General features: G+C 34.6%; 4 protein-coding genes, 1 non-coding gene and 2 pseudogenes across 8 annotated transcripts; 5 read left to right on the top strand and 2 right to left on the bottom strand.

Moving 5' to 3' along the window:
• The first annotated feature begins 133 nt into the window (after nt 1–133).
• Nucleotides 134–3,608, top strand: LOC124841422 (U2 small nuclear ribonucleoprotein B'' 2-like). Its single transcript, XM_047317690.2, has 5 exons — nt 134–299; nt 1,113–1,285; nt 1,716–1,809; nt 2,692–2,774; nt 3,184–3,608. The coding sequence occupies exons 1-5, from the start codon at nt 227–229 to the stop codon at nt 3,457–3,459; spliced, it is 699 nt and encodes a 232-aa protein (XP_047173646.1). The 5' UTR covers nt 134–226; the 3' UTR covers nt 3,460–3,608.
• A 9,919-nt stretch (nt 3,609–13,527) lies between these two features.
• LOC148204450 (uncharacterized) lies at nt 13,528–16,447 on the top strand (annotated as a pseudogene).
• On the bottom strand, nt 14,102–14,204 carry LOC148204451 (small nucleolar RNA R71). Its single transcript, XR_015783976.1, has one exon. It is a non-coding gene; the product is annotated as a small nucleolar RNA R71 (small nucleolar RNA).
• A 3,051-nt stretch (nt 16,448–19,498) lies between the features above and the next one.
• On the top strand, nt 19,499–24,306 carry LOC124841425 (F-box/LRR-repeat protein 3-like). 3 transcript variants are annotated; one of them, XM_047317695.2, is made up of 9 exons: nt 19,511–20,522; nt 21,189–21,317; nt 21,649–21,753; nt 21,841–22,231; nt 22,312–22,441; nt 22,721–23,015; nt 23,167–23,426; nt 23,734–23,789; nt 23,867–24,306. In XM_047317695.2, exons 1-8 carry the CDS (start codon nt 19,902–19,904, stop codon nt 23,741–23,743), a joined length of 1,941 nt encoding a protein of 646 aa, XP_047173651.1. In that variant the 5' UTR covers nt 19,511–19,901; the 3' UTR covers nt 23,744–23,789; nt 23,867–24,306. The 3 variants fall into 3 exon arrangements, with proteins under 3 accessions (XP_087948225.1, XP_047173651.1, XP_087948230.1); XM_088092104.1 differs by having other exon boundaries at nt 19,512–20,522; nt 21,192–21,317; XM_088092099.1 differs by lacking the exons at nt 23,734–23,789; nt 23,867–24,306 and having other exon boundaries at nt 19,499–20,522; nt 23,167–23,727.
• Nucleotides 24,307–41,587: 17,281 nt separating this feature from the next.
• Nucleotides 41,588–44,724, top strand: LOC124841415 (putative WRKY transcription factor 26). Of its 2 annotated transcripts, none has more exons than XM_088092093.1 (5): nt 41,588–41,962; nt 42,344–42,532; nt 42,633–43,225; nt 43,341–43,502; nt 44,009–44,724. In XM_088092093.1, exons 1-5 carry the CDS (start codon nt 41,654–41,656, stop codon nt 44,454–44,456), a joined length of 1,701 nt encoding a protein of 566 aa, XP_087948219.1. In that variant the 5' UTR covers nt 41,588–41,653; the 3' UTR covers nt 44,457–44,724. The 2 variants fall into 2 exon arrangements, with proteins under 2 accessions (XP_087948219.1, XP_047173639.2); XM_047317683.2 differs by having other exon boundaries at nt 41,594–41,962; nt 42,612–43,225.
• A 12,853-nt stretch (nt 44,725–57,577) lies between these two features.
• On the bottom strand, nt 57,578–62,434 carry LOC148204449 (uncharacterized; annotated as a pseudogene).
• Nucleotides 62,435–63,822: 1,388 nt separating this feature from the next.
• Nucleotides 63,823–66,631, top strand: LOC148204448 (cation/H(+) antiporter 15-like). The gene is made up of 3 exons (XM_088107967.1): nt 63,823–64,026; nt 64,183–65,187; nt 65,414–66,631. Exons 1-3 carry the CDS (start codon nt 63,823–63,825, stop codon nt 66,629–66,631), a joined length of 2,427 nt encoding a protein of 808 aa, XP_087964093.1.
• The last annotated feature ends 5,458 nt before the right edge of the window (nt 66,632–72,089 follow it).

Genomic DNA, 72,089 nt, shown 5'->3' with positions numbered 1-72,089 from the left:
TAATCATGGGCTGCAAGAAGCAAAAACCATAGTTAAAGCGGTGTTACAAAGGTACCTAGAAAACCCATTATAGTGAAAGACTGGCCGAACCCATTTTAATAAATGTGAATTTCTCTAAAACAGCCCATAATAAAAACAACTTTTTGTTTCTAAGCTTCGTCTCTGCTGGCTAGGGCACCACCGTTACACTGTGTTCATTCATCTCAATCAGAAGGAGAGAGAGAGAATGTTATCAGGGGACATACCTCCAAACCAGACCATTTACATCAAGAATCTCAATGAGAAGGTCAAGAAAGACGGTAACATCTGTTCACACCCTTCTTCACATGCTTTTTATTTTACTGTCTGCTTACTTTTCAACCATTTTCTCACTGTAAATTTTTAACTCCGCCGTGTTGCAAGCTATGTTGCAATTAAAGTTTTAAGTGAGTTGAGGATATAATTTGAAGCAGGATGATAGTGTTTAATTTTTTTTATCCACTGAATTAGAGTGACTGGATTTGTCTTGGGAGCTGTGATTCTTGTGTCCCCTTTGCCTAAATTTCGTTGATTATTAAAATTTTATGATATGGACATGTTTCAACTAGAGAATGTGTGGAGCTTAATAAACTGGAGATACGTGTAGTGGCATTTCAATATGTTTGCCCGTGATTTTACATTTTAGGGTTTTAGAAAAGTTAATTGTCTTTGAATTTTCATGTTGACCGTATGACAGTTTAAAATTAATTGGATTTGTTCTTTTGCGATTTTGTTTGTGACTCTAGGGTTTTTTAAAAAATAAATCGGTCTTGATCATGTGATAGTTTTTTTCTTTTTTACAAACTGGGGTGACTGTGGACTTGGCTTTGGAGGAGCAATGATTTTGCATTTCTTTGGCTGAAATTTTATTGCTTAAGCTGAGGGGGCCTGTATGTGTCTTTAACCAAGATATATGTTGTGGCATTTTGTCAAACGTGCCAATGCTTTTTCCTGTTAGATGTTGTAATCTGATATGTTATTTTACTGATTTTGTTGAAATGACTTTAGGTTTAGAAAAAAAGATTCAATTTGAATTTTGATTTTGTACCTTCATCAGAATTTAATGTTACATTGTGTTCTGTTCGATGTGGCAGAGTTGAAGAGATCTCTGTATTGCTTGTTCTCTCAATATGGAAGGATTTTGGATGTTGTTGCTCTAAAGACACCCAGGCTTCGAGGACAGGCATGGGTTTGTTTCAGTGAAGTCACTGCAGCCAGCAATGCTGTGAGACAAATGCAAAACTTCCCATTTTATGAAAAACCTATGGTAATCAAGTTATAGTGTTGTTAATTTCCTTAAAGTTCTGTTCATAAATGTGGTGTGTCCTGTACCCAAGTTTTGAAACCATTTCTCGTTGCTTGTGCATCATATATAACTGTTTTTCTCCTCTATTATGGATTTATGTTTTGGCCAAACTATACTTCCCTCTGGGTGTTATTACTTAAATATTGTTTAAATTTCTTTGATCCAAATTTTTATTGTCCTGTCCTGTTGGAACTATTTTCATTGTCAAGAATGACACAAAATATGGATGACGTCCCGTGTTCTTTATCTCCCCGTGTTCTTTATCTCCCCCACCGCCACCCCAGAGACACGCACTTACTTTTACCTATGAAGCTTCTTGATATTTTGATTTTGGTTAAAGCTTCACTTTAACATATGTCTAAAGCCTTTTTTTGCCAATAATTTGATGTAGAGAATTCAATATGCAAAAACAAAGTCCGATTGTATTGCAAAAGAAGAGGGTAGTTATGTTCCAAGGGAAAAGAAGAAGAAACAAGAGGAGAAAGGTGAGCATAACTGTCATTTTCGTCATTTTTGGAATTGTAGAACTCATGCATACTACATGTACCGTTATTATCTTTCCCTCTCTGTATGTTTGAACGGGACAAAGGATCATGTATAATGAGATTGTAACATTGCAAAAACTAGTCCTTAGAATTTAATGGGAGGAATCCGCAATGCAGCTAAAAAGAAGAAATTATTAATGTTATTTAATTTTATCATAACATGACAATTCTCTATGGAAAATTTAAAACTGAAAAAAGTAAAATAACTGGAAGTATTTACATATATGATGGAGATCATACTGTTTGAACCCAATGGTCATTTGTTGTGGTCATTCGTGAATGCACCTGTCGTACTTTTTAAAGTTATTTTCGTTTCCTTTGCCTGGGAACTTTAGTAAACCTTTATCAAACCTCAGATTTCTTAGGCCCCAAATAAAATGATAGAAATTTTCTGTTGGAAGTTTTAGCAGTGGAGCTTGTCGTTGTTATATAGTGTTTGTGACGTTAATTTTATTTTGTCCATATGCATGGATTTCTTTGTGATGCTTATGGACTACTGTGCGTGTGAAAGATTAGTAAATCAACCCACCTAGTCCCCTTCCAAATTTGGAAAAAAAATATCCTTCAATTGCTGCATGCACACATCGGCAGCTAACCAAAAGGATAAAGCCATCTAGATTTTAAGTGTAAATAAATCTGCATTTCCAATTAAATATTATGTTTGGCATTTTAAGAGAAAAATATCAAAATTCTCCTTTTGAAAATTGTTTTTAAGTTCCATCTTTCTGATCTTGTTGCATAAAAATTAATATTAGTTCATTTGTTGGGTTGGTAGTAGTTCTGCCTGTTTTAATTTAGACTGACATAGTTTTGCCTGTTCAGCTGAAAGAAAGCGGCGTGCTGAGGAAGCACAACAATCTGCTGCGGCTAATGGCATACATGGTGCTAGTAATGGTGGTCCAACTGTAAGTTTCTGTAATAATTTATGGTGTCTGATTTTCAATTCTCTCCTCTTACATATTTGGTTCATCAGATCAATCTTCATGTCTGAGTTTTGTAAGCGTGAATGAAACTAGCAAATTAAAGAACAATGACTATTGTCATAGTTTTTGGTTTTGGTTTAGCTGTAGGTCGGTGGATATGATGGTAGTGATTATTGCACTAACACAGTGTCTGATTTTCTCTTCTCTCCTCTTACATATTTGGTTCATCAGATCAATCTTCATGTCTGATAGTTTTGTAAGCATGAATGAAACTAGCAAATTAAAGAACAATGATTATTGTCATAGTTTTTGGTTTTGGTTTAGCTGTAGGTCGGTGGATATGATGGTAGTGATTATTGCACTAACATAGAATATCTACTATTATCCGCAGGCATCATTCCGTCAAGGATCCAGTGCCCAAGAAGCAGCTGCTCCTAATAATATTTTATTCATAGAGAATTTGCCCCATGAAACTACTGGTAGGATGCTTGAAATGCTCTTCGAACAATACCCAGGTTTCAAGGAAGTGCGCTTGATTGAAGCCAAGCCAGGAATTGCATTTGTTGATTTTGAAGATGAGGTGCAATCATCCATGGCCATGCAGGCTCTCAATGGCTTCAAAATCACTCCACTGAATCCCATGAATATAACCTTTGCTAAGAAGTAGCTTATCCGTTTTCTGTAGTCTGTATTTTTGTAGATCTTTAAGAAACTAATTGCAGACATTGTAAGTTTACCGGAAGTCAAACCAGCAAGGCAGAGTAAGAATTCAACCACGTTTGTGGAAAGGTTGATATAGTGCTGTTATAATGTTTATTGATTTTGTGGTTTAATTTTAGTTTTATCACTCAAAATGTCCATTGGAACATTGTAATAGGTGCTTGAAGAGTCAAGAAAGGAAATAAAAAAAAAACAAAACTAGTGATAAGCTTTCGAAACACTTTACTTTGTTTAAGACAAAAGTATTGCATTTAGGTAAAAAAATGGATCATATCTTAGGAGTCACGTGATCTAAGTTTTTCGGGTTCATTATATAAAACTATGGAGAAATTGAGGGTAAATAATGAACCATAGCATTCAAGGGTGGAATTAAATGAAATTATAAGAGAGGTTCGCCGGAATATAAACCTACTGCAATAAAGGAGAAAATGTGACACAATTTTAGACAACAGAAATAAGAACGATAAAGAGCTTGGGTTCTTCTGAACTTGTGATACAATTATTACTGGTTGAGATTTTTAGAAATTACTACTAGAGTGTGTTCTTTACGTTGTTGGTATTTCTCATGGTTTATATTATAGACAAGGTTAGTGTAATCCTTATTTATTGTAAATGAAGAAATCGTAGAGTGCGTATGTGTGAAGAAAGCCGAAGATGACGATATAAAATGTTATTAAGTACTAGTCGTTCAGGTCATTTTTACCAATAGTTGACCAAATTTCGATCAAGAACACAAACATTCTAGATGGTTTCTCGTCACATTTTTCTGGTATAATTCTTTCAAAGTATTAGAAGTTGAGGTGTTTGTTACAAAATTATTTTTTTAAATACTATAATATTGCTTTTGTAGATTTGTTTTATTAAATTAGTCTTTTGTGGGAGGAGATTTTTGTTGTAGCTTTTAACCAAAAATGAGGCTGGCCAGGATTTCATACCCACTTTTTAGGAAAGGCTGTGTTTGTTTGTCTTGATGAATTGTTGGGAATAATAACCAAAAGGGCCTATGAATGTTAAAAGAAAAGCTGCAAAACTGATGCACACACACTCTTACACTCTGTTCGTTTGAGGGGAACTGACTGTTCACGGTGATTGGCGACGATGGATTTGGAAAATTTACGCGTTCGATTGAAGTGAATTGTGCGGACGAATTTGCAGCAAAATGCGAGATGCTTGTACTGTTCACTCACTCGTAGATGTAGTGAGATTTGGAGGAATGAATTTTGATACTTAATATAATCGGGTTGTAATTGCACTGCATGTTTACAATAAGAACATAGTTACGGCTTTTGTGATAAAGAGGACCCGTATCCGATTCCAAAAGGACTCGTATTCGGTTCCAGCACCATAAAGAAAAACAACGCCAAGATGTATTCGGTTCTATTTGAGGATTCGATTTCACACATATGAAGCAGGAGAACTTAAGTTGTATTCAGTTTCAGTAGCTGGTATTCGGTTCCAGTGGTATGAATACAAAGAAGGGAAGTTGTATTCGGTTCCCATAGGCTCGTATTTGGTTACCCAGCCCTCCTGTGTATTCGGTTCCATGGTTGTCAACATTGGAGCTCGGTTCGAATGGGTGAATTCGGTTCGCATGGAGGAATTAGCTTGCAAGCTTGATGGTTATGGCGCCATATTCACAATGGTGGAGGTTGCAAGGACGGTGGTTTATGCATCTGAAGAAGGACGACGATACAACATGGTGTTGTGGACGTACGTGAAGGTGCATTTGGCGATCTCCGAGAGGAGGTCGTTGGCGAAGTCGAGTTTATCCATGGCGATTCACTCGACGCATTGGAGGAAGAGACCAAGAAGTTTGAGGCCGGTGGACTCGGCGGCGTGAGGTTGGGGATCGAAGGCCTGTTCGTCCTCGGTGGCAGTATCGCGGAGAAGTTGGTCCGCTTGAAAGAAGGCACAGTGTGGAGGATGGTGTTGGTGTGATTCAGATGATGCAAGAGGAGAAAGAGTATTGATTTTGGTGATTGATGAGATTGGTTATTGAGTTGAAGCATTTGTGTTTGTTGATTCAAAACTTCCACAGGCTTTCTTGAACGATTTTTCCCTCTGTGCATTTTGAATCTGGGTATGCCTCTTTGGAGCATCTCCATTTCTTACCATCAGTTCTTCTATAGAAAGATAAAAAAAGCAAAAACTCATAGTGTTGTGGCTGGTTAGGCAAAAGCCTCGAGGATAAAGGGGAATCAAAGTAGTTCCTTTTTATTGTGAAGAGAATATCAGGTGGAATGAAAATTCCCGAAGCCATGTACTTATAGATGAGAGCTTGATGTTCAAGCTCTTGCCACTGTGATGGGGTGAAGGGAAACCTATTCCTCCCATTCATCATCAAGCAAGAAGAGTAGAAAAGAAGGAAATAGAAATATGCAGATCAAAAGGAAAGCTATATATATATATATATATGTATATATATATATATATATATGTATATGTATATATATGTATATGTATATATATATATGTATATATATGTATATATATGTATATGTATATATGTATATGTATATATGTATATATGTATATGTACACATACATATGTATATATGTATAGATACATATGTATGTATATATATATATATATATATATATATATATATATATATATATATATATATATATATATATGTATGTATATAAAAGCACCAAAGAGAGAAATAAAAAAAAAGTATCATGAAAATGCAGAGGTGAAAATGTTTGTAAGTGAGAGAAAAGAGAAAGAGAGTGGTGATGAGTACGTATTATTGATAATATTAGAATAGGGGTTGGGAGAGAAGAGGAGGTATAATTTTACTAATTTATAATATTAGTAAAATATATACTAAAATTCATTTTACTAATTTATAATTTTTTTACATTTTAAAAATTAATTTTAAGAATTATTTATAATTTTGTCTCTTTATAAACATTTTTACAATTAAATGTAACATTAATAAATACCATTTTATATTACTTTAATAACTAGGGGTATTTTGGTAATCTTTAATTTCTACCAATTACACTAATTTTTTAAATATGTCACATAAATCAAATCTTATACTAATTCTCACAAACTTTACTTCCAAATCCACTCTCAATTACCCACAAATCCACTCAAAAAAACAACAAAAAAATTACCCTCAAATCCATTCAAATCATCTCCCCTAAATCCCTACAAAAGAACAAAGCCTTAAAGATATTGCAATGTAATTTTGATGTGTTGCTATTCATCAAGCTGAGATGGATTTATATAGTCGTGCTTACAATGTTTGTAACATTAAATTTTCAAATTGATAAGCTAGGCTCTAGCTGGCGTGACCAACCCTGTCAAATCGAACAAAAACTAACAATATAGTTGATCGAACATCACTGACTAACAACCTCATAAAAATAGAATGGATTTAAAACATAAACAATAATAACCTGGTTTATCAAAAGCAAAAACCCGATAACAATACAGACTAACTTTTTTGGCGAGTTTAACAAATCATGACAAATAGTGAATGGAAGTTTTAAGTATCATTTTCCCAAGGGACTTATGTCTTGTTTGTCTAATCTTGTTTATTTATCAAATTCAATTTAGATACGATGATGATTGAATTCATAATGATGCAATTAGATTGTAATAACAAGAATTTTAAAAATTACGATTGAAATTTAAAAAAGAACTTCATTGGAATTGGATTTCATGAATAACATAAAGATAAAACTCTATACAACATATCATTTTGTCATTCACTCATTCACATCAAGGTATACTCAGTTTAATTTCTTAAGATCGAGTTCTAAATATATATGCTAAATTACTAATTCCTTAGCCCATTTAACATACAATTCGTAGTAAAATCAAATGTATAAGAATGACCAAGAAGAATTGATATCATTCCTATGACCAATTCTCTTAGTTTCTCTATCTATGTCCATGTTCAAGTTTACTTTCCAATAATAAGAAACATTTAAATATCATTATATTTTCATACAATGATAGTCAAATTAAGAAATAACATATGAATAAACAAAGATATATTGCACAGGAAATTTACATCAAAATGAGTTCATTACATCCAATTCCAATGAAAAGTGAAATTAGTTACTCCTAGTCATCTAAAACATACAAGTTTAACAAAATTCATTACCTAGATCAGTTGAGTATTCACACCAATCCTGGTACTAGACGATCTTGCTTAAATTTCCTCAACTCAAAAAGAGTTCAGTAGTAAGTATTTTTATTCTCTCCAGAATTGCAATCAACAATTGCTTATAAGTTGTTCATACTATTACTCTCACAAAGAGAATATGATTACAATACAAAATAGTATAAACACTCGCAAGTGTCTCTCTCATCACTCATTTTCTATCATCTTGCACAAGTAAGCAAATGATACAGTGAAGCACTAGAGCGATACTTTTCTTTTTCTTTTTCTTTCTTCTCTCTAAATATAAGTAGATATTGCAATGAATCTTGAGAGATCTTTTCCTTTGTTTCACTCTTTCACTCTTTTACTCTCTCTTCTTTCTTCAAGTGGATGTTCTATTGAAGCTTGAGAATATCTTTCTTTTCTTGAGCTCTTCTCTTCATTTGAGAGATTTTGATTTAATAGCTCAAAGAGATTTCTTTGCTCAATGGATGATGAGATATCTCTATGTCTCCATATTTTCTCTCTTATTCATCATCACCTTTAATACCTTCTAGTCTTCTATTTATACACTTTGATGATATAGTTGTTGTGGTAGTGCTTATCTTGAGATTTGACAATATGGTCGTTTTGACGAAGCTTAGACCAGACATGCTTTTCAGAGCTTTTATCAAAAGTAGTCTTAACTCATCTCTTTGGCATAACTTTTGATAATTTGATCAACGCTCCTTCTTATCTTTTTCTCAACGTTCACTCGGTGCTTATAAGATGGATGTTTGTAGCAATTGTCCTGCACATGATAGAGATATAGATGTGTATATCAAGTGTGCTTCTTTCTTTTTACTTAAGTGTTTTTAAGTGTTTTAGTCATTTGTTCAAGATTCTACGTTTTCTAATCTTTTTGTTTTTGTGAGATTGATTCATATTGTTTAGTCTGTAAGAGACTTCTTGGTTGGTGTTTTACTTATTGATGATTTGTTTTGACATTGGTATTAGGTCATTTTTTTCTAGAGACATCATCTTGACTTGTTTTGATTTCGAGAGCTAAGCTGAATACCTTTCTCAGGTATGATATGCATCAAGCGTTTAACTTCAACTCTCTTAGACGTTTTAGGCATAATAGCGTTTAGCCGTGAGTCTGAGTGTTTTGACCTAAAAGTTTTTCTATTTCCTAAAAACTTGAGTGTTTTCCTAAGCTTTTCTATGTTGAGGATTCATGTTCTAAGTTTTGTATAGGTTTTCTATGTCGAGAATTCAGGTTCTAAGTTTTGTGTTTTTACCCTAAGTTTCGTAGTCTAGTTTTTACTTCGACTTTTCTTAGAGGATTATCTTCATTTTTTTTCTTCTTGGTGAGTTTGGAAATCTTTCTACCAAGAGTTTTTGCTTTAACACTTATTGATTTTCATTAGACCTTCTTGGCTTATGGTTTTCTGGCCTAGTGTTTTTCTAGTTCAAGGTTGATTTTTTAACCTAGGATTTTTTTGTTTGTAAGGTTTTGATTTTCATTAGACCTTCTTGGCTTATGGTTTTCTAGCCTAGTGTTTTTCTATTCTAAACTGGAGTTTTCTGACCTGACATTTTTCTTTAGTGTTTTTCTAGTTCAAGGTTGATTTTCTAACTTAGGATGTTCTACCTTAGTGTTTGATGTCTGTTTTCTATCTTAAGGTTGGCCTTCTAACTTAAGGTTTTCTATCCTAGTGTTTGGTGAGTTTCTAGTTTAGAGTTAGTTCCCTATACATAAAGAATTATTCGTTTCATGTTATTTAGTTAAACTTCAAAACCAAGGTTTCTATTTGACGAGCTTGTCGTATTTTGACAATAGGTAGTACATCCTTTTAGGCATGGTTTCAAGTGAAGAACATTATGTGAATATCTCTTTTGTCTTTAACGTCCACTTTGTGATATTTGATCTGAAACTTTGTAGATGCGTGTAGAATAGTTTATCTGCAAATAGCAGAGTAAATTATGCATGCAACAGATAAGTCTATTCTTATCACTTTTATTGTTTTTTATCTTTGAGCACTTAATGTCATTTAATGCTTTCTTAGAACAAAAAGTGTTTGTGGATTTCTTACCGTTAAGGTAGCATTTGAAAATTACGCTTTTCTTTTAAAAATACCAAAGCGTTGAGTATGACTTCATCATTGGACGAAGTATTGTTTTCTCCCATGTTATCGTTTAGGCAAGTAAACACTTCCTTTGATCATTATCTGTTCTTTAGGCAAATAACGTTTATCTTGTTTATGTTTTTTCTTTTGTATTTTAGGCTTTTAATCTTTTAGTGTGTTTTATCAAAGACATCATCTTGACATGGTTTGTTTTCGAGAGCTAAAGTGAATACCTTTTGGGTATCATAAGCTTTAAGTGTTTAACATTAACTCTCTTAGACGCTTCAGGCATAATAACCGTTTAACATAACGTCTAGGTGTTTTTGACCTAGATATTGTTTTGTTTCCTATGAACCTAGGTGTTTTCCTAAGGTTTTCTACGTTGGAGATTCAGGTTCTAAGTGTTGTGTAGATGTTCTATGTTGGGAATTTAGGTTCTAAGTCTTTTGTGTTTTCATCCTAAGTTGTCTTCAGATTATTATCTCGTTTTAATGTTATTTAATAAAACTTCAAACCATGAGAACGTTTAGGCGCATAGACGATTTTGTCTTAACAAAGCCTTTCATGGACATAGTCAAGAAGAATAACCAAAAGGAATGTTTGTCTGATCTTATTGCAGAAAAAGAAGCATTGGTTGGTACGATTGTTGACCAAGAGGCTTCCATTGTTAAGCTTGAGAAAGTGGTAGAGAAATTGGAAATGTTTGTTGCACAAAAGAGGCATGAAAGGGAGATGGTACTTGTACTTCATTTGAGAAGTCAAATTCAGTGAACTTACTGTATTAAAGAGTACGGGATGATGTTGGAAGTAATTATCATGTTCGACTTGCTGATGTTTTAGTTGAAAAAGACATGGAGAAACAAAAATCTGACGTGTCCACGCGTCTAAAGGCTCTATCTAGGAAGCGTGTCAAAAGTGTTGTTATGAGAACTCCTTAGACAAGAATATAAAGGAAAAATCATAGGCTCATTTAATAGGTAATGAATTTCTCTTTGTGTTATGTTTATCTTAAATTGTTTTAGGTTTGTGCATATGAAAGCATGGAAGCAGGCCTTTACCAGCTAAAACATTTACGAATACTTGAATGACACCTTACAAATATTTTGTCTGCATTGACTCGACTTCCTGATGAAGAAATAGCATTGCCTACAACATCACACATTCACAAGAAATTGCAGATTACTCCTTTGAACTTGAGTAGCAATTTTGTTGTTTGTACAACCAGGTGATCTATGTTAAATGGGATTTTTAGTTTATTTGGCATTGTCATTTATCCTAGTTGTGTTAAAAGTTTGTACCATATGTAATGATCTCATACACTCACAATCTGTTTATTATTTTATACACAATTTTGAAAGTTGGAATCATGCTATTGTTTTTAACAAAATCTTTTCCCAAGGGCTGATAATTCTTGAGCAAAGAATATTTTGAAATGGATTTGAGTACACTAAGTTTAGAATCAGTGAATTTTGGTCCTTAAAGAGTTCTATTTTTCCAAGCTCATTAACTCTTGTGTATTTAAAATGAAGCAAATACCTTAAATTTCTATTACCAAATTCCACCTACATAATTTTTCAGGTCAACACTTTCACCAACATCACGTAAATCTAAGAAAAAACATATATCCTGAACTTAAAAAAGGACCAAGTTTTCCCTAATCCTAAAAGCTTTTTGACCAACATTCCACCTACCAATTAATTCTAGAAGTATAAGACTAAAAATTATCACACGATCTACCATGCCCACTATCCATTTAAAAGGTGTGGCCTTCAAGCACTCCTTTTGGAATGAATTTAGGCAATCATTCAAACTATATGTCGTGTTAGTACTTTGTGCCTAACTCTAAGTGTAGCTTGCAAGTGTAAATCAAAGGATAAATTCATGCATTCAATACAACAATCAAAGTATTGATTATCAAATTTAAACAATTACATGCACTTACGGTTCCACTTTCTTGTTCGTCCATTATAGTATACCCTACATATTTTTAAAAAACAAATATGTTATCTCCAAAATTTAGAACCAAAATCTACACTAGTGAAATGACGTCTTTGTATGGGCTCAATGTCATATTGCTGACCTTAAAGTCATATTTGCTCAAAATAATCTGTCCCACCTCATCAATAAAGACCATAATTGTAGGGGTGGACTCCCTAATTGAGCTTGAAATCGTGGTGACCAACTTTTCCCTAAAGTAATAAGAAGGATAATAGGAACACTTGGTAAAACAATTGTAATGGACAAGGATTGTAATAAATCAACAATGAATACAAATTTGGGACCATGACACGTCCCTGTGTAATGTAGGTTTTAGGTCACTCAAAAAGATTCCAATACTACCACTCATACCTAAATCACATTATTAGACAAACTGAAAGATGGAAGAAAAAAATCATTCCCATAGTCATAGAACCACAAACACCCAATTGAACAAAATCACGAACATCCACAATCGAATAAAACTACAAACACCCATGATAAATGTAAACTTTACTTATATTTGTTACTTAAAATGTTGTGCTTTGGAGTAAGTTTAAGTGTTTATTCTCATGAAAAGTATATAAATGTTGATGTAAGTATAGTTTTGAATGTTTAAATGTGTATTGATGCTTTTGTATGTTTATATCCAAGAATAAGGATGGATAATATCAAAGACTTGGAGTGCATCACTCGCCCAGCCAGCTGGAGCTCCTCGCCCAGCGAGCCTGCACTAGTCGCCCAACGAGACTGCACCAGTCGCCCAACGAGCTGACACCTGTCGCCCAGCGAGAAGATGCCACTCGCCCAGCGAGTGGAGGCCTGTCGCCCAGCGAGAAGTCACTTAAGGTCCTTCCCTTTAAAATGTCGCGAAACTGAACCAGAGAGAGGGAGAAGACAGTGGGAACGCTGCAGCTCGCGTCTAGCTCGTGTATGGGTGCTTCCAAGGTGCAAAACCACCACTTTCTACCATCCAATCCATCAATTATTGCTTTTGAGATGCATATGTGTAGCTAAGACTCCATTTCACTAGGGTTGAGAGTAAAGTTCTGAAACTCTTTGTAATCTATCTGTTAATACATGATCTTGTATGAATTTTGTGTTCTATCTTGATTATTCATGCCTACGATGGAAATCTAAGCTAATTGAACAGTTAAATCATTGGAAAATGCATGAGACTGCGGACATAGGATAGAACAACTAAGGGATTTCAATTCTAGACATAGATTGGAACTTTTAGTCATCTGTGACATTGTGTTTAAGGCAAATCCGAGAACTGAATTTGCTAAGGGATTAGTGATTTAGTTTGAATGATTCACAAATTGTCATATGAGGAATCAGAGGCTTGTATGCGCCTAGGATGTCGATGCTTAATTTTGAGGAACTGTGTTAGTAGAAAATTATATGAGTGATGAACTTGAATGTCAACCCCAGTGAACCTAAATTCGACTGTTTTTACCACTTTTTAAATTTGTATGCTAATCTTAAGTGTGTTATAAAAATACGTTTAATAATCGCTAAATTAGTAAACTTTAACAATCAGTGAATCTAAACAAATCTCTTGGGAAACGATATCCGGACTTACCGGTTTATTAATTGAACGATTTGGTACGCTTGACGAGGTCTCAACAAGTTTTTGGCGCCGTTGCCGGGGATTTGTTTTTGTCTTTGTTGATTGTGTGTTGTTTATCTAGTTTAATTGATTTTAGCTATCTTTTGTTTAAGTGTTTATTGTGATCGTATTTGAATTCTTGTGCATAATTTTTATCATCTGTAGAAATTGTGTCTTTTTAGTTTGTGTTTTGTATGAGAAGCAGAGAACAGGTTGAAAATCTACTTTTTGATCCGGAAATTGAAAGAACTGCTCGAAGGAACAAGAGTAGAAGGAGGAGACAAAGTAGAGAATCCAAAGAAGCCTCTGTTATTTCTGAAGAAATTCTGGACTCTTCATCTAGTCAAGAAAAAGAAGAAATGGAAGATAATCGTACTAGAGAAGGTTCTGGGCAAGGAAGACGTACTCTTGCAGACTATAATACTTTCTCAGGACCTCTGCACTTCAATAGTATTGCAAGACCAGTGGTGAATGCTGCTAACATGGAGATGAAGCCAGCTCTTATTCATCTGGTGCAGAACAATCAGTTTCATGGATTATCCCACGAGAATCCATACACTCACTTGGCTACTTTCATGGAGATCTATAATACAGTGAGGATTCACCAGGTTCTAGATGAAGCAATCCGAATCAGCTTATTTCCATTCCCATTGGCTGGTAATGCAAAAATGTGGCTAAATTCCTTTCCAGAGAATAGTCTGACAATCTGGGATGATGTAGTTGCTAAATTTCTGAATAAGTTTTTCCCTCAATCCAAAGTCAATAAGGGAAAGCAGAAGATCTCTTCTTTTCAACAAGATGTTGATGAAACTCTAGGTCAAGCATGGGATAGATTCAAAGGCCTACTGAGAAAAACCCCTACTCATGGATTTGATGAGCCTACACTGCTAAATTTGTTTCTTGGAGGGCTGAAATATCAGACAAAGTTAATGTTAGATGCATCAGCTGGAGGTAATATCAGATGGAAGACGCCTGAAGAAGCACATGAACTGATTGAAAACATGGCTGCAAATGATAATGAAGCTCAGAGTGAAAGAGCTCAATTTGAACAAAAAGGTGTTCTTCAACTTCAATCTCAAGATGCTTTACTAGCTCAGAGCAAGATTATGACTCAGCAACTTGAGACATTAATGAAGAAGTTATCTCAGCTACCTAAAGAACTGCAGAATGTTTCTCAAGCTCAACATCAGATTGTTCAAAGTTGTTAATTTTGCGGAGGAGATCATAATAATGGTCAATGTGTAGTGCAAGGCATGTCTCATGAAGATGTAAATTATATGGGAATCAAGGTCTTCAGACGAATTATGATCAAGGTCAAAGTTTTAATCAAGGATGGAGACCTCATCCGAGTATGGGACAAGCTGTTCCGTTCAATAGACCACCTCCACAGAACTTTCAGCAACTACCTACTCTGACAGAAAGAACTTCAAAACTGGAAGAAACTCTTCAACAGTTTATGCAGGTATCAATTTCCAACCATAAAAGTACAGAAGCCTCAATTCAGAATTTGGAGATTCAGGTGGATCAATTAGCTAAAAAGTTGGAAGAAAAACCAGAGAAGAAATTTGTGGCTAACACTGAAGTGAATCCAAAGGAAGACTGTAAAGTTATTACTACAAGATCAGGAAGAATTCTGGAAGAAAGAGAGAATGAGAAAAAATTGAGTGAAGAAAAAGATGAGATGAGTAAACAGGGAGATAAAGAAAAAGAGAAAGAGGATAGAGAAAGTGAGAAAGAGAGAGAGGGAGAGAAAAAGAAAGAATAGGTGTACGAGAAACCTCTTCCATATCCAAAGGTTTTCTCTAAAAAGGAGAAGGAAAGACAGTTCAAGAGTTTCATTGATATTTTCAAAAAGTTGGAAATCAAGATGCCATTCTCAGAAGCACTGAAACAAATACCTTCTTATTTGAAATTCATGAAAGATTTGCTCACAAAGAAGAAAAAGTATATTGAGGAAGAAACTATAGAAGTTAAGGGCCAGTGCAATGCTATCATTCAGAAGTTGCTCCCACCAAAATTTCAAGATCCAGGCAGTTTTACAATTCCATGCACCATTGGTAAACTGGCTATTGGGAAGGCGTTAATTGATCTTGGAGCCAGCATCAATCTTATTCCTCTGTCAATGTTTAAAAAGATTGGAGAATTAGAGTTGAAGCCCACACGCATGACTCTACAATTGGCAGATAGATCGATCAAATATCCGCATGGAGTAGTAGAAGATGTTTTGGTAAAGGTAGACAAATTCTTATTTCTAGTGGATTTTTTTATCATGGAAATGGAAGAAGATACAAAAATTCCTTTGATTCTGGGAAGGCCATTCATGAAGACCGCTCGAGTGTTAATTGATGTTGATGATGGGAAGCTTAAAGTGAGAGTTGAGAATGAAGAAGTAAATTTCAATGTTTTTGAAGCAATGTCTCACCCAAATGATGAAGATACGTGTTTTCAAACTGATGAACTTGAGAAAGTCTGCATGATTACACAGAAGACGATGCATATATCATCACCTCTTGAAAGAACTTTTATTGATGCTTGTGAATTCTTACATGCAGAGGAAGAGAAATTAATTGATGAATATATACAGAATCTAGATGCTTTAAAGGAGATTCCATCTGATGAAGTGGAGATTGGAGAATTAAAGACTGAGGAAGAGATAAAAGAAAAGAAGCTGGAATTGAAGTTGTTACCTTCACATTTGAAGTATGTTTTTCTTGAAAAATATGATAATAAACCTGTGATCATCAGCAATGCTTTATCCACTCTGGAGGAAGAGAAGTTAATTGAAGTCTTAAAAGTGAACAAAGGAGTTGTAGGTTGGTCAATTTCTGATCTGAAAGGAATAAGTCCTTCTTATTGCATGCATAGCATATTCATGGAGGATGATTTCAAACTAGTGGCTCAACCACAGAGATTTTTTTAGTGTCAAGCTAAAGACGTTAAACAAGCGCTTACTGGGAGGCAACCCAGCTTTCTAACTCAATCTCAATTTTTGGTTTTAGTTCTTTTAGTGTCAATTTAACTTGAATTGAATCTGTTTGGTTGTGTGGATTGAATTATGTTTTTGCAATGATTTGATTGTGAAATGTTTGTTTGAAGTTTGATTATGAGTTTTGAATTCTTTCCATGATAACTGGCATGATTGTGAGATTGTTATTGCAAAATCTAAGTTTTAGAACTTGTGTTATGATTATATATGATTTGTTCTTGAATCTGATTGATTGTGACCCAGAAGTTGAATAACTGAGTGTACTGAGAAAGCTTTGAAAGCAAGTGAGAAGTTGTTATTGCTATGAAATTGGTTTTTGCATAATTCTTATTAATACAGATACATTCTGATTTAGAAATGAGAAAGGCAGTTTTTTGTTTTTGAAATTAACTACTTGGCCAGATGACTACCCATATGTGAATATTCATCCTTTGTTATCCTGTTTGAGCCTTATATATTTTTTTTTGTGAACCCTGAGCATATTACAGAACAATCTACCTTATCCAACACTTTAGAAGAAGAGAATAAGAAACATATTTGTCAAGATATAGGTAGAACTTAAGTTTGGGGGAAATTATAATCAGTTGAGTCTTAAACTGATGAAAAACAATGAAAAAAAAAATTTCAATGTGTTATGTGATGAATGAAGAGGTAGTTGATAAATAAAGTTTCAATGTCGTTATGTTCTTGTTCTCCTCTTCTTTAGTGTTATTTTGTTTCCTTGTAAAACCATGTTTCTTCTAGCCAAGCCAAGTTATAACCTGAGAAAGTCCTTTTGATTTAAATCAGAATGTGTAAATTGTGTATGAGATGACTTGCAAAAGTTGATGAAGTAGTTGATGACAATCTGAGCGTGAATTGGAGTTGTAAACACTTGCAGGTTGAGATAAACACTGATTGAGCATATTTGTTTTATTCTTTTTCTGGTTGTCTTATCATTATGGATTCAAGAACTTGTTAATATAGAAATTATAACATTTGATCTAAATATTTGGAGATGTAGGTACAATCCTTACTTTTGTGACAGAGATTATGTGATGGAATATCAACTGCTCTTTTGGGTTTGTTTTCTTTTGTTATTGTTTATTTTCATGAGGACATGAAAATATATAAGTTTGGGGGAGTTGATAAATGTAAACTTTACTTATATTTGTTACTTAAAATGTTGTGCTTTTGAGTAAGTTTAAGTGTTTATTCTCATGAAAAGTATATAAATGTTGATGTAAGTATAGTTTTGAATGTTCAAATGTGTATTGGATAATATCAAAGACTTGGAGTGCATCACTCGCCCAGCCAGCTGGAGCTCCTCGCCCAGCGAGCTTACACCAGTCGCCCAGCGAGACTGCACCAGTCGCCCAGCGAGCTGACACCTGTCGCCTAGCGAGAAGATGCCACTCGCCCAGCGAGTGGAGGCCTGTCGCCCAGTGAGAAGTCACTTAAGGTCCTTCCCTTTAAAATGTCGCGAAACTGAACCAGAGAGAGGGAGGAGACAGTGGGAACGCTGCAGCTCGCGTCTAGCTCGTGTATGGGTGCTTCCAAGGTGCAAAACCACCACTTTCTACCATCCAATCCATCAATTATTGCTTTTGAGATGCATATGTGTAGCTAAGACTCCATTTCACTAGGGTTGAGAGTAAAGTTCTGAAACTCTTTGTAATCTATCTGTTAATACATGATCTTGTATGAATTTTGTGTTCTATCTTGATTATTCATGCCTACGATGGAAATCTAAGCTAATTGAACAGTTAAATCATTGGAAAATGCATGAGACCGCGGACCTAGGATAGAACAACTAAGGGATTTCAATTCTAGACATAGGTTGGAACTTTTAGTCATCTGTGACATTGTGTTTAAGGCAAATCTGAGAACTGAATTTGCTAAGGGATTAGTGATTTAGTTTGAATGATTCAGAAATTGTCATATGAGGAATCAGAGGCTTGTATGCGCCTAGGATGTCGATGCTTAATTTTGAGGAACTGTCGCCCAGTGAGAAGTCACTTAAGGTCCTTCCCTTTAAAATGTCGCGAAACTGAACCAGAGAGAGGGAGGAGACAGTGGGAACGCTGCAGCTCGCGTCTAGCTCGTGTATGGGTGCTTCCAAGGTGCAAAACCACCACTTTCTACCATCCAATCCATCAATTATTGCTTTTGAGATGCATATGTGTAGCTAAGACTCCATTTCACTAGGGTTGAGAGTAAAGTTCTGAAACTCTTTGTAATCTATCTGTTAATACATGATCTTGTATGAATTTTGTGTTCTATCTTGATTATTCATGCCTACGATGGAAATCTAAGCTAATTGAACAGTTAAATCATTGGAAAATGCATGAGACCGCGGACCTAGGATAGAACAACTAAGGGATTTCAATTCTAGACATAGGTTGGAACTTTTAGTCATCTGTGACATTGTGTTTAAGGCAAATCTGAGAACTGAATTTGCTAAGGGATTAGTGATTTAGTTTGAATGATTCAGAAATTGTCATATGAGGAATCAGAGGCTTGTATGTGCCTAGGATGTCGATGCTTAATTTTGAGGAACTGTGTTAGTAGAAAATTATGAGTGATGAACTTGAATGTCAACCCTAGTGAACCTAAATTCGACTGTTTTTACCACTTTTTAAATCTGTATGCTAATCTTAAGTGTGTTATAAAAGTACGTTTAATAATCGCTAAATTAGTAAAATCTAAACAAATCTCTTGGGAAACGATATCCGGACTTACCGGTTTATTACTTGAACGATTTGGTACACTTGACGAGGTCTCAAAACCCACAATAAAAAAAAAACTAAAAACATCCATAGGCTAACAACGAACCATCAATATCCATAATAAAAAAAAAATTCTAAAAATTGTTACCGGTTGTCAATTAAAAATTCTAAAAATTGTCAGTTACCTACTACTGTTGTATTAGACATAAAAAAATAGAGGTATATAAGAAAAGAACCTAATTTGTTGTGCGCTTGTGAAGATGGTGACATTGTTTAAACAAATTTTGATCTGAAGACAAAAGAAAAGCCTACTACGTAACATGTACACGGGAATTTCCCACGAAAAACCTGTTACCAAAATTTGGGTGGTTTCTTATGGCATGGTTGTCATAAACTATTATTTATATAATTTGATAATTAACAACGTAAGTGAAGATCTGCTTTAGTGGTCGCCGTACCATGTGGCATTGCAGCTGTACTATCCTACCTCAGATAACAACTTCACCATGTAATGATTCCTTTATTTGTTTCTTCCCATGCCAAATATGCCCCCTAGCCATTTTGTAAACACATTAAGAAAACATTGGAATTTAAGATTGAATATTAGAAAATAAAAGAAAAAATTGCGACAAGGGCAATTCGGCGATAGCAAGAGCAGAAGCAAAACGACGGAGGACAAAGTCAGCAGCACTGTGAACTGACACTGACACAGTCATCTGCGACCAAACTCGAAGCTTAACGCTTTCAAGTTTCAACGGAATAACGAAACTCCCCACACATAGATGAAACACTGCTATGCTTTCAGTTAACAACCTTAATACAACCACATCCAGAACCAGAATGTTCCGTTGACTTTTACTCTTGTTGCGCCACCATGGAACCACCCAACTTCTTCGATCTCCTTGCCAAGGACCTTCTTTACGCCATCCTCGACCACATCCGCGACGACCCTTTTGCCCCAAAGTTCTTCTCCCAAGCCTGCAAGTCCTTCTACGCGCTCGAGTCAACTCACCGCACCGCTCTCAAGCCACGTCGCCTTGACTTTCTCCCCAGAGCCTCTCGGCGCTATCCTTCCATCTTGCACCTCGACCTCACGCTCTGTCCCTGCGTCGACGATTTCGCCCTCAAGGCCCTCTCTCTCGCTTGGCGCTCTTCCCTGCGCTCCCTTGATCTCTCCAGGTGCAGGCTGTTCTCGCACGTGGGGCTCTCCGCTCTCGCTCTCAATTGTACGTACCTGGTGGAGGTTGACCTGTCCAACAGACCGGACCTCACTGACGTGGCGGCCAAGGCAATTGCCGAGGCTGTGAACTTGGAGAGGCTGCGTTTGGGAAGGTGTAAGGGAATAACGGACATGGGGATTGGGTGCATTGCTGTCAAGTGTGGCAGATTGAGGCATGTTGTGTTGAGGTGGTGCATTCGGGTCACTGATTTTGGGGCTGGTTTGATTGCTATAAAGTGCAAGGAGATTCGGAGTTTGGATCTTTCTTATATGCCGGTAATGGATTTGGATATTTAATGATTGTCAAATCTTTAATAGAGAAGTGTTTTTGTTGGGTCTAGCTAACCTTTGTGTGTTTTGGTGATCTTTAATCATTTCCTTTTCAAAAGCTGTATTGTCCTTGTCGTGGAGATTGAGATGGTTGGATCATGTGCCCTTCAATGGGAAATTGCTAAATTATTCCATTGTATTAGTTTTATGGTTTTACATTATGGTTGCAGTTTCTTTTATACTAAATAAAAATGCAGACAAACGTATCTGATGAGGATACAATTGCTGTTGTGGAGAGTATAAAAACCTAGATGTTTTGGCTGTAATTTCAGTTGTGAGCTGTGTTTTAAAACGCAGTTAGTTTGGTGCCTTGTGAATGTTTTACTTGTGGAGAGTGATCGATCTGTGGAATGTTGCGGATTTAGCATGTGTTTGTTTGCTCGTTTAATTGGTGATGGATATTGATTGAGTGCAGATTCGATAATGGTAAACTTATGACCAATCTTGAAGATAATGTTTGCTCGTTATTTAGTATAGTTATCACATTATTGCTGATAAAATCAGCTGTTCATGAAGATTACTATTCTGCCTACCTTATGGTAATTTTTTGAAGATATACATGAGAATTTTTATTTTGGCACTGATAATTCAATGTTCAATTCGTTAATGTAGCAGATCACAGAAAGATGTCTTAACCATATCCTTCAATTAGAACATCTAGAAGATTTGGTTCTTGAGCATTGTCTCGGCATTGAGGATCACGGCCTTGCAACCCTCCAAGCAAACTGCAAGTCGTTGAAGGTATTCCTTTTGGTTTTCCATTTCCTTCTCAGACCCATTGGACCCAAGCAAACTTTTATTTGACTATTTTATGCCTGTTCTTCATCTTTTTAATAGAGAAAAGTAATATTGTGGCCAAGCAATGGAGACTGACTGAAATGCTTGTGATTTTCAACGTATAAGAAATTGTACTTATTTTTTCTATATGATATTCATTCAAACATCTAGCAAGTGAGTCATCTGGATTCTGTAAGTTGTTTATGGAACTAGTTTAAGTATGCTCTACGGAAAGGAGAGGGATGAATTAACTTTACCAGTTTGATAACACTCATGCTCTCTCTTTTGTTGACAGATGCTTAACTTGTCAAAATGTCAAAACATTGGTCATATTGGCATAGCTTCTCTTACAAATGGTGCACAGAACTTGGAAAAGCTTATCCTATCCTCCAGCCTGGTTGTAAGTTTTGAATCTGGCTAATCATTTATGTGTTAATCATTTTATGGACTGTGCCTTGTTCTGCAGCCACTAATTTTATGTACTCAGGTTACTACTGATCTAGCAAAATGTCTGCAAAGTTTTCCAAGACTGCAATTGGTGAAACTCGATGGTTGTTTGGGTGTAGAGTCAGGATTAAAAGCCATCGGTTATTCATGCAACTCACTCAAAGAACTGAACTTAAGTAAATGTGTTGGAGTAACTGATGAGAATCTCTCCTTCCTTGTGAAAACAAACAAAAACCTAGAGAAGTTAGACATAACCTGCTGTCGTTCACTAACACCTGAATTCATACCCAACCTAACAAATTCATGTTCACGGCTTACATCCCTTAGAATGGAATCTTGTAGCTTGATCAGTAGAGAAGGCTTCTTGTTTATTGGACAGTGTCAACTGTTGGAAGAATTAAATGTCACAGATACTGAAATAGATGACATAGGTTGAATTTCTTACCAGAGATTTACATTATAAAATGTTGTTTACCTTCAGTGCATGATTTATTCATCTTGATTTGTGTAGGGCTTTGTTCGATCTCAAGATGTACCAAACTTTCTAGTCTGAAGTTGGGCATATGTTTGATGATAACTGATAAAGGACTAAAGCATATTGCTAACAGTTGCTCAGAGCTCAAAAATCTTGATCTTTACAGGTTCTTGTATCTCAACTTTGTTAAATTTAAATCCAACTTAAACATTATTGGGAGGAAATTTGCAGGCTATTACCTCATTTTTTAAGTGAGACGAGTGAAAAAGCTTCATGAAAGTTCATTATAAAGCATATGTAAATGGCAAAAGATATAGTTTTGATTGCATATAGACATTAGACAACTCTGATCTCACCTAAAGATTGTGATTCTTGATAAAATGGTTATGATTTGCTAACATCTTCCTTTGTTTTTCTTTAAAGTTTGCTCTGTTTTGTTTCACAGGAGCTCAAGAATAACTGATGAGGGAATTATTGCAATTTCCCTTGGCTGTCCTTCACTTACGGTTGTTAACATTGCTTACAACAGCAACATCACAGATTCTTCACTGGCATTTCTTTCAAAATGCCAGAAACTAAGAACTCTAGAAGTCCGAGGGTGCCCTCATATTTCACCACAGGGTCTCTCAAATATTGTTGCCGGTTGTAAGAATCTTGAGACTCTGGACCTGAAGAAGTGCCGCAAAATTAATGATGCTGGAATGATTCAGTTGGCTCAACATTCTCAAAGCTTAAAACAAGTAGGTTCCTATTCCCTGTCCAATACATTTGGAGATTCTTTTGCATGCTAGCGTTTATGAAGTTATTATCATCAGTACCTGATGTTATATGGTCTCAAATCCCCCAGTGTGTATTTAAGAACTAACTAGCATTGATTTATTTGAATTGCAGATAAAGCTGTCATATTGCTCAGTGACCGATGTGGGGCTCATTGCACTTGCTAGCATAAGCTGCCTGCAGTATATATCCATTTTTCACGTGGAGGGTTTAACTTCAAATGGCCTAGTAGCTTTCCTTTTGGCTTGTCAAAGTTTAACAAAAGCGAAGTTTCACGCATGCTTTGAGTCTTTAATTCCTCAACAAATTCTAAAATACATGGAAGCTCGTGGATGTGTGCTTGTTTGGAGGGAAAAAACGTTTGAATCCTCTTGGTACCTTTTGGACATTTCAGCCCTTTATTGAATCATCTGTGATATAGACGAATCCTTGAATTTAGTGTTCAATTAAAACCACAAGAAGTTTTGCATAGTGTGGACAAGATGATATCTCAACACATGAGATACAATTTTTGATTAACCGGGTCAAAAGTAGAGATGATGATGATGATGCCTGAAACTAGAAAATTTGAAACAGTTTATTTGAATTATAAAACGACAATACAAGATATTCTTAAATATGAACATTCTTTTATGTAAATATTCAGCATGTCTTACTGGAAGCTGTGCACATCTGTGACAGGTGGGACTAGGTTCAAAAGGATGGAAGCTACACGCTTGAAGGAGTTTGTAAGCTCTGTAAGTATGCAAAGTTTTAGTTTTCTCCAATTAATTGGCTTTTGTTTGTTTAATTTTGACTGGTGCATTTTCTTCAGGTAGTGAATGTTATGCCAAATCTTTGGAAATTAGCAGTAATGTTACAAAGACAGACGAAGTTGCTGCTGCTGGGCTTGTCTTGTGTCAACACAGGAGGAAGCGATGAAGAAATTTCCCAAGCGCATTAGGCTCAGTCAAAGATTTCCATTGTTGGCTTTTCAAAATCATAAATGGTCATAATGGATATGATGTGCGCCATTTGTTACAAGTTACAGTATTTTGACGGGTTCAATAGTTTCCCTCGGTCAAAAGTCATTGCTGAGTGTTACATAAAAGCTAAGTGAAAGCAAAACATTGTTTTCGAGTGTATTAAGACGATGTTGTTTTCACACGAATGTGGAGGGGCCAGGAAATGGATTGGCTGAAATAAGTACAGTATGGACTCACTTTTCGTTGGAAGTAAAAGCTTTTTGAAAAGCGCGTTTAAATATTATGATAATGGTGGTGCTAATGCATCAGCCTTGATACGCATCTGCATTCAAATTAGCATTGCGGATCATATGAAAACTACTGACAAAATCATTCTATATATTGTTTTTCCGCAGCTCAACTATGACCATGGACGAAATTCTTAAAGTACTGCATCTTGTTATTTAATCGACCCAAATATTTAATATTTCGAAAACAACAAAATATTAAAAAAAATTCTCATCTAAATAAAAAAAGAATGATTTTTTCCCATTAGGTTTTGTTGTTCACAACTTGAAAGTCAGAATAAAGTGAAATCTGGTGAAGTGTGAACATGTGACTGTTAGTATTTGACTTATTCTCTCTTCACATTGCAAAACGACAATTAATGAAAGAGCAGAAACGGTCAAAGAAAAAAATCTAGAAGGGGCACTATTGGATAGTGTTTTCCCTTCTGCAATTGATTATTGCCTTTACTTAACTACAATGCTTTTCGAGTTTAACTTTGGTTTCTCACTTTTAAGGTTGGTTATTCTTATTATGTTTGGTTCGGGTTTAAAACTAAACCAATAACAGTGAAGCATAATGAACAGGATTGAGTCTGAATTATTTAGTGGATCCATCTGGTTTGACGAGGCATTAGTGACAGGTTTTAAATAAATAGACCTTGAAAACGTCATTTAACTGCTTAAATTTAAAACTCTTGTAATCAAGCAAGAGTCAATAAAGGTTGCATGGGAGTGGTTTGGTTTTGCTTTCTTTTATTAACTTTTTATCTTCCAATACGAACAATGACCTTGATTAAGGATGCAATTCCAAATGCCGACACCTTTTTAGGATTAGATTCTAACCAAATGTTAATCCACAGTTCACTGCTTTCTAGATACTATTAAAGTGGCAACTTGGCACAGAACAAAACAAACCAGGCTATATTAGATGGGCGTTTACTTGGGAAAACCACAAGTCAAAAAATAATATTAGTGTACACAAATATTAATAAAAGATTTTTTTATAAGGCTCTGATTGAACACCATTTCAATGTAAAATTTGTGAGATTATTGATTTGACTTCATTTTCTTCGGTCGTGGCCAGACAACAATGGTAGAAAAAAACTCACACCAGTTTGGACATGATGGATAGCTTTTTCTGGACATGTTTTTATCATAAGTATGTGTCCTGACAAAATTAACCTTGAACTACAACATCAAATATGTGAGTTATCAACCTCATGGATGTCATCAATTTACACATTCATGCCTTTTCTGGTTTAATAGGATTATCAGATAAATTTTCCAAATTTTAAATTTTAAAATATCTCATCATCTATACTATTATATAAAAATATTCCCTCTTTGGTGTACATATTTAATTTCAAATTTTACTTTCTAAGTATTTTTTAAATCAAAATAATTAATTTATCAATTTTACCCTTTAAGTGATTTTTTAAAAATTGATCAATTTTTTCAATTTGATTGTTTTTTTCTAAAATTTAACTATTCTTTTAAACTAAAATAATTACTATAATAAAGCAATTATCTAAAAGAACAAATATGAACTACAATAACATTGTAAAAATTATTTAAATTTATTTTTTAATTATAATAAAAATAATTTTATCATTTTTATTATCTTAAAAAAAGTAAATGCATGTCGCGTGAGTTTTCTTTAGTTATTTATAATGAGTTTTGAAAATTATCTGTAATGTAGCAAGATGCAACAAAATAATTGATTACTCAATAAAAATTTTACCTTTGTTGAATTATTTTATGTTGATTAAAAATACTCTCCTTCTACTTCTTATTTCTTCTTTATTGACATGTGACTTTCAAAGTGTTTATCTTATTTTATACTATTTGTGTTTATTTTGCATGAAACTGTGAGAAAATATTATAAGGGGTTGAATAGTAATTTCATAATTCTTTTCGTGGTTAATAAGTTGATTGTGAATTAAATAATCCTCATGAGCTAGTTGTTCTTAATGTTATAAACGCTATTATGTTGCATGTGTTTATAAAACTAGTTTTAATTCATTCTTCTACGGTTCGGTGAGGAATGAAACTTTTGTAGGATTGACGTGTGTGATGAGACATCGTTTTTGCATGATATGATTGGTTACAACGTATATTCCAACACACAAGTGTTTTATATTGATTCATCAAACAATGCTACGTCCATTTCTCCTCTAAGATAACTTAGAGGGTTTCATTAGATATTCAACAAAGTACATTTGAGTATTCTAATCACTCATAATATCCCTAGACGCTACTGATATCAACTTGATACATTGTCTAGTAGAGTTTCACCCACTCTTGGTTGTGCAATATTCTTCACCACTCCTAGTCTCTCTAGACGCTCCCGGTATCAACTTGATACATCGTCTATTTGAGTTTAACCTAATTTTGGTTCTCGTTGTACACTAGTAGCCACCTACTACTATGACCTTGATTGAGTTTCACACACTCCTGGTTATGCAGTATTTTTCACCACTCTTGGTATCCTTAGACAATCTTAGTATCCCTTGATATGCTGCCTAATTGAGTTTAACTCATTCCTGGTTGTCCCTATGAACCCAATAACCACTTGATATTGTGACCTTGACTGAGTTTCATCCACTAGTATCCCTAGTCAACGAATAACACTTGTTACCCTGACTATTTGAGTTTCACACACTCCTGGTTTCTACTAGACAATCCTGGTATCAACTTGATACACTACCTAACAATCCTTAACTCTCCTGAGTTAATCAACAAGTGTTTTAATTCTCTTCAGAATATGTAATCAAATTGATTGTTTACAAGTCTTTAGACGATTGTTGATGATCTGGAGAATATTGACGTGAGATTGGAAGATGAAGATAAAGCGGTTATTCTTCTAAATGTGCTTCCAAGAACCTTTAAGCATTTTAGGGATGCCTTGCTCTACGGTAAAGATCAGGTGATCACGCTAGAGGAGGTTGTGACATCAATTCGAACCAAGGAGTTTCAAAAGCAACAAGATTCGAAGATAACCGAGGAGGTGGCATCTAGGTTGATTTCGGTGAAAGGGAAAGGGAAGAAGCATGCTGGAAATGGGAAGAAGTCGAAGCTAGAAGGTGTGAAATAGGTGAGATGTTTCAAGTGCCAGAAGATGGGACATATCAAGAAGTATTGTCCAGAGAATGGAAAAATTGTTCGGCCACAGGAAACTGCTGATGTGGCAGAGGCTTCTATAGGATATGAATCTGTTATGTTGGCTTCATCTGAAGATTCTCAAAGGAGCTGAGTCATGGATTCTGGCTGCAGCTATCACATGTGCCCGGTAAAGGAGTTTTTTGAGAATCTAGATCAAAAGGAGCATGGAAATGTGATGCTGGAAAATAACAAGGCTTGCCGAGTACAAGAAGTAGGGTCGATAAGGTTGAAGATATTTGATAACCGGGAGATGGTACTACAGGATGTGAGGTATGTGCCTGAACTGAAGAGAAATTTAATTTCAATAAGTTCTTTTGATCTTGGAGGTTACACCACAAAAGTTGAAGATGGAGTGATGAGGGTGTGTTCTGGAGATTCTATGGTTGTCAAAGGCATAAGGAAGAATGACGTGTACATTCTGGAGGGATCCACAGTCATTGGTCATGTCTCAGTAGCAAGTGGGAAGACTAAGAATACTACTCGACTTTGGCACTTGAGGATAGGTCATTGATAAACAAATTTTTAATCTCCGAAAACAGAGTCAAAAACTTGTTAAGACCTCGACAAGTGTACCGAATCATATCAAGTAATAATAAATGGTAAGACCAAATATCGTTTTCCAAGAGACTCACGGCACTAAACAATTATGTGATTACTCAACTAATTAAGACTCTAAAGAATAAATTTTGGGGTTTTTGGATGCAAATGCAATAAAATAAACATGAATGCAATTTGATCAATTGAGGCTAAACACAAGAATGAATGGATGAAGTTGATGATATTATTGTTGGGTTTAGATTTCACCTAATTTACTCTCATGCATATATGAATTCATCTTCTTCATTAATGTTAATGCCACTTTCTAATTTACCTTAAACCCGATGTCTCGGTGAAGAAAGCCTACTCCTAATTACTAGTTCACAATATCTTGTCTCCCTAGCAATTAATCATGCATTACATTCACACAAAAGCTTAAAGGCAACCGATCCTCCTATTCTATGTCTAGGTAATATTGCTTCTGGGAGAATTTCCTCAATTCTACATCTCCCCATATATGTCCATGTCGAAAAAAATCAAAGATCATGCAATTGAAAGAGTTAAACAAAGCATTCAAAGAGTAAAGAAAAAAAACCCTAACAATTAATGAAGTAAGGCATATATAATCAAGAATCAATTCAATACATCAGAGTTTAAGAGGTTACATCTTTGCTAACAACAAATAAGGTTTAGTTCTCCATCGTCATGGAAGAACTAGATGAACAATGGAATGAAAGAATGAAAGAGATAGAAAAATGCTAGAAAGAAAAGAGGAGAGCCATCACCAACTCCAAATTTACCCTAAGGGGTGAAAAGTGTGTTTCAGTGCTCAAGCCATCAAAAGATACAATCCCTAGGACGTGCAAGTCCTTAAACAGAACATAAAAATAACAAAAAACAGGTCCAAGCCCATAAAAATAACAGAAAAAAGGTCCAAGCCCACGTCGTCAGCGCTCAGTGGTAGCTGCGGCACTCAAAACTAGCACTCAGCAAAACTTTTGCGCTCAACGCAACTTTTCTACACTCTGGTTGACTTTTCTGCATTCTGGTTGACTTTTTTGCATTCTAGTTAACTTTTCTGCATTCTGGTTGACTTTTCTGCATTCCAACCATTCGGTACTTTAACCCTTCTTTCAAATCATTCCAATAACCTACAAAATCAAGGGAATCTAGCACAAAACCATTAAATTCACCTTCAACTTTCTTATTCACAAAACTAAAGCAAAAACATGAGTTCAAGCAAGCTTCTAAGTCAAAAAGGGTGTTTTTAATATCAAAATTAAGTATAAAAATAACATTTTCTCAACCGTTATCACAACCCCAAACTTGAAACTTTGTTTATCCTCAAGCAAAACAAAACCTGGCTTAAATAACATAGTCAAACTACAATGGTCTAGCACACCAAAAAGCATTTTTATCTAGAACAAGTAAATCACTCATGTTTGCTCATCATAGGAAGATCAATCAAGATATCATGATGCTTTAGCCAATCAAGCTTCAACTATGATGCTCACATAATCAAGACATGCACAACAGATGCAAACCTCATGAATAATCAACAAGCAAGCAAGAATGTTATCATAAGGTGCATGGAACTATTCCTCACCAAAGATAGTGTTTCACTCAAGCACTCCAAAGTATTTCACTCAACTCAAAGGTGTATAGTGAGGTGACACTCTTACACTCTACCATCATAATGTCACATGAATCAACTTTGTCTTCCATTTAACCACATATCAAACACACTTACAAGCAAGTTATCATCACAAGGACTTTTCAAGGCTTATATTGAGGCCGGGCTAAGAAGAAAATTGGTTTTTCTAAACAACAAAATCTGAGTTAAGAGAGTGCACAATTCATTTATGTGAGAAACCAATATTCAACTTATTCCCAAACTTTCTTGCATTGAGCTTAACCTTTTTTTTCTTTCTTTTCTTCTCTTTTGTTTTTTACTTTTGCTTTTGCCCAATGCTTTTTAATGAATTTCACAAAGTTCTTTTCGGTTTCTCACCACCCCAAACTTGAACCATTCTCCATTACCACAAAAACATACTCTACTTAACTCAAGGTATGGATTTCAAAAAGGGTTTTTCCACTTTTCAAATTTAGGCTCAAGTTGCAAAGGTTAGAGAAAAAATTGATCTTTATTGGGTTCACCTATAAACATTGGCTCTAAGGGAGAAGAAAACATGGCCTTGATCATATGTAACAAGCAAGCAAGTGGTTCAATCATAGAATATTAGGCAAAATCAATCATGCTTCCAAAGCATTCAATCAATCAAAAACTCTGGAGTCCAATATCTCACAGGTTAACTCAAGTTCCATAATTTGATAAACATCCTACCCAACATATTAATCACAATTGAAATCATGCATTTGTTTCAAATAATTATGAGCAACCATCATCTGTGCTTAAGAACTAAACAATCATTATCTCAACATGCATCATAGAACAATAGAGCAAGCACAAGAATATTACTCATCACAAACAACAGTTTATCACATCATACCAAATCATTACACACAACTCATTAAACCAAGTACATAAGCAAAAATAAAAATAAAACAAAATTCAAATAAAATAAAGCAAAAACATAAAAATCCTGATCCAGCAGCATCCATCAGTAGATGCTGTCAGTAACATCCATCAATAGATGTCTAATAGCATAGCATCCATCAATAGATGCTCTCAGTAGCATCCATCAGTAGGTGCTCTCTCATCTGAATCTTCCTACATCCATTAGTAGATGTGAATCCTTCTCCTCAGCATCCATCAGTAGATGATAATCTTTCTCATCTTCATGGGCATCCATCAGTAGACGCCTTCAGTAGCATCCATCACTAGACGCTTAATCACATAGCATCCATCAGTAGACGTTATCATTCATCACCCTCATCATAGCAGCATCCATCAGTAGAGCCTGTCATCTGAGTCCTCGTAGCATCCCTCAATAGATGTTGTCCAACATCCATTAGTAGATGTTGTCCAACATCCATTAGTAGATGTTGTCCAACATCCATTAGTAAATGTTGTAATTCCTGCAAAACAAATTCAAATCCAAAAGAAAAAGTCAGAAATTGGGTTGCCTCCCAATAAGTGCTTGTTTAACGTCACGAGCATGACACCATTAAGCACAATCTGCATCTATGATGTTGTGTTCCTTTTACTTTCATCACACCAACTTATCTACAACATCTTCTTGTTCACCATCTTTACCCTCCTTGAATAAGGAGCCTCAATCTCAATAACTTCATTCTCTTTGATATTTTTAACCTCTTCATGCACAGAACTTGGTCAACATGACACTTGAAGGATGGCACTCAGCGCCCTTAATGGGGCGCCCAGGCGCGCCCTGCGACCTTCTTTGTCCTTCTTCTCTTGATGATCGTGTACTCCTAGTACAAATTTTCGAATTTTATCCTACAAACATTAAAGAACACTGCATTAAAGCACCCAATTAGCATAAACAAATAAAAAATTAAAAAGATAGAAAGATGAAGAGATAGAAAGATAAAAAGATAAAAAGATAAAAAAGATAGAAAGATAAAAAAATTAAAAAGAAAAAAAATGAGGAGATAGAAAGATAAAAGGATAAAAAGATAGAAAGATAGAAATATAAAAAAAAGGTAAAAAGACAAATAGATAAAAAGATGAAAAGATAAAAAATAAAAAGATGAAAAGAAAAAAAAATAAAAAGATGAAAAGATAGAAAGAGAAAAAGATGAAAAGATGAAAAGATAAAAAGATAAAAAGATAAAAAAAATAAAAAGATAAAAAAATAAAAAAGATAAAAAAATAAAAATAAAAAGATAAAAAAATAAAAAGATAAAAAGATAAAAAATAAAGAGATAAAAAGTCTAATTGGTTCAGAATCACACAAATAGAATACTTATACCACGAGTCCCCGGCAACGACGCCAAAAACTTGATAAACAATTTTTTAATCCCCGAAAATGGAGTCAAAATCTTGTTAAGACCTCGACAAGTGTACCGAATCGTATCAAGTAATAATAAATGGTAAGACCAAGTATCTTTTCCCAAGAGACTCGCGACACTAAACAGTTATGTGATTACTCAACTAATTAAGTCTCTAAAGAACAAATTTTGGGGTTTTTGGATGCAAATGCAATAAAATAAACATGAATTCAATTTGATCAATGGAGGCTAAACACAATAATGAATGGATGAAGTTGATGATATTATTGTTGGGTTTAGATTTCACCTAATTTACTCTCATGCATATATGAATTCATCTTCTTCATTAATGTTAATGTCACTTTCTAATTTACCTTAAACCCGATGTCTCGGTGAAGAAAGTCTACTCCTAATTACTAGTTCACAATGTCTTCTCTCCCTAGCAATTAATCATACATTACATTCGGACAGAAGCTTAAAGGCAATCGATCCTCCTATTCCTATGTTTAGGTAATATTGCTTCCGGGAGAATTTTCCCAGTTCTACATTTCCCCGTATGTGTCCATGTTGACAAAATCAAAGATCATGCAATTGAATGAGTTAAACAAAGCATGCAAAGAGTAAAGAGGAAAAACCCTAAAAATTAATGAAGTAAAGCATATATAATCAAGAATCAATTCAATACATGAGAGTTTAAGAGGTTACATCTTTCCCAACAACAAATAAGGTTTAGTTCTCCATCGTCATGGAAGAACTAGATGAACAATGGAATGAAAGAATGGAAGAGATAGAAAAACCCTAGAAAGAGAAGAGGAGAGCCATCACCATCTCCAAATCTACTCCAAGGGGTGAAAAATGTGTTTCTGTGCTCAAGCCATCAAAAGATACAATCCCTAGGACGTGCAAGTCCTTAAATAAAACATAAAAATACCAGAAAACAGGTCTAAGCCCGTAAAAATAACAGAAAACAGGTCAGCGGTAACTGCGGACCTCAAAACTAGCGCTCCGCGCAACTTTTTCTACACTCTGGTTGACTTTTCTACACTTTGGTTGACTGGTTGACTTTTCTGCATTCTGATTGACTTTTATTCACTCTGGTTGACTTTTCTACATTCTAGTTGACTTTTCTGCATTCCAACCATTCGGTAATTTAACTCTTCTTTCAAATCATTCCAATAACCTACAAAATCCAGAGAATTTAGCACGAAACCATTAAATTCACCTTCAACTCTCTTATTCACAAAACTAAAACAAAAACACAAGTTCAAGCAAGCTTCTAAGTCAAAAATGGTGTTTTTAACATCAAAATTAAGTATAAAAATAACGGTTTTTCAACCGTTATCAATCATATCAGTGAGAAGGGTCTTGAAGAATTGGAGACGTAAGGCTTACTTCTGGGTGATAAACTGCAGAAGCTGGATTTCTATGATCATTGCGTCTTGGGGAAATCACAAAGGATACCGTTCGGTCAAGGGAAGCACTTAACCGAACGACCATTTGAGTATGCTAATGCTGACTTGTGGGGGCCTGCAAGAACTCAAACTCATGGTGGAGGAGCGTATTTTCTGAACATAATTGATGATTTTTAAAGAAAAGTGTGGATTTACGTTCTTAAGAATAAATCTGAAACCTTTTAGAATTCAAGGAGAGGCATACACAGACTGAGAACCAATTGGGGTATAGGTTGAAATGTTTGAGAACTGACAATGGTCTGGAGTTCGTTTCAAAGGAATTTAATGAGTTCTACAAGGTTAAAGGGATCAGGAGGCACAAGACTGTAGTGGGAACTCCTCAACATAATGGTTTGACTAAAAGGATGAACAGAAAAATTTTGGAGAGGGTTTGGTGCATGCTGCTTGGATCAGGATTATCAAAGGCTTTTTGGGGAGAGGCTGCCAATACAGCCGTATACCTAATTAACCGGAGTCCGTCTTCTGCTCTCAATTACAAAACACCAATGGAAGTTTGGAGTGGACGAACGACTGATTACTCAAACTTAAGGGTGTTCGGTTCTTTGGCATTTGTTCATGTCAAAGGGGATAAGCTAGAGGCCCGAGCGGTAAAGAGTGTATTCGTTGGATACGCTGAAGGAGTTAAGGGATACAGGCTATGGAGGTTAGATACTAAACCGTCCAAGTTGATCATTAGTATGGATGTCATTTTTGACGAAACGAGAATGGCAATGCATGTTGAAAATCCTGGATGTGAGAAGAAGACGCTCATTGAGGTGGAGCATACTACTGATGGAGTCGTTCGGTCATTGACTGAGGAAGACCGAACAGGTGAAGTGCCAGACGGACCCGTTCAGTCATTAGATGATAACCGAATGGGTGAAGGGCAAAGACAATCTATCGCAGATCTTGGTGATGATACAGATGGTATATATGGTGATGTGAGTCACTCAAGAGGAGCTGATGATGAATTGAGGAATTATCAGCGTGTCCGTGATAGGGAAAGGAGGATCTCTAAGCTAACCAAACAGTTTGGAGAGGCAGATTTAATTTGCTACGCCTTGAATGCTGCTGAAGAACTTCAAAGCTTGGGTGAACCGAGAAGTTACAAGGAGGCTCTTCACAACAGCGATCGACATCTTTGGCAGGGTGCTATGGAGGAAGAATTGGAGGCATTGAGGAAGAATAGCACCTGGAGATTGGTGGATCTGCCAAAGGGTAAGAAGGTTGTAGGTTCAAAATAGATCTTCAAGAAAAAGGAAGCTATACCAGGAGGTGAGAAAGCAAGGCTTGTTGCCAAAGGCTTTACTCAGATTGAAGATATAGATTATCATGAGATTTTTGCTCCTGTTGTGAAGCACTGTTCGGTCAGAGTTTTAATGGCGATAGTTACTCACCATAATTTGCACCTGGAATAATTGGGTGTAAGGACTGCATTTCTGCATGGAGACTTGGAGGAAACCATTTATATGAAGTAGCCGGAGGGATTTGTTGTGGATGATAGGGTGTGCCTATTACAGAAGTCTCTTTATGGCTTGAAGCAAAGTCCAAGACAGTGGTACAGGAAATTTGATGATTTTCTGATAAAACTAAACTTCAAGCGGTGCAATTATGATGACTGTGTGTATACTTTGAACCGTGACAATGAGGTACTATATCTTCTTTTATACATGGATGATATTCTGATTGCCAGCAGTGACAGGAGCATGATTCATGAGATGAAAGCAAAGTTGGGCAGTGCTTTCGAGATGAAGGAGCTTGGAGAAGCAAGGCGGATCTTGGGCATTGACATAAATAGAGATAAACTGATGGGAAACTTGTTTTTATCTCAAAAGATTTATTTGCATAAGGTGATTTCAAAGTATCGGATGACTGAATCAAAATCGGCTGGCACACCGATCGGTCAACACTTGAAACTCACCAAAGAACAATGCCCGAAGACCGAGGCTGAAAGGAGGAAGATGGAATTTGTTCCATTTTCAAATGGGATTGGGAGCATCATGTATGGCATGGTCTGCACAAGACCTGACCTGGCGCATAGGGTAAGTATTCTCAGTCGGTTTATGATTGATCCTGGACAAATACACTAGGAATTGTTAAAGTGGATGCTTAGATACATACGGGGTCTCTTGATACTGGATTGCTCTTCCAGAATAACTTTCAAGGTGGAGATTATATTGAAGGTTTTGTTGATTCAGATTTTGCCGGGTGCATGGACACAAGGAAATCCCGTTCGGGATATGTGTTTACATTGTTCGGTACTGCTGTAAGCTGGAGGTCTACATTGCAATCGGTTGTTGCCCTTTCAACCACAGAGGCAGAATACTATGCGCTCGCTGAAGGGGTAAAGGAGGCATTGTGGTTAAAAGGCTTGATTCGAGAATTGGGTATTGATCAAACGACCGTCCGGTTTCATTGTGACAGTTAGAGCGCCATACATTTGGCCAACCATCAGATTTACCATTCTAGAACAAAGCATATTGACGTCAAGCTGCATTTTGTCATGAGCATTATGGAATCTGATGATGTCCAAATCTGCAAAATTGCATCTGAAGACAATCCTACAGATATGCTGACTAAGCCTCTCGCTAAAGAGAAGTTTCTGAAGTTGTTGTCCAGGATTGGTTTTTTTACCGTTCGGTTTGTAATTGTATACCGTTCGGTTTTGTTCTTTCTTGTAATAATTGAGTCTAGGTGAAGATTTGTTGGTCAGACTCTTCTATTATTCTTTGGCCGATCGGTTTCATGTTGATAACCGTTCGGCTTGTTCTGGTCCTTCGTGACCGAACGTTCTCTTGTGATCATTCGGTCTTGTTCTTTCGGTTTTTGGTTCGTACGTTGTACGTTCGTTTTTCAGTCTTTACTGTACTCGCTCGGTCGGTGTTCTTTAATGATTGTTCAGTCTTCTGTTGTTTGTTTTCAGTCGCTTGGATTGGCTATATATTGTAGTCTGTTCTTATGTTTGATATAATTCAATCTCGAAATATTCAGATCATTTTTCTCTGTATTTTCTCTTCTTTCTTTTCTGATTTTTTTATTTCTACGTTTCACACTTGAACTGAACATAAAAATTTCTTCCACACGCTATATTCAAACTCTTCCATACGTTACATGTTATTTCTTGGTGTTCTAGAAACATATTATTGCATAGATTGCGCCAACTTGGAATAATCCAATAATGTGAAGCTGTCAATTTTTCTACATTAACCTTTTTCTCTAATTTTGCTTCTTCATTTCATCTTCCTTCTTCCCACCTTTCCCACTGTTCCTGCTTTGAAAATGCAAACACATTTTTCTCCTAATAATGCCAATATCAACCACCATTTTCATCTTCATCCAATCTTGCATGGGACATCATACATCATTGATTAACGTGCATAGTTTGATTTTGTTTTTTAAAAGAATAAGGAGCTGTTTTTAAAAACTAACTTTTCAAATATGTTAAAGTGAAAGAAAAATTAATCAAGAAATGTTTTATTTTCTGATCTTGAATATTAACAAAAAAACATTAATTCAGTCAACTAAAGAAATTAATTAGTAGCATGTATTTGTATTAATTTTACCTTTCTTTTCTTCTAAACTATCATTTTTCTTCAAACTTTAGTCAAGAATGAAAGAACTTTTTGAGAAAAAAAAAGTAATTAAACCAGGAGTATATTAATGATATTTTTGTTAAAGAGTCACATTAGTTTATACTTTCTTATATTAAAATAATACCATTTAAAACACTTTTCTTGACATTTAAGATCTAAAGTGGTATCTTTTCACTTGTGTAAAATGAGCTTATAGTCGCTTTTATTCCATTTTTTTCTTTACGTTTAATTAAATTTTAAGTTTTTTTTATAAATTTAGATATTTTTAATTGAGTTCTTTTAGATTTTTTTAATTTATTAAGCACGCAAATTTATTATTATTTTTAATTTAATTTTTGTTTTTTAACTTTTTTATTAATTGAGTGACATGATTTTTAGTTTGATGCATCATATTGCTTAGTTATCTTCACACATCTTCTTGCTTATTAGATAATCAGGTTAAAAATACTCAATTTGATGATGAACTTTAAAACTTGGGTAAGTGTTTTCTATATAATTCAGTATGCATTTTTATTAATTTTCTTATTTAGTAGCTCTTATATCGCTCTAAGTTATCAAGAAAAAATATAAGTGAAATAATTGTGTAATAAATATGAATAGGAAGAAAATTTATGTCTTCATTTTATTTATAATGTTTTAATACGTCTTTTGCTTGAATAGATTTCCGCTGATTATTCAATTCCTTCTAATACTCAATTAACATTTAATTTGGTAATTAGATATGAAATATAAACTATGTCACTAATATGAGATAATGTCATTATTGTTGACTAACGTTATCTTAAGGGCTAAATAATACACTAGCCCTAAAGCAGGAAGGGTTTGAAGTGTTGATAATCTTGAAAAAGAAAATGTTTAATACCTATTTTGTTCCCTCGGTTTGTGAGGTTTGTTCAAAGTTGTCCTACTTTTTTTAGACGTTCACAATTATTTCATATTTTGTAAAAAACGGTTCGAGTTGATCTTTTTGCTTACGGCGTTAAAAAACTAACGGAACTTAGTCAGACTGTTCAATTTTTCATTACGTGGCAACTGTGTGGCTTGATTGACATGGCAACGTTACAAGATGACCCAATATCGGAGTTTGGCACACCGAAAGCTCTGCTCTATGCTCTCAACTTATGGAACTGACGAGCAAAGCATGCGGATGCCTCCTCGTGATCGATGACCGGTATCGTCTGATCGGAACTTTCGCCGATGGTGATCTTTGTCGCACTCTCCGTGCCAGCGGGGAAGCCATTTTCAAACTCACTGACAACATAATTGATGTTTACACATTTTTCCCCTATTTTGGGCTTTTTAATTTGAGAAGAAATAAATTAAGTGGAAGTTGTAAATTGTTGATTCGCTTCTGTCCGAGGGTCTTTGCCATGAGTAAGGGCTTTCTCATATCTTTGCCACAACCACCAATGCTTCAGTAAGGATTTTGAGATATGTTCTTGATAGTTATCAATAATCAAACCCTAATAGATTTTCTAGTAATTGAATTGTGGATGAATAAGATGGTGTGGATCATATATAATAGTCCTTCGTTTTTCCTTTAATGGGTATCTCTCTATTCCTCCATATCTGCATCAATTCATATTTTTTCCCCTTTTGATTGTTCAAATCCACTTTTCCTTTTCGTGAAAGCTTTCCAAATTTGGGCAGTAATTTGCTTTTTGCAGTTTGTTTTTCTTTCTTGGAACATAGAAATTGACATAAGAGAGTGAGCACACAGAGTAGGAAGAATGGGAGTGTCACCGACGGCAACACCAAACACAGTATCGATGACGTCTTCGGTTGCACTGCAACGGTACGGGGGTGTTGGCATTGCTCCTTAGTTTTTGGGTGAAGAAGTAAACCCTAGTTATTTTGAAATACTAGGTGCCACGTCAATTAGGCACACAGTTGCCACGTAATGAAAGATTGTACAAGTTGGCTAAGTTTCGTTAGTTTTTTAATGCCGTAAGCAAAAAGGATCAACTCGAACCATTTTTTACAAAATATGGGATAATCGTGAACGTCTAAAAAAAGGTAGGACAACTTTGAACAAACCTCACAAACCTCGTCTGTGGGAAAAAAAATTTACTTTTGAAATATTTATCATGTGTAGGAAGTAGTTACCCTAGAGATGTCATGTATGCTAAAAAGAGATGTTATTATACCTTGGGATAACAACACGATTGGCCGATGGAAATTGAGTTTTATTATTTAATCCCATATTTGAAGTAAGAATTAAACCATATCCGTCCCTTTGTAACAAGCATATCAGTATCTATGTCCTTTCTTATTATTTCAATATGAATTAACTAATTTTTATAAAAAATAAAAAATTAAAAAAGATGAAACATGATATTATCAAATATTTAATATAAAAAGAACGTATTCAATACCAAAATTCATAAATAAAAAACATAATTATATAAATCTTAGATTAGAGTATAATTTAATAAAAGTGAAAAAATTATATAAAATATTATGCAATTACATATAAATAAAATTTCATAACAATAAAATATCAATTAATTTTGAAAACGTTAATGAAACAAAGTTGATAAAGTTAAAAATATTTTTAAATAATAAAAAATATTTCAAAAGTTTCTTTACTTTCTTTATACAGTAAAATCTATTTTTTTATACATTAATAAATATTATAATACATAAATGAAATCGTATAAAGGAAAAAAAGTAAGCTAGTAATAAATCGAATTTAGAATTTTAACTTTTAAGATTCATGATAATAATATTAAAATATTTTATTATATTAAATAAAAACGTCTTTATTAAATTGCAAAGTGGTAAAATTACACTTATGATAAAAAATTCAAAAATAGAAGTAAATATAAATCAAATTTAGACATAGATCTTTCAACTTTTAAGCTTCATCATAAATGAAATTAAATTATTGTATTATACTTAATAAAACATCTTTATTCAATTGAATGGTAAAATTGCGCTCATAATAAGGAATTAGAAAATATAAGTAATTATATACAAAATTATTAGAAAATATTCTACATAACATAAAACAACAAATAAAAATATCAAAAAAGACAAAAATATCAAATGTATTTTCTATAAGTGATTTGACACACAATTGAATGAAATTATATAAAGAAAAAAAGATATGATCAAAAGTATAATAGAAAGTTACTTGATATTAGACCACATTTTCCAAATATCAAACTAATAAAACTATTCAAAAAGATAATGAAAATTGTTTGAAAAAACAAAAAAAAAATTAAATAAAAAGAAAATAAAAAAGATAAGCTTTTTTATATTATCAGTAAATAAATGGTTTACGAAATTAAACGTTTGAAATCTAAAAACTATTTAATTAACTAAAATTGATAATACACCAATTCAATATAATTATACAAATAAAAAAGTTAATTGTGATAAAAGAAAATTTGAATATGTGAATGAATTTAGTGATATATAAAAAACTAAACAATTAAAAGAATGAAAAAAATTGAATAGCAGGAGAAAATAAAAGGGTTACAAAACTAAATACTAAATAAGTAATTTGGATATTAATTTTAATAGCTTAATTAATTTTTAAGTTCGTCATAAGTATTTTTAATTGATTTTTTATTATTGTTTACAAATTTTATATTTTTAAATTGAATCTCAATTATTTACTTTGAGTCACGTAGTTGATATCTTGTTCACAATCTTCTTTATTTTCATTTATTAAGAAAATAAGGTTATGTAGTTAATATAAAATTAGAATAATATTTTAATAATATAAGGTCACATGTTACTTTTATTGCTTTTATTTTAAATTGTCTTGGTTATTATCAATAATGGTGACATATATAATTATTAGATAACTAAAAATGATGATGTGAAAGCTATTAAATAAACATAATAATTTCATTATTTAACAAACTTTTAATAAGAATGAGAAATCATTTTACATTTGTTGTAATATCAATTTTATATTGTTCTTAACACATATACAAATTAGTAAGGAAGATAACATAATAAAATAATAATTATTTATCCTATTAAAAGAATTAAGTGGCATATTTAATTAAAAAATATAGAATAATAAGAAAATGAAAGAAGACTCAATTAAAAATATCCAAATTCATCCTTAGTTAAACTTAATTTTTTTAAGGTATTCTTTATCATTGTTTTTATTATTTTTTTCTTATTATTACAATTTGTCTCATTTCTCTTATATCTCATCTTCTTTACCATTATATTTTCATTTTCCAACACATTATGTAAGCAGTCTGTCAATTTATCTCTCTTTTTATGTGTCTTGTTTCCCCTGACACACGGAACATGTACAGAAGTGTTCACATAAACACCTTTTTGTGTTTCTTAAAAAAAAAAACAAAAGCAATCTTTGTTAGTCTTTTAAAGCATAGGAGCTGAAGCCATTGAAGATTCCAAACTACACACAAGCAGTAACACAAACAAAGAAGCAAATCTCAGTGCAAGCCTAGCAGCCATCCAGTCAAACCCACGAGCTTTGACTAAAAAAAGCACTTTTAAAAATTTCAAAAAATAGAAAAAAAAGATATACACGGTGGCAATTTTTCAGCGGTCAAACAATCCCTTCATTTCTAGTTTCTTACCTTCCCAGAAATATCGTCTCCCAATAGAAACCAAAGCCTTGTGCAATACGTACCCTCATCCTCTTTATATTAAACATTTCCATTTCCAACTTTCAAAGATTTTCTCTCCACTCCTTCTTCTTCTTCTTCTTTTTCTCTCCCATGGCTTCTTCTACTGGTAGTTTAGACACCTCTGCAAGTGCAAACTCTTTCACCAACTTCACCTTCGCCACGCATCCCTTCATGACCACTTCTTTCTCTGACCTCCTTGCTTCTCCCACAGACAACAACAGGTCTCAGGGTGCTTTGTCTGAAAAAAATGCCTCTGGTGTGCCCAAATTCAAGTCCACTCCACCTCCTTCTTTGCCTCTTTCTCCTCCTCCCATTTCTCCTTCTTCTTACTTTGCTATTCCACCTGGTTTGAGCCCTGCTGAGCTTCTTGACTCTCCGGTTCTCCTCAACTCTTCTAATGTCAGTTTCACCCCCTTCTCTTGTCTTACTTCTTTTGTTGTTTGAGTCAGGTAGTTAAGAAAAGTTTGAACAAACAAAAAAAAAATGAAAGAGTTTTTTTAGTTTTCGATGGATATTTATGTTGGAACCAGACATGATTAGCATGAGTTGTCTGAGAGAGTTTTGTAGTTTAGTTTTTCTTTTTTGTTTTCGACTTATGTGAGATAATTGTGTCATGTAAGTAAGAGATTTGTTCCGTAGTTTGTATGTCAAAACAAGGAGATTTCTTTGGAATTTGAACTTACTTTTTGCTTTAGATTTTTGTTTTCTGATTTTATAATTTTGTTTTCACCGACTTTTTTTGTTGATGTTGAATTAATGAGTTTGTGTTTCTAAATACAGATACTGCCGTCTCCAACAACTGGAGCATTTGTTTCTCAGAGCTTCAATTGGAAGAGCAGTTCAGGGGGAAACCAGCAAATTGTAAAAGAAGAAGACAAAAACTTCTCAAATTTCTCTTTCCAGACCCAGACGAGGCCTCCTGCTTCATCCACATTAACATATCAATCTTCAAATGTTGCAGTTCAAGCAGTAAGTTGCTTTTCTCTTGTTAGATTTTTGCATTATATGTTATTCTTTTCTAAATTTTCAATCTGATCCCTTGCAACAGCAAAATCCATGGAATTTTCAGGATGCCACAAAACAAGATAGTTTTTCTTCAGGGAAGAGTATGATGAAAACTGAAAACTCTTCTTCCATGCACAGTTTCCCTCCTGAGATTGCCAGTGTCCAAACTAACCATAGCAATGGGTTTCAATCTGATTTTGGAAATTATCCCCCACAATCTCAGACCTTAAACAGAAAGTCAGATGATGGATACAATTGGAGGAAATATGGCCAAAAACAAGTGAAAGGGAGTGAGAATCCGAGAAGTTATTACAAATGCACATACCCCAATTGCCCTACAAAGAAGAAGGTTGAGAGGTCTTTAGATGGACAAATTACTGAGATAGTTTATAAGGGTACTCATAACCATCCCAAGCCTCAATCCACTAGGAGAAACTCATCATCGTCCTCTTCTCTTCCAATCCTTCCTTCAAATCCCATCAGCAATGAAATCCAAGATCAATCATATGCGACTCATGGTAGTGGACAAATGGATTCCGCCGCCACCCCAGATAACTCATCTATATCAATAGGAGATGATGATTTTGAGCAGAGTTCTCAAAAGTGTAAATCTGGTGGAGATGAATATGATGAAGATGAACCTGATGCAAAAAGATGGTGAGTTTTTCACTTCATTACTTTTGTATCATAATTAAGGTTCCCTGTTCCACTTTTTCTTGTAGTATCATTTGTGTGTTTGATTCCATATCTAATTTTTTCATTAATTTTTCAGGAAAATTGAAGGAGAAAATGAGGGTATGTCAGCGCCTGGTAGTAGAACAGTAAGAGAACCTAGAGTTGTGGTACAGACAACCAGTGACATTGATATCTTAGACGATGGCTACAGATGGAGAAAATATGGGCAGAAAGTAGTAAAGGGCAATCCAAATCCAAGGTAAACAAAGACACTCACTGTAGTTTTAACTTTTGTCCAACTTTTTACAAGTTGTTATACTTTGAAGAAACAGTAGATGGAATCCATTAAGGAATTCCTCATTCTCATGCTAATTATAATTGAAACAGTTGGATTTAGATATAAAGAATTTCCCTAGGAGACTAACAGGAATTCCTTGTAGGTAATGTAGTTATTAACTTACTTTATATGGCGGTAGGTAAATTTTTTTTGTAAGTGTACATACCATTTTGTCTTATGTAAATGTGGTAAAGACATTATAACTGCATGATGACTGCTATTTCTTTGCCTATATCTTCCTATCTTGTAATGATGATTTTCTTTGTGGAAATTCTGCTATACTACTATACTTGTGCCAGTTTTTCTTTTCCCTTGTCTGAAATTCCTTGGTCAAATTTGGTAACTTTGATTTTTCTCATGTGATCTAGAAGAATAAAAGTACTCTCGCATTAGCTGGTCTGATATTGTTATTAACTTGTGACATGTAGGAGTTACTACAAGTGCACACACCCAGGATGTCCAGTGAGAAAGCACGTGGAACGAGCCTCACATGACCTCAGAGCTGTGATCACAACCTATGAGGGAAAGCACAACCATGATGTTCCTGCAGCCCGTGGCAGTGGTAGCCATTCTGTTAACAGACCCCTGCCAAACAATGCTGCAAACCCCACCACAGCAGCCACTGCCATAAGGCCATTGCCAGTGATCCATCATTCTGACAACTCTGTTCAAAGCCAAAGGCCACAAGCACCACCATCAGGGCAATCACCCTTCACCCTAGAGATGTTACAAAGTCCAGGAAATTTTGGATTCTCAAGTTTTGGAAATCCAATGGGTTCTTACGTGAACCACCAACAATTATCTGACAATGTTTTCTCCTCCAGAACCAAGGAGGAGCCCAGAGATGACTTGTTCCTTGAATCTCTCCTATGCTGAAGATATTTTTTTTTTACTTTCGGTAGGCATGAAAGTTTAAAAATTTTGGAAGGGGGGCTAGGATTTAGTGGACAAATAAGGTTCATTCCATTTATTGCATTTTTTTGTTTGTTTTGTTGTAAATTTATACAACCACAGGATTGGTATAGTATATATTCCATAACTGTTGTATGTCGTTGTTAAAATTTTTTCATTACTTTGAGGTTTCTCTCTGGTTGGGAAGAAAACCTCATATTAATTAATCTTTTGTAAGACAGTTAGTAGTTAATCTCTTGTCAATGGTTCACTACAAAGACGGTAAACTTCACAAGAAATGTGCATTATTCCTGTTAAAACATTAAACTGTGTCACATGGCTTTGATTTACACATAACAGTCACAAGAAAATGTAACTGATAAGAAAGAAGTTGAATTTGATGATTGGAGGAGCATAAGGACAAGTCATGCATTTAATTGGATGCCATACCAGTCAAAGATAAGGTGCTGGCTTGTTTGGTAGGGAAGCTGGTCAAGGTCAACTTTGGTTGTTTCCTTGTATTTTTCTTCTTAAACAAATGGATGCTTCCGGGTAGCAACCCTATCTATCTATCTATACAAGTGGGGTAGTCATAAATTTTGTCTTGTACAGTTGAAATACAGGAATACCCCTGGGAGGGACATGAGAGAGTACTGGTGGGAAGGGACAGTTTTGGAAAAAAAGGGTTTTTGTTTTCACATTTTTGTTTAATGAGAGTTGTGTGGATGTGGGAGAAGTGGGAATGAGACATTTACGTGATGCACACGTTTCCATTGAGCCATAGGCAAAATTCTGCAGATTCATTTGTCCTGGCCTTGGTTGTCACAGTCATGGGGCCACACAACACATGCTTTTTCCCTTCGTCGCCGACCTTACCATGCAACTCCATGGCTAAGCTAATCCATTTTAGCTTTGTTTCTGCCGCACCTCAAGCATAAAAAATTGAAGGAATAATTGAACAAGAAGCCAAATAATCTATTGCAGTATATTGTGGTTTGGTGTTGGACGTTAGAATTTTGTTATGCCAATGCTCGTACTTGGGGATGGATTAATTAAGATAAACAAGTGAATAACTTAACAAACAAGAGTAGTAACTATGATATTAAAATGTTTGCAATAATTCCTTTGTACTTAATTTCTATCAGTTTTTTTTTTGCATTAATTCATTTTTATTACTCAAGTAAATTCAATCTTGTAGAATTTGAATGATATGTTATAGTTTGAATTTGGATCTGATCGTTGCACGCAGTTAAGTAAATTAATAAATTATGATCTCATACATTAAAAACGATTTTATTGTTTGAAGAAAAAACCAAATGAAGTTTTATTAATCATCATTTTTTATTAACAATTATAACAAAGATGTTATTTAGTGAAACGATTTAATCAAAGTAATTTTATTTTATTAAAGTTTATTATTTTTGTCTGTTGAAAATAAATTAATATAATTTATTTGGAAGAAATTTAGGAAAAAAATTAGCATTTCATTCAAAACTAAGAGTTAATTCCATTTAAAAAAAGTAGAGGGTAAAGTTATTTTAAAATAAAGTAATATTTTCAGAATATTAAAAAAAGTATAAAAACCATTTTAAAGAAAGTAGCAGTCAATATGTGAAAATAAACAAATTTCAATTTATTTTTCAAAAATTTTTTAGCAAATGAACATTTTTATCATTTCGTTCAATGTTACGTTCTTGCTTGTATTTTTTTTCCTAATCAAAGAAGTTTATATTAACATAGTACTAATCTAATTGAAAATATGAAAAATAAAAGAAAATAAAATCTAATTGAAAATATGAAAAATAAAAGAAAATAATAGAATTTTTTAAGATAAAACTTTTAAAAATGTTGTTTTACCTTTTCAAAGTCAAGAAAAACAAATTTTGGCATAAATTTAAGGGATGGGATTATTATATGAGTTTTAGTGAAGAGGGTTGTGTGTTTTGAAAATTAATTATAGGATATGTTCCTTTAAGTGTTGAAAAGATTTATTTCTTTTGTTAGATGCAGATGGATATAGATAAGATCTAAAACTGATAGCTGATGTGTTCATAAATGTGCTGCCATGCCAAATAGTTTGATGCCGTATGATGATCCTACGAATGATGTCACCATTTGCTAAGTTAATTTTTTATTATGCAGGTGACATTGCTGTGCTTGTTTCTTAATCATCATTATGTTTTCTAATCCAATTATTGTAAGCTTAAACATCAAAATAACTTTGGAAAATGCACCTTCACATCACAGATAAAAGTAATACATAAATATCATACTAAAAGTTACACTTTCTTCTGTTTAAGAGAAACATGTGACCATCGATTGTAGTTATGTATAATGAAATCGAGAAACTTCAGGATTGTGCAAGATTTGAATTTTGAATAAACAGAATAATACAAAAACGAATTAAATCATTTTATGAAAATGGTTCGATTAGTTAATACTTTTTTTTTGTATAAAATAACATGGTTCCATTCTTTTAACATATTCTTTCCTTTTTTTCTAATTTAACTTGTTTACCTTTATTATTTATGTAATATATTTATCGCTTAATATTAGGTTAAATATGTCTTTTACTCTGTTATTATAATTTCTTTTACTATATTTGATGTTATCAATTTATCCTTAATTTTTTAAATAAATTAATATTTTTTCGTTAAATTGATAATAACAAAAACATAATAATAATACATATACAGAAAATCATAATTAACTTGCTAATAAAAATAAAATAAATAACATGTGAAGTAATTATATTAAAATTATCATTTACCACGTTAGTAAAAAACACTATGTGTTTTGTGTTTGTATTTTTATATATTTATATTATATTACAAATTAATAATATATGTATATGGATTAAATTGATATATGTAAGAAACTGAAAATTTATTTGAAAATTTAATGGAGTATTAAGTTAAAGAAATTATGAATTGTTCTTTTAAAAGTCATTTTCAGATCCATTCTGTTTCATTAACTCACCTTCATTCTTTTTCTAAAAACTCAGAACTCAGTCTTCTCTCTACCATTCCCTCACCTTCAGCCATTGCATGTTTGATTAGGTGATGCTCAAGTGACCGCGACGCAAAGAGCTTCGCAACCATCCAATTAGATTCTGGTTCTTCAGCGGGTAAGTCGTTTCCCCTTTCTCCTCCGTGATTTTGGAACCTAGGGCATGCAACTCTGCTGGTTGCATGTACTAGTAATATTCCTTTCCATTTCCTCTGTTCATTCTAGCTCTAAGAGTTGTTTCCTATCACCAATTTGGTGAATGTAGGGTGTTGTGTGTGACACCCCGGCACTGACGAGAGCGGGGAGTGGTGCAAGAGGCACGAAGTGCAAGGGGCATTGACAAGGAGTGGCTCCTGGCAGGCTTCCAGTGGAAGGGACACATGGACGAATCGAACATACACTGAATGAGAGGGATCTAGAGACTGTGTAGGTATGAGACTATACAGTTGAAGGATAGCTTAAAGCGATTGATTTGGCTACTCATATCACCAAATGCATTTGTTTTTCGGTAACCTAACTCATAAGAATTCCATGATTAAGGGTGCTTAGGCTGGAGTAATTTAGGGATGGGTGACCTTCTGGGAATGAATGTTGTATGGTTTGTGAAGTATGTGTTGGAGCAGATTATATTGTATGATGTGCCCGGTGATCCAGTATATATGAATTAAACTTGCATGTTGTGTGAGATTGTTATAACATGATTTTTGTATATCTAGCTCATTCTTCTGCTTGTGTTTGTCTTTTGTTTGTGTGTGTTTTCTGTTGCAATTAGGATCTATAAGCTTCTGCTTATTTTGAAATACTCTATCCTATTAAAGTTTTAAACTTAAAACCATTTTGGGATGACTATAACTTTAAGACTTTATCCACAAGTCTTCTTCTAACTGTTCTATTATATTAAAATGTGGATTACTAGATTATATAATTGATGTAGGACGTTACAAAAAAAAAATATATATATATATATTTATATATATATTAATATATATATATATTAATAAAAATAATATATAGTATTTAAAATTAATAGTAAAAACTATAAATATGTAATACTTTTATATAAAATATTTAAAATGATAATCATTTCTAAAAAATAGTTAATAATTATATTTTAAAAATAATTTAATAATTATGTTATAACAATAAAATTAATAAATAGTTCTTAAATGTTAGCAGTAAAAATATGTATAATTTTATGCAGAAATTTTTAAAATAACAATTAGTTAACAATATTTTAAAAAATAATAATTAATAATTATATTATAAAAGATAAAATAAAATTAATTGTTTATAGAAAGTATCATGTACCTCTTCACAGGTATAGATAAATATCTATATGTATATAATACTAATATTAAACAATTTATTTAATATTATGTCATAAAAGAAGTACTATTAGATTTTTTAATGAGATTAAATAACTTATTCAATATTATACAATAAAAAGAGGTACATCAGGTAGAGATATTTTTGTTTGTATTTAAGTTGGTTTATTTTAAAACCAAATTGATTCTGAGTGCTCAATTAAAAACAACATTAATGTTAAGCTCAAATTTGAAAAGATAAATAAATTTGTGTTTAACATGTTTCGATCTTTTGATTTTGACCGAATACTTATTAGTTTGAAAATTTTGATTTCGACTGAAAATATTTATACAAACTGAACATGAATATATGAAACAGTAGTATTTACCTTTTTTTCAAATCAGTTGTGGTCATGGGATAAATCATATATGCATCTTGTCTTTTCTTATTTAAATTATTAAAACATTTTAATTTATTTAAATTATTAGAATTTTTTTAACTCTTCTCGTTTTCTAAAACACACATTTTTTTTAAAACTCTGTCTCTGAGTTCTTTTTCACTTCTCTCAACGTTTTCTAACTCATGAGTCATCTCTTTGACAGACAGGAGATCCTTAAACGACGATAGCGAGATTTACGTTTCTACTCGATCAATTTCTTCCATAGAGTAAGTAAATTTTTGCTCTTTTTTCTCTTTTGTTGTCTGTTTCTAAATTCTTTAGTTTAGGAGTGACACATGGGTCGTCCACTTTCCTTTTCTTGTTCTTTGTTGACTAGTGGTTCTAAGGACTCACTTCGTTTTCAATTTTGCGGTTTGTAGGCGTTTCTAAGTTTCCCTGAGTTGAAAGCAACGATGTTGGTGTTTTAAAGCTCACTAGCTTCGGTGTAGGGTAAGGGAAGCTAATTGTCTATCTCTAAATTATGGTTGTTGTGTAAGTTTGGTGTTTGTATGTATCTTAAATTGATTTAGTTATAATTACAATAATTACGTTAGTGTTAATGGATTTAAATGAGTATAGTTGATTATTTGATGATTGATTTCTGATGTGTTGTAATTTTGAAGTTATGGTTGTCAATAAATTGTATGTTATGAAGTTGTATTGATGTGGCGTAGTTGAGCCCCTTTTAAGGGCATCTAAGCGCCATTTTTCAGTGAGCAATCTGGCTCGTTGGCACTAAGCCCCCCATTCTAGTAGACTTTGGCCCTAGGCGCCTCATTTTAAGCGTTGGACATCTTTTTTCAGATTCTTGGTTATGTGGTTTTTAAGTTGTTTTGTGATTATTGATGCATTGTTATGACACTTTGATGGATGTTGAATGATTTCATATGTTTGCTATATGAAGTTAGGTATATGTGAATGAAATGTGTGGAAAAGAGTTCTAAGGAGGAAATTTTTATTGATGGTTTCAAGTGTTGTTAGTATGAATGTATGCAACTTGGTTCTAGAGGGTTATCCTGACACTCTAATGATCATCTAGACTCAAATAGAGAGAGATGATTCATGTGGTGAGAATAACAGGAGGTCTTAGTTTGGAACCTTTCTCCAATTGGTAAATGACGCTTTAACGAACTAACCTTGTGTGGTAGTTTTGAGTGGGTCAGCTATTCCGCCACACAAGTGAAGAACCTTCCATAACTCTATGTTCATACTATATCCGGATAGTCCAGTCTAGGTTTTGACATTATTAAGATGTTTGGATTGCTTTGTGTGAAAGTTTATCATGTATGAAATATTAATGAATATTATGATTTGTTTGGTATCACTAGCTTACCCTTCTGTTTGTGTCTTGTCTTCTGGTTACAGTTGTTTGTTGTGTTGACAATGATCATCTGGTGAGTGTAAGCAGAGAAAAATGATGTGACTGTGGAACAAACTTTAGGTGGAGACAACTCAAATGCACAATAATTTTAGGAGTTATATTCCTTTTAAGTTATGTTATGATTGATTTGAATAGAGGACCATTTATGTACATATTGTATATAAATTTAGTTTTTATAGTTGAATTAAATGAATCTAAAATAACTTTATGTTTTTCTAGTTAATTGATTTATGGTATTACATGTGATAGTTTCTTTATAGTTTAGTATTATATTTTTTTGGATGGTACATATATTACATCATAAAAATTATAACTTTAATAAAATCGTTTTAACATATTTATTTGATTATTTTTTATTTTTTAATATTTGTATGTTTTTTTTATGGTTTTATGTATCTGACTTTGAATTGTTTAATTTTTTATTTGATATATTTATAGTTGTTTGCATATTGTCCCATTTGCTTTATTTTTCAATTAACTTTCCTTTTTTCACCTAACTTTTACATTTAGTGTAAATTTATTTTCACAATTGGATACAGATGTTTAATTTTCTATAATATTTTTTTCATCTGTTAAAAGCGGTGAGAATTGCCTTTCTAAACTATTATTGATGCAATTTTTTCTTTTGCATAATTATGATAAATATGAAAAAATCTGAATAAAGAAAAAGATAGTAAAGCAATATTTAATGAAAAATCTGAATTATATTCATATATTATTATACTTAGAGAAAGATCTTTTGGTAGACATTTTTATATGTTGTTGGAAATTTTGAAAGACCCTTACTTTGATGTATGAGATGATCCAGTGGAGACTTTGATGCCACATTGTTGAGAAAAAAACATACTTATTCATTAACAATACTGTTAGTTTAAATTACAAATATATTTCATTTAAATTATTTTAATTTTAATTTATTTAATTGGTTGGAAATGTCAATAAATTTTATTTGAATTATTTTTGTTTTACATTATTAAAACATTTTTAACTTGAATAAAGTATATCAATTATTACTAAACAGAAAAATGTCAAATATAAAAATTACTACAAAATGAAATGTTGACGTGGATAAAAAAAATCGTGAACATAAAATAAATAGTCATTATAATATTCAAACAAAAAATATGCAGACTTTTACATAATGACATTGATTGAAAAAACCTTAACAAATGTTAATTGAGAAATAATTTCGACCTACTTTATAGATAAATAAATTCGATAATATTAAATAAAAAAGACACTAATTAATGTTGATTAAAAAACTTAAATGATTGAAGATTTCATATTAATTAAAGATAAAATTAAATTAAATATATAAATAAGAAATAAGTTTCATCTTAAGGATTTTGTTTAAAACAATCAATCGAAAAAATATCTCACTGTAGTGTAGTAAATAAAAACCCACACATTAGTTGAAAAAGAACAATGCTAAAGTTTCTTTAGAAAAACCTCTAATATTTTGTTCGACATTAGTTGATTAACGCTGCTGAAGTAACGAGAAATATTCAAACCAATGACAGTTAATAAATAACATTAATCTATATTGATAAAAAAGATTACTTTTTAATAAAACTGTCAAAATGGGTCACAACTCGCGGGTCAATCCGACCCATCACGGGCTGAGCCGGATTAAATTTGAAAAAATTGTATTTTTTTTATGTGGGTCAAATTTCAACCCGGTTCATTTAAACCCGATGCAGGTTGAACCCGTAGTGGGCCGGGTTGACTCACCAACCCACCTACCTAATTTTATTTTATTAAAATTTAATTTTAATTTTATAAAAAATATTTATTATTTTGTTTTTGTTTGAAAAATTTATTTAAGTTTCTTATTTTCAAAATTAATTAAATACTCATGTTGGGAGTGAAATTTGAGAGTGAAATTTGTTTAGATTTGAATTATAGAAAGTTTGTAATTTTTTTATTTAAAAAAAATGTAATTAAGTAAGCCAGTGAGCCAACCCGTTTACCAACCAACCTGTGGTGGGTCGGACCGGGTTCGAATTTTTTTGGCTTGCCAATAAATTAGCTGGGTTGGGTTGGCTCACTAAGTGACCAACTCATGGTGGACGAAACCGAGTTAAGCCGGATGATCCATTTTGACAGCTCTCCTCTTTTCAAAATAAAGATAACAAAATAAACTTTCCATCAACTTTAACTTCAGAAAAAAGACCACAGTCGGAATATATATATATATATATATAACATTTATGAAAATAAAAGTTTCAAATTCTTACCTTATAATCTAAAATTATCTAATATTAAGTAATCAAAATACTCTTTATTTTTTGGCGTATGGTTATATTTTATCATTTTTGTTTCTCAAAATTGAACTTAACAAACCCAATAAGTAACAAGTTGTTGCGGTTAAATCTATTGAGTCTAAACATTAAAGAATATTCTAATTTAAACAAATGCAAAACAATATAAATAATAATTTAAAAGTAAAGTGCCATGTCAACTTTGAGAGGGGTATTTTTGCAGCCCATGCATGTTGACATCCCTCCAACAAGGATAGCAGAACTCCTTCTTAGGTATAGGAGCGTGGAGGTATAGAGATGTAGGGAGATTTAGAATATTTTTGGAGTAAAAAATATAATAAGGAGGTGCAGGGAGCACTTGTAAGATAGAGGGAGCAACTCTATTTACAAATTGAAAAACAAAAGCCCACTAGTAGGTAAAAAGGATACCAGTTTTGAGGTTTCTTTTTTCTGCAACTCCATTTTTCCTTTCTTCACTCTCATATGCAAGTTCAAAAATAAAAGCCCATTAGAGAAAAATCACATTCTGCTGCTTTGTCTTTTTCTTCTTCACTCTCATTTTGGCTAAAGAAGAAAGAAATAGGATTGAAGAAAACAAAAACATAAACCTCTCTTATGCTGCTTTTTTTTTCTATTTTTGTGCCAATTGCTGCAGATTTTATCATTCCTTTTGGATGGATGTGTGAATCCAGAATGGCCAACAAAAATGATAAAGGTTGGTGCAGCTTACAGGCACCATTTATGAAGAGGGAAGAAAGAAGGAAAAAGTATGAATGAAACCATAATTTAGAATTTTTGGTATATTTTAATCAAGGGAAAATGGAGATGTTATATTTTATGGGGGTGCAGAAGAAAAACGGGATGTACTGGAAGAAGTGTCCAAGTTTTTGAAAAGGTTGGTTTAGGTCTGAGTACAATAATAACAAAATCCGTATTTGGGTTGATTTAGGGCCATGAGTTATTTGCAGGGTTGAACCCTCATATGAAAAAAATATTCAAATTAATGGATGCAAATTATTTTAAAACTTTTTAATCAATTTAAAAGAAATTTAAATTCAAAAAATATTGTGTTCGATTCAATTTGAATAGTAAACTATTTAGACAGTTTGTTGATGTAACATCCCAAAAATATAGCTGAAAACTATATATAAGAGTCACCACATAATAATAATAATGTAGAACCGTTTCTGGAAATAAAGTTAACTTACAGTTATCCTAAAATAACTATAAATTTAAAACTTTACAAAATTCTATCCTAATACAAAACTATATACATGACCGAACGGTCCCTACAAAATATTACATATGACCAAACGGCTTTAGTCTAAGCAGATGGGTCCTCTCCATCCAGCGCCTGTTCCAGAGAACACTCGCCATCCTCTGTTCACAGCCACAGGATGGTCATTGCAAAGAAGAAATACCAAACGGACAACATATACAAGACAGAAAAGAAGGGTAAGCTAGTGTAATTTAATAGTCATGTGAGCATACGATTCAAACAAACAGATCAGATAATCATACATATGTATAAAGCATATAAACACATATTGACCGACCACTTTAACTTGACTGTCCGGACTAGTATGAATATGTACCTATGAGCGTTCGTGCACTCGTGGGTGTAGTAACTGAAAACTCATTAGCTGCCACACGAGATTAGTCCATTATCACTCACCGTAGGTCCCCCCTAGGCTAGGGCCTCCTGCTATTCTCACGATATGACTTACCCATCTCTACTTGAGAATTGGTAGTCACTAGAATTTCAGGATGAACGCCGTAGATTTCGTTGCCCATATTCATACTTTACCACCACTTTGATAACCAATCACTGAGACATTCCTCCTTGGAATTCTCTTTCATACCAACTGAAACATAATCCTTTATAAAAAAATCCACTCCATTATTCATACATAGCATGTTCATATAACTGAATTTAAACAAGTTTTCAAACAACAATGGAAACCACATGCAAGACCAAACACGCTGCGTACATCGAAAATCGAACAGTTTCTCACTACCCCAAATAACAGGACCGAACGGTCTATAACTTAGACCGAACACTTTAGAGCTTAGATCAAACACTAAAACATGTTGGAAAGATTATTAACAGATGAGGTCCATAAGAGGCTGAACGTAGTTAAGACCGAACACCAATACAAACCGAGTATTAGTGTGAGACCGAGAACTTAGACTATACTAGATACTTTATCTAGGCCGAACACTAGGTCAAGACCGAAAACTATAACTAGACCGAACGCTATATTCAATTGAATGCTAATACAAGACCGAGCACTACTAAGACCGAACGCTAGTACAAAATCGAGCACTACTAAGATCGAACGGTCATGAACTGAGAATACTCTAAAGAGACCGCCTCCAGTTAATGACTTAACACTTGAATAAGACCGAGCAGTCAACAGCGCGTGCGCAAATTTTGCATAATTATGCATAACTTCTGCAGAATGATGAACACACTAGACTTTATCCAAACTAAACATTTTTCCCAACTTCTAATCCTCCAAACCTGAATCATATACCCCTTTACACCTATCCAATGGTACCTAAATCTTTCTAACATCATTTTAAAGAATCCCAAACCAAAATTCACTACAAATTCTACATAATCCACAACTCAATGACCACATCATTTAACATCCCACAAAAACAATGTCGAACACACAAACTTTCAATTTCACACACATACAAAACCATCAAACAACATTTTCATACATCATCAACCAATCAATTAAATTAACTAGCATCTCTTACCTCTTAACCGAATCGAACAACTTCTACTCTTCTAGAAATTTGCTCACACTTCCAAAAAATCCTAAGAACACCTATAGCTCATCGATTTGTGAGAAGAGACCAACCAAAGTACCAAAAATGAAGTTAGAAAGGGGAAGATAAGACTGATGAACACATGTAAGCAAAAGGCTTACTTGCATGTGCCAGAAATTCACAAGAATTAAAGGAACAAAACTTACCAACTCTAAGCACTAAACCGATCGGTGAAAGAGAAAGCTCTTGACACCCTGATTGCTTAGGCACGGTTTGATTGTTAAACAGATGAAGTGAGATTGAGGAAATCTAGAGAGAAGGAGGAGAAAATAATAGAGTAGAAGTTTTGGAGAGAGATATTCAGAAAATGGAACGAACTTTTGAAACTTTCATTAATATATCACTCTCCTTTTAATCTAAACCGCTCGGTCCCATCCTTTGCCTACACCTGTCTGTTCCAAAATTTCTTTAAACCTCTCGACTCTTACATTCTCCCCAACAAAAAAAAAATTCGTCCTCGAAAATTGGACTTACCAGAGAACAGTTGAGGGTACAACTCTCTAATGACATCTTCCAATTCCCAGGTAGAGTCACCTATCCTTCTATCCCAAACGACCTTAACTAGACTAATGGATTTTCCTCTAAGTTGCTTAGTTTGGTTCTCCAAAATGTTGACCGGTTGCATCTCAACCGAATGCTCCTCTCTAACTTGCACGTCTTCTAATTCCAGCACATGAGAAGGGTCCGACACATATTTCTTGAGCTGAGATACGTGAAAAACCGAATGAAGGTTGGATAGCTGAGGCGACAAAACTATCTCATAAGCAATTGATCCTATACGTCTCAAAATCTTATAAGGACCAATGAACTTAGGAGACAACTTCTTTGTACGGACGACTCTTCCAACACCAGTAGTAGGAGTCACTCGGAAGAAGACATGATCTCCAACTACAAACTCTAAAGGTTTTCGTCTTCGGTCGACATAGGATTTCTTCCTACTCTAAGCTGCCCTCAATCTCTCCTGAATCAACTTCACTTTCTCAATCGTCTGCTGAATCAATTCTGGCCTAGTCAAAACAGATTCTCCATCTTTAAACCAACAAAGTGGAGTCCTACAACACCTCCCATAGAGTGCTTCAAAAGGTACCATGCCAAAACTGGACTGGTAACTATTGTTGTAGGTGAACTCAACCAATGCCCAAACTTCATCCCATACTCCCAAATGATCCAAAACACACGTCCTTAGTAAGTCCTCTAGTGTTTGGATCGTTCTCTCTGACTGACCGTCCGTTTGAGGATGATAAGCCGAACTCATCTGTAACCGACTGCCCAACTCACCTAGCAATGACTGCCAAAATCTAGAAGTGAACCGATGATCTTTATCTGAAGTAATACTAGACAACACTCCATGCAATCTCACCACTTTTCTGATGTACAACTGAGCAAGATTTGTCATTGACATTCTCAAATTAATGGCCATGAAGTGAGCACTCTTTGTCAACCTATCCACAACAACCCAAATGGCATCATTGCCTTTGACCGAACGAGGAAGATGAGTGACGAAGTCCATGGCAATGTTATCTCATTTCCACTCAGGAATCTCCAACTATTGCAATAAACCTCCTGGTCTATGATGCTCTACCTTCGCCTTTTGACATGTTAAGAAAGATGACACAAACCAAGCAACATCTGCTTTCATACCCGACCACCAAAATGATTCTTTGAGATCCTGGTACATTTTAGTCATGCCTGGATGCATGCTAAAACAACTCTGATGTCCTTCCTCAAGAATCAACCTCTTAGTTTCCCCATTATTAGGAACACAAATTCTTCCTCTGAACCTAAAAATATTGTCCGATCCCAAAACGAAATCCTTCCCTTGTTCATTACTGATCAGTCCTCTTGACTTCTGTAGCTCAACATCTACCAACTACTTCTCTCGAATTCTGTTCAAAAGTTCACTTTCTACCACTAAGCGGCTGCATATAATATCGTCCGGTTCTAACTCCTCTTGTAGCTTTAAATCTCGAAAGCTTTCAACCAATTCGAGTTCTCGGACCATCATTGTCGACACATGCACAGTCTTCCTGCTCAAGGCATCAACCACTACATTAGCCTTTCCAGGATGATAAAGTAGGTCAAATTCATAGTTCTTTATGAATTCCATCCATCTTCTCTGCCTCATGTTCAGCTCCTTTTGATAAAAGAAATACTTTAAGCTCTTGTGATCACTGAACACCTGAAACCGAGCACCATACAGAAAATGCCTCCAAATCTTCAAGGCAAACACCACTGCCGCCAACTCCAAGTCATGAGTGGGATAATTCCTCTCATGAACCTTCAATTGCCTTGAAGTATAGGCTACCACCTTTCCTTCCTACATCAAAACACAACCTAATCCCTGATAGGAGGCATCGTAGAAAACCTCAAAAGGTTTACTTGTGTCAGGGATTACCAACACAGGAGCACTAGTAAACTTCTGCTTCAACTCCTGAAACTTATCTTCCAATGATTCGCCCAAGCGAAAGGCTGATCCTTCCTAGTTAACCTAGTCAATGACGCTACAATTCTTGAAAAACCCTCAATGAAGCGCTGATAGTAGTCTGCCAACCCAACAAAACTTCTGACTTTCGTGACCGAATTGGGCCTCTCCCATTGAAAAACCGCCTGCACCTTTGCAGAATCCACAGAAATGCCATCAGTCGAGACCACATGCCCTAAGAATTGTACTTCATCCGTCAAGAACTCACACTTGGACAACTTAGCATACAACTTCTTTTCCCTCATGCTCCACTCTAGTTCTGGAGTAGATCAGTATATCATCAATGAAGACCATCACAAACTTGTCTAGGAACAGTCGGAAGATGCGATTCATGTAGTCCATGAATATGGCCAGAGCGTTAGTAACACCGAACGACATCACCACATACTCATAGTGACCATACCGAGACCTGAAAGCACTCTTCTGAACGTTCACTATCTTGACCAAAATTTGATGATAACCTGATCTCAAGTCTATCTTGGAAAACACCGCAGCCCCATGCAGTTGATCCATCAAGTCATCAATCATAGGCAACGAATACTTATTCTTGATGGTTAACTTATTTAACTGCCTGTAATCCACACATAACTGAGAGCTACCATCCTTCTTCTTCACCAGCAAAACTGGTGCACCCCAAGGCAAAATGCTTGGTCTGATAACTACTTCTCCAACAATTCCTCAATCTGCTTCTTAAGTTTCACCAACTCTGCTGGAGCTATCCTATAAGGAGCTATTGATACTAGTTCAACACCTAACACCAAATCAATAGAGAACTCAACTTCTCGCTGACGAGGAAACCCAGACACGTCCTCAGGAAACACATCCAAAAAGTCTCTTACTACCGTTCGGTCTACAACATTTACTACCGAATGGTCTACTACACCAACTGTCGAGCGGTCTACACACCGCTCACTCGAAATAGCTTCCAAGTGAGACGACACCAGAAAGCAACACGCTCCCTCCAACAAATCTTGCTTCAATTGCCCAGAAGACAAGGGCACGACTTCTCCCTTTTTAGGAAATACCAATTTCTCTCCACAATCTATAAGAATGCGATTGGTAGACAACCAATCCATTCCTAAAATTACTTTTAAACCTTGCAAAGGTAAACATATAAGATTTACCTTGAACTGACGTCCGTCAAGCTCAACCAGACATCTAGCACACATTAAAGATGTCCTAACTAAACCAGTTGCCGGTGTAGACACCACTAGATGACATTGTAACTCTTCCACAGTTAACCCCAATCTCTCTACACATGCCTGAGAAACAAAAGAATGTGCTTCCCCCAAATCAAAAAACACTACACAATCTTTACCATACAACAAGCAATCACTGATAATAAGGTTACCTGAACTAGCCGCTTCTGTCCCTAACATAGCATACGCTCTTCCCGTAGTCTAACGTTTGGCACCTCTTCTCGACTGAAACCTCCCAACCGAACGGTTCTGAACAACTGTTCTTCTACCCATGGGGCAATCCCTCTCGAAATGACCTTCCTTTCCACACTGATTGCACCCCCTATACTCTCTCAATTGAGGACAAACCGACTTCACATGAGGCCCTCCATAGTTATAGCAACTCACAGATCCATATTTCCCAGCATGACCACTGAAACCGGATGACTGTGAAGAAGAACCCCTGGATCCAGAAGAAGAAGAAGACCGAAAATAAGGAGCCCCCTAGGACTGAATCTACCTCTAGATGCACTCAGTCCTCCAACTCTCGGTTGTTGCCTCTACTGATTATCTACTTCGAACTTTGTTTTCTCCAAAACTCTAGCCCTGTCCACCAAAGCTGGAAACTCTTGCATACACAGACCAGTAACCAACAGCTTGATATCACCTATCAACCTATTCTCAAACTTCCTGCATTATCACTCTTCATTCATTGCAACGTATGAAACCTCAAAAGATGCTTGAACCGATCAGCATACTCAGACACAGTCATGTTCCCCTGAACCAACTCAAGAAACTCCACTTCCTTTGCAAACCGAACGCTGTTAGGAAAGTACTCGGTATAGAACTTCTGCTTGAATACTTCCCAAGATATAGGAGTACCGCTTCCCTCCAACAACATCATCATTCTACTCCACCAATGACTGGCTTTCCCGTCAGCAAATACTCGGAAAAAGCCTATCTGCTCTCATCCGAACACCTCTTGGCATTAAAAATCCTCTCCATGTCCCTGAACCACTGGTCGGCCTCGTCCGAACTACACTTCCCACTGAACTTAGCCGGATGGTGTTGTAGGAAACTCTCTAAGCTCCATTCTTGTTGATGAGTAGCCGAGAAGTAGACGGTCCCGCTCCAGCTCTACCAATCGCCATAATATCCACATATTGCCTCTGAGAGGCCTCAATTGATACTCTGGCAGCCTCCAATTGCTGCATCGCCGTAGTATTTTGCTGAACCAAAGTTGTATTCTATTGTTGCATTGCATTAATTACTGATTCCATCATTCTCATAAAGTCTAGTGCATCCAGATTTGTGGGTGGGGGAGGAGGAGGCCTAAGTGCCATCTTCTGATTATTCAGAGAGAAAGAACCATCAGTCCAACTCAAAGAGGCAAAGATACTATCTAAACCGTACACTGAGTACACAACACACACAGTAGTACAAAATCAACTTATAACGTCACGCATTTAACGTCTAACCATTGAATTACCAACGTTAAAAATGAGTGCTGACATTTTTGTAAATAAATGCAATTATTAAACGTCGTTTAGAATTGTAATTCGACGTAAAAGGATATAAAACGCAGAATGACTTTTAAATTCGACGTCAAAAGGTTAGTGAATTCAATAAAAATTTGAGCGGGAGATTGAAAATTCATTCACTTTATCTTAGCGCGCGATACCCTCTTCTCTTCTCAAACTTTTCTCGAACGAAGTTTGACGAGCATCACATGTAATCTTTCTTTCATTTGATACAAATGCATGTTAATTAATTACTTTATGTATGATTTTTGTTTGTTTGAACCGATTATTTTCGTGTTCTTGTCCTTCATAGGCGCATTCTGCTTTCTCTCTCACTGTGACGAAACTTTATTCCGACGAACCCACCTTTTGAAGGTTAGTTTTCGTTTTCGTTTTCGTTTTCGTTTTGAAGAACTTGTTTGTTGTTTTTTTTGTTGAACTTGTTTGTTGTTGTTGTTTAGTTGAACTTGTTTGTTGTTGTTGTTTGATTGAACTTGTTTGTTGTTGGTTATTATTGTTTGTTGTTGATACTACACATTCATAGTTCATGCTTTATAAAATATCAAAGACTGAAATTTGTTGTTTTTCTGCTTTTCAGGTCTCGTAGAGTTGTAAAAAAGGATCACAATTAATTAAAAAAAACAAAAAAAATTGATTAACCTCGAATATTCACAAAATTCAACGTTAAGTTTAACGTCAAATTTTTTAAATTCAACATAAATTTAACGTCTCCTGATATGACGTCGTTTGCGATTTCGCCGTTAAAAGCCCAAAATATTTGATATTGTACGCGATTTTTGTACTAGTGAAACATAGTATATTCATAACCTATAGGATTTCTAAGGAAAGAACTGCTCTGATACCATTAATGTAACATCCCAAAAATATAGCTGAAAACTATATATAAGAGTCATCACATAAAAATAATGTAGAACAGTTTCTGGAAATAAAGTTAACTTACAGTTATCCTAAAATAACCATAAATTTAAAACTTTACAAAATTCTATCATAATACAAAACTATATACATGACCGAACCGTCCCTACAAAATATTACACACAACCGAACGACTCTAATCTAAGCAGATGGATCCTCTCCAACCAACGCCTGCTCTAGAGAACACTCGTCATCCTCTGCTCACACCCACAGGATGATCATTGCAAAGAAGAAATACCGAACGGACAATATATACAAGACAGAAAAGAAGGGTAAGCTAGTGTAATTTAATAGTCATGTGAGCATATGATTCAAACAAACATATCAGATAATCAAACATATGTGTAAAGCATATGAACACATATTGACCAACCACTTTAACCTGATCGTCCGGACTAGTATGAATATGTAGCTATGGTCGTTCGTGCACTCGTGGGTGTATTAATTGAAAACCCATTAGCTGCCACACGAGGTTAGCCCGTTATCACTCACTATAGGTCCCCCCTAGGCTAGAGTCTCCTGCTATTCTCACGACACGGCTTACCCATCTCTACTTGAGAATTGGTAATCATTAGAATTTCAGGATGAACGCCGTGGATTTCGCTGTCCATATTCATACTTTACCACCACTTTGATAACCAATCACTAAGACATTCCTCCTTGGAATTCTCTTTCATACCAGTTGAAACATAATCCTTTATAAAAACATCCACTCCATTATTCATACATAGCATGTTTTTATAACTAAATTTAAACAAGTTTTCAAACAACAATGGAAATCACATGCAAGACCGAACACGCTGTGTACGTTGGAAACTGAACGGTTTCTCACTATCCCAAAGAACAGGACTGAACGGTCTATAACTTAGACTGAACACTTTAGAGCTTAGACCGAATACTAAAACATGATCGAAATAGTAATAATAGATGAGGTCCATTAGAGGCCGAATGTAGTTAAGACCGAACACCAATACAAACCGAGTATTAGTGTGAGACCGAGAACTTAGACTATACTAGATACTTTATCTAGGCCGAACACTAGGTCAAGACCGAAAACTATAACTAGACCGAACGCTAGAAAATGAAGTTAGAAAGAGGAAGAGAAGACTCATGAACACATGCAAACAATAAGGCTTACTTTTATGTGCCAGAACATCCAGAAATTCACAAGAATTAACGGAACCAAACATACCAACTCTAAACACTAAACCGTTCGGTGAAAGAGAAAGCTCTTGACACTCTGATTGCTTAGCCACGATCTGATTGTTAAATAGATGAAGTGAGATTGAGGAAATCTAGAGAGAAGGAGAAGAAAAGAAGAGAGTAAAAGTTTTGGAGAGATATAGCTGTATTTAGAAAATGGAACGAATTTTTGAAACTTTCATTAATATATCACTCTCATTTTAATATAAACCGCTCGGTCTCATCTCTTGCCTACACCTCTCTGCTCCAAAATTTCTTTAAACCTCTCAGTTTGAACCCTCAAATGAATACAATATTCAAATTAAAAAATAAAATCATTTTAAAAATTTTAATCAAATTAAAAGATATTTACACTATGAAAAAGAGATTGTGTTAGATTACGTTTATTGGATGTTGTAGATCTCTTAATGGGATTTTAGTGGGAATATGTGTTAATGAATTGCCTATAAAAGGTGATATTAAATGGCTTTGTACCATTTTATGTCAACACCACCCATTTGACTGCCAAAAGTATCATGAATTAATCACAAAACAAAACTAATTTTAAGTCTCCAATCCGCAATTCAGCATTGCCGCTAGAAATGAATAATCACAGTAACTTTTGAAGAAGTTGGTGGTGCATAATCTACATCTTCTAAATAAGTCAACAAAACAGGTTTATATTTGAAGGTTTTGACTTTATCCCTTCTTCTTCATTCTCTTCCATCTCTTAATTCCACAACCTCCCTCAAATTATTATAGGATCTTCATTGCAAATCATGGTTGATTTGTTGGAACCGTCTCTATAGGTCACAAAATGTCCTTAAACAAAACTTTATGGGTTTGCGAAAATACAACATCGTTTCAACCTTTTCCCAAAGGAATGTTCTTCAACGACAACCCTTTAAACTACACGCTAACATCGATCATTTTACAGGCCTCCATAGCGTGCTTGTCCACCTTATTCTTGGAGTTTCTTCTTGTCCCCCTCGGGGAGACTACCTTCATTCCACATGTGCTGGTAATATCATCATATGTATTTATAACTGTAAAGTTTCTGACATTTATTCTGCAGATTATCAAAATATAAACTATACTTTTGATCAGATAACAATGCTTAAAGCACCTTTAATGTTGTGTTTTACATGATATTGGTTATGGAAATGCATGTATTCAGGCAGGGTTGTTAACGGGACCATCATTTTTGGGGAAAGCTTCAAACCTTAAAAAGTTGTTCTCCTCAAGATCTATCTACATAGTTGACGCAATCTCTCGTTACGGGGTGATGATGTTTCTGTTCTTGGTGGGAGTGAAAGTAGAACCACGTTTAGTTTTTAGAACAGGGAAAAAGACTTGGGCCATTGGCTTATGTTCTTGTGTATTCCCACTCCTTTTTAGCTTAGGTGCAGCTTATATTCTAAAGCAATATTTGACCCCGGATTTAAAGGTTTACAAGTCCCTATATTTTATTGCGGCTTTCTCATCAACTGGTTCCTTTCAAGCCACTACCAGTGCATTGCAAGATTTTAAGCTCCTAAATTCCGAGGTTGGTCGATTAGCAATCTCTTCATCTATGATAAATGGAGGGTTCAGTGCGTTGTGGCAAGGCATCGTAGTCTCGCACCGAACAAAATCTATGCAAAAATACACAGCAAAATCTTTTTCATTCGGTAGCATCAGTCTGATTGCACTGGTGCTTGTCATCCTGTGTATTTGTCGACCTATCATGTTATGGATGATACGCATGACACCCAAAGGGAAACCCGTGAAAGAGTCCTATATAGTTTCCATCTATGTCATGGTGTTGGGGTGTTCATTATTTGGTGAGGTCATTGGGGAGCACTACATGATTGGACCATTGATTCTTGGCCTAGCAGTGCCAGAAGGTCCACCTCTTGGATCAGCATTGGTAGAGAGGCTAGATACCTTGATCTCGGGACTGCTTTTGCCCTTGTTCTTCTTAACTTCCAGTAATAGATTCAACTACGATCTAATTTCTTTCGATGACATCATAGTTGTACAACTTGTGGCCTTAGGTAACTTCTTTGCCAAGCTTGCAGGAGTCGTTCTGCCCTCACTCTATTGCAAGATGCCACTCACTGATGCATTCGCCTTAGCTCTCATCCTTAGTGCCCAAGGCATCTCACAGTTGGTGCACTTTCAAAGTTTACAAACCTTTCGTGTAAGCCTTTACTTTATAAATAACATTTTCTTTCCCTAGTATTTTTAGGTAAACTCCTTCAAAAGAACCTAAGGGAACAGAGATTAAAAGAGATGTTTTCTAGGGATTGAAAAGGATCTTCTTTAGTATAGAGATAATTATACAGGTGCAATGACATTAATTAATGATGTGCTGAATAATTTTCCACCTGTTTCCTAATAGTCAATTTAAATTTCGTGTCTTTCAGATTATAGATGATACAGCGTACACGCAAATGGTGATAGCTTTAATATGGTTGACAGCAGCTTCCAACCCTATAGTCAAATTCTTGTATGACCCATCTAAAAGTTACTTGTCTCTAACAAGGTGGAGAACCATTGAGCATTCTCCTCCCGACGTTGAACTTCCGATCATTGCATGCATACACTGTGAGGAAAACACTACATCCATGATCAATTTTCTAGAAATATCTAACTCCAGAGTTGAAAGTCCCATTTACTGCCATGTTCTACACCTGCTTAAACTGAAAGGTAGAACAGCCCCACTTTTGATAGATCATGAACTCAAGTGCAGCAGCAATCTATCGCGCTCTAATCATTCAGTGAACATAATAAATGCCTTTAAATCATATCAGAAACACAGCAGAAGCGTGAAGGTGAAAGTCTACACATGTATCTCCCCTTATGAGACAATGCACGATGAGATATGCATGCAGGCTGCAGAGAAAAGAGCATGCATATTAATTGCACCTTTTCACAAGCAATTTAGAACAAATGAGGTTATAGAATTAGCAAACCCCGTTAAAGCATTGAATCGCCATTTGCTGAGAACCGCACCTTGTTCCGTTGGAATCTTAGTTGAACGCGGGAGTTTTGTTAGCAACAACCCTCTAACAACTCTATCCTTTTATAATGTTGCAGTTGTATTTATAGAAGGGCCAGATGACCGTGAAGCATTGGCATATGCAATGCGCATAGCAGATCACCCCAATGTAAGTGTCACTGTAATTAGGATAACAGAACCTCGCAAGAAAAGTAGAATTTCGATCATAAGAGACCCTGATGCTGAAATAGTTCACAAGTTTATGATCAGCTACCTCCAAATGAAACGACATGATTTCAAAGAACAAGTTGTGAGAGATAGTCTTGAAATGGTTGGTGTGATTAGAACACTCGAAGGTTGCTTTGATTTGATTTTGGTGGGTAGACGCCACGAGAGTGAGTCTTCAATGTTCTATGGAATGAATGATTGGATGGAGTACCCAGAACTTGGATCTGTAGCAGACATGTTAGTGTCTTCAGATTCTACCTTTGACGGCTCAGTTTTGGTGGTGCAGCAACAAAATAAGTTAGGGGGAATGGTTGGTCGTCAAGATTATTACAATTCAGAAAAATTTTTCAGCCGGCGTGAAGTACCGACCGTTTTGGATGTGCTGCCCGAAACAACGGGGTGGCCAGTTATTTAGCCTTTGAATTCAGCGTATCAGAAATATAGTTGTAGATTTCGTGCATGAAGTACTTAAACAATTTACTATCTTTTTTCTTAATACTTTCTAGGGGACTAAACATTTGCCAATTTGTAAAGTGTAGGCCTATAGATTATAAAGTAATAAAAATGAAGGCAGTATGTTTCTTTGTTAATGAAGATTGGTATGGGTAAAGAGTGATTAAGATTGTATATGTGACGAGGAATCAATTAATATTGTTTTTGAGGGAGGTGTGATTCGTAATGAAAAAGGTTTCGCTTTTTACTAAGAAAATGTTTGAAATATTTTCTTTTAAATTATCTTATGAAAAATGTCATTTTTCTAAAATAATCTACCTGCCTATAAATAGGGTAGGCTCGTTGTGTCATTTTCACCTTTTTTTCCATCTATTTTTTGAAGGCATCGTAGTGGCTACCGGGAACCTTTCTTCGTTTGAGGAGTCTTCGGAAAGGGGTGAGCGAGGCAATGATGGCGGCGTGTCGTCTTTGGCGGCGTCAGAGTCTTCTTCTTCCTTCATCGAGTCAACCGAGCGGGATGATGGTCCAAGTGTTGATGCGGCCATTGTAAATGAGATAAAGAGACTTTGTTAAGTGGTCCGAGAAATTTTGTCTACACTCTCATTGCTGGAATTTCGTTTTACGTAGCTTTGCGAGTTTGAATGGATGATTGATGGATGATGGTCTTTGTCATGGTTTGCGTTTTGGTTTTGTTAGGGGATGAAGATGATGAATGATGGTAGTTCTGGAGGGTCACCTCTCAACAAGTTGGTATGAATTTTGTGATTTGGTCTATGTTTGTGTTATTTTATTTGGTGTAGGTGGAAGATGATCTTGGGATTAAACCACGAGTACTAATGAAATATATTCCTATTCCATCTTATATAAATACTAAATAAGGTTCAATAACATTTATTAAATCTTTTTAATTTTAAAAATATAATGAAATAATATCTATATTAATATTGACAATTAAGTATTAAGGTTGTTATTTACAATGAGATATGTTTATATTGTTATTAGCTAATTTGTTATTATATATTTGATATAAATATTATTTTAATTATAATATAATTTATAATTTATCTTAATTGTATAAATATAATCAGTATTTTTAATTAATTAATTATTTTAATATTTATTATTTTATAGATTCAAGTTTTTTTATTTGAATGTGAGAGAGTTTTTTGTATGTAGATTTTTTTTACACTTCAACACTCAAGACTACACATTAAAGTTCAAAATCACTTGGATCACTTTACTTGACCAATAGGCCACATTCCGGTAAAAGCAATATCTTATTTGGTGGAGAAAATGGATGAAGACTCTAGTTTAGGAATGGATTTTGGACTTGTGTGCGGGTGCTGGAAATTGGATCCTTGTGTTTTTTTTGTATATTTTATTTTATGTTGGTGAAAGATGAAGATGATGACGAGTGAAGAAATGAAGGTGAAGATAATAATAGTACAGGTGGTTTTTGAAAAATAATGGCCATTGTTTTTGGTGCTTTATGGGTGGATTCTACTTTTTTTATGTAAAAATGGAAGGAGATGAATGGATAGTTGGTGATTTGTAGCCATGAACTAGTGAGAAAAAGGGTGTTCTGGTTATTATAATTGCATGTTTTAAAAGACTTTAATTTTTATTTAAAAGAATAAAATTTAATACGTGGTTATCAAATGTCAATACACTTGGTTATTCTAAATGTCGTTTGTTATTTGTTAAAAAGGTTTAATTTGTTTGGTAGTCCTCACTTTTAAGGTAATATGTTTATTTAGTCTTTTTTTTAAGTGTCAATTTCGTTCTTAATTGCGTTAATGTACATATTTTGTTAATTTTTCAAAAATAGTGTTAATTAATTATGTGGTGATGTGGCAAAACAATGGGGTGATGTGACAAAACAAATTTGCAACAGAGTAACATTAATTTGAATCATCATTTCTTTTATCTTTTCACGTCCTCTGCATTTGTTCTTTCCTTCTGAATCATCCTTTTCTTTATCTTTACACATGTTTACTCTACATCTGCTCACACATTTTATCAATTCCTTGTAGCATCTCATTCTTCCCACATATTTTCTCCACAAAAACGAAAATATATCTTAATAACAATAATAATGGGCAAAGCTACATTCTACATTGAAATGCAATCAATCTAGTATTGTACACATGAATACCCAAATTTAACTTCAAATGGAAGAGTGAATAGGCATTAAGTTCAAATATTTCAAGACTGTTTCTCATTCAAAACAGTCAAAATATCCCCTCATTGTGCCAATGTAAAGTCCAAGAACTCCTTTACTTCATGTGCATCAAGAAAAGGTTGGGGGTTGTCAAGGTCACTGTCCAAATTAAGCCAAACCCCATTAGTCTTTCTCAATGCAATTTAGTGCCTACTTCTCCAAATCCCACCAAACCTAGGCGCAATCGTCTTAATGCAATTTGAAATAGGGGTTAGGGTTTTCACCGTCTTCGCCCAAAAAAGGAAGGGGGAAGAAGGAAGAAGGACACCCGAACATTGCGGTATTACAAAAGGTGTCTCGGATCATCTTATTGATCATCGCGATATTAATCTTGGTGGCATAATTCTTTGTGGTGTTCCACGGTAGCAAAAACAACATAATGAAGGTTCGCCCTATTTCACGAAAACGCAACACCTCATTCCAATTCAACATAGACAAGGAAACCCATGTCAGATGCGTAGGCGCTGTTGGGGATTGTTGATAGAAGCTCCGGAGACTCCCACATGTGTTCAACTACGTCTTAGAGCTCTTGTTCCATTCCAATGTCGTCGTGGGTGTGGAGGAGGCCCTTGACGGCTTCTTCTTCGAACTTGATAATCTTTTTTTTTAATTCTAATCCCAAATTTCCACATCAGAAAGCTCTTATGAGTTAGCATAGGGATGACAACGGATCGGGTCGGGCATGGATAGTACCTACCCGCATGCAAAACATCTTACCCGCTACCCACATAAAAAAAATCTGGGAATTTTTTTCAACCCGCGGGTACCCGTTGGATGCCCGTTTTAAACCCGTAAATATTTGAAAAATATACTTTATGAATTTTTAAATAAGGTCTAAATTAAATTGGAAGTTAAAGAGAACAATTTAACATATTTACTACATATTAAAAAGACATAATGTAATTTTTAAGCAAGTTAAAAGAGAATAAATATTGAACAACTTTTGAAAAAACGGATATCAGAAAGCATGGAGGAAACACCCAACAACTGAAGTCTTAATTTAGTCACATGATTAATTGACAAAAACCTATCAATGTATGAAATAAAGAGATAAATAGTGTCTAGGAGAAGCTTGTACTCCTCACCCACTTCTACTAATCAATCCACCGAGATTGCTCTCATGGTTGGTGTAACTAGTTTATGAACTTTGTCAATGTAGTCAACCATTAGTCTCTTCTTTTTCTCATATGAGAAAAAAAATGTCAAATTTAAAATTGAGATACATGAAATTTTCAAGGACAAAATTAAGAGTTTGTTAATGTGAAGAAATCAAAATTACCTCCATCATGAAAATACTCATAAACATGGGAAACAAGGGATTCATCGGAAACACTACCCATGAACAATTCATACCCACCCACTTAAACACCATTTGGGAAAACCAAAGAACAAGAAGAAATTAGGGAAAAAGAAAATAGATAGTTGAAAGAGAATGTAGATTACCATTCTTGACCAACCGTGTGCATAGATCCCGTTGCTTAGTAAGTGCCAATGTTTTATAATGGCAGGCGCACAAGTAAGAGAAGATAAAATACAAAGTGCACCAATATAAACCTAAGGACAATAAGGCAATTTCAATTTATTTATGGCTAACAGTTACCCGCATGTATGAATACCATGATATCTGAACCCGACCCGATAATAAGCGAGTACTAAATTACTCGTTACCCACTATCCGCGAGTACCTATTATTCATGGGTACTAATTACCCACAGCCAATTTTACCTGCGGATATATGCGAGTGTAAATTTTTTTACCAACCCTAGTTACACGTTAGAAAACAAATGTCACAACACCACAAAATTCCCACCACATCATATTAGTGAACATTAAGTATTTAAACGTCATGAACAAAAATAATTGATATACATTCTTAACCCATCCATTTGATGACAAAATTGATATCTTTTAAAATCAAAGAGCAAATAGACACACTGTTTGAAATTGAAAACTGTATGAGCAATTAAACGTTGTTAGAAATTAGTGACTAAAATTATTGTTTTAAAAAATAAGAGGACTAAATATTATTAAAGTTTAGAGTAAAGATGAATTGTAATTTTTTTTATAGTTAAGAGAAAAAAACATATTTAATCTTTTTTATTTTAACACTTTATGTCAGACCTCAATAAACGCACTCAAAACCCCTCCTGTCAGAATCATTAAAACGCACCCAAAAACCCCTCTGCGCGGACGCCAGGTGTCAAGCAACGAGGATCAGAAATCAGATAGTGGAAGGCAGGTGTCGGTAGATGAGCGGACGCTCGTTTTGACGTGGGAAGAAAATGATTTTTTTGAAACTTCCGTCCCACTCTCTTCTGCATGCACCATTCTTCCCAAAACTCTGAACTTCTCATCTTCTCCTCCTTCTCACTAAAAGTTATCTCTTCTCTCTAAGAAATCTTACCTTTCTCTTCTTCGATCTCCATTCAGGCACCGTAGGAGCACTTCCGGCGTCCCAAGCTTTAGTTTGATCCGATTGGTTTCAAATTCTGAACGGGTAAGGTTTTCTTGTCTTTAACCGTTCGTTCTTGTAAACATGCAAACCAAGTTCTGGTTGCATGGGTCCTTAGTTTCATTCTGAACGAGTTTGGACTGTTGTTTTATTTTGGTTCGAAGAGTCGTTGAGCGTTGAGGGTAGAAAGGATCGTAGTTCGGCAAACTGAGTCTCAGTCTATAGGACGTACGTTCACGCTCTAAGGTAAGGGAAGCTTATTTAATTTAATTTGTATGTTTTTACAATGTTGCATGGATGTTCTTTGAGTTGCATGAAGCATGATTTTTGTGATATTGGATTATTTGATATATGATAACTATTATGAGCTGATGTATGAGGAATATGAAATGTACTATGACATGAATGTATGAAATTATGAAGTTATATGCTGAGAAATGAGTTTGAATGTAAATGAATTCTGAATATGAATTTTCCCTATGATAATGTACGTTCGTCATTGAACGGTCCTTGACCGTTCGGTGTTTCTAGTAATCTTGTTTGAAACTTGATTCTTTCATTTGGAAAGAATCCTAGTTGAGGACGAGCGTCTTCTTGTGATTATACTATGCTTGAGCGTTCGGTCAAGCGTAGTTGCATCTAGTATTCAGTGATAAGCTTCATTATTGTAAATATATGTATTTGTATATTTAGTTATTCTTAAACACTATCTCCATCGTATCTTATTATATTTATTGTTATTAATAT

This window comes from Vigna umbellata, chromosome 1 (assembly GCF_029865625.1).
Source record: "Vigna umbellata cultivar VRB3 chromosome 1, Vumbellata_1.0, whole genome shotgun sequence".
NCBI lineage: Eukaryota > Viridiplantae > Streptophyta > Magnoliopsida > Fabales > Fabaceae > Vigna > Vigna umbellata.
The sequence above is the reverse complement of the archived record's forward strand: the minus strand, read 5'-3'. Positions and strand labels throughout refer to the sequence as shown.

Coding starts and splice junctions, on each gene's coding strand:
- LOC124841415 (XM_047317683.2), top strand. CDS start 41,654: ATGGCTTCTTCTACTGGTAGTTTAGACACCTCTGCAAGTGCAAACTCT. Junction 43,226..43,340: donor GAACCTGATGCAAAAAGATG/GTGAGTTTTTCA, acceptor TTAATTTTTCAG/GAAAATTGAAGGAGAAAATG. Junction 43,503..44,008: donor AAGGGCAATCCAAATCCAAG/GTAAACAAAGAC, acceptor TGTGACATGTAG/GAGTTACTACAAGTGCACAC.
- LOC124841422 (XM_047317690.2), top strand. CDS start 227: ATGTTATCAGGGGACATACCTCCAAACCAGACCATTTACATCAAGAAT. Junction 300..1,112: donor TGAGAAGGTCAAGAAAGACG/GTAACATCTGTT, acceptor TCGATGTGGCAG/AGTTGAAGAGATCTCTGTAT. Junction 1,810..2,691: donor GAAGAAACAAGAGGAGAAAG/GTGAGCATAACT, acceptor TTGCCTGTTCAG/CTGAAAGAAAGCGGCGTGCT.
- LOC124841425 (XM_088092099.1), top strand. CDS start 19,902: ATGGAACCACCCAACTTCTTCGATCTCCTTGCCAAGGACCTTCTTTAC. Junction 21,754..21,840: donor TCCTATCCTCCAGCCTGGTT/GTAAGTTTTGAA, acceptor TTATGTACTCAG/GTTACTACTGATCTAGCAAA. Junction 22,232..22,311: donor TACTGAAATAGATGACATAG/GTTGAATTTCTT, acceptor TGATTTGTGTAG/GGCTTTGTTCGATCTCAAGA.
- LOC148204448 (XM_088107967.1), top strand. CDS start 63,823: ATGTCCTTAAACAAAACTTTATGGGTTTGCGAAAATACAACATCGTTT. Junction 64,027..64,182: donor CCTTCATTCCACATGTGCTG/GTAATATCATCA, acceptor GCATGTATTCAG/GCAGGGTTGTTAACGGGACC. Junction 65,188..65,413: donor AAAGTTTACAAACCTTTCGT/GTAAGCCTTTAC, acceptor CGTGTCTTTCAG/ATTATAGATGATACAGCGTA.